Source organism: Chanodichthys erythropterus, chromosome 10 (genome assembly GCF_024489055.1).
Source record: "Chanodichthys erythropterus isolate Z2021 chromosome 10, ASM2448905v1, whole genome shotgun sequence".
In the NCBI taxonomy this organism is placed as follows: Eukaryota; Metazoa; Chordata; class Actinopteri; order Cypriniformes; family Xenocyprididae; genus Chanodichthys; species Chanodichthys erythropterus.
Window position 1 is genome coordinate 18,246,057 of NC_090230.1, and position 60,948 is coordinate 18,307,004.

At 39.3% G+C, this 60,948-nt stretch overlaps 2 protein-coding genes across 2 annotated transcripts; both read right to left on the reverse strand.

Annotated features, from left to right (window-relative positions):
* Window positions 1–4,955: 4,955 nt before the first annotated feature.
* c3b.2 (complement component c3b, tandem duplicate 2) lies at window positions 4,956–30,770 on the reverse strand. Its single transcript, XM_067396355.1, has 42 exons — window positions 30,683–30,770; window positions 30,543–30,581; window positions 30,366–30,392; window positions 29,819–30,011; window positions 29,518–29,680; window positions 29,359–29,429; window positions 25,402–25,493; window positions 24,465–24,547; window positions 24,288–24,375; window positions 23,934–24,036; window positions 23,715–23,829; window positions 23,527–23,642; window positions 22,810–22,965; window positions 19,861–20,070; window positions 19,586–19,786; window positions 19,205–19,363; window positions 18,995–19,124; window positions 18,207–18,269; window positions 17,548–18,061; window positions 17,384–17,469; window positions 16,075–16,214; window positions 15,780–15,989; window positions 15,557–15,623; window positions 15,305–15,391; window positions 14,021–14,224; window positions 13,857–13,932; window positions 13,612–13,771; window positions 13,403–13,513; window positions 12,969–13,113; window positions 12,723–12,886; window positions 12,476–12,631; window positions 11,749–11,808; window positions 11,554–11,644; window positions 9,007–9,058; window positions 8,832–8,919; window positions 8,179–8,268; window positions 7,977–8,082; window positions 6,549–6,638; window positions 6,379–6,462; window positions 6,220–6,300; window positions 5,934–6,081; window positions 4,956–5,857 (listed from the first exon to the last, which is right to left on the reverse strand). The coding sequence occupies exons 1-42, from the start codon at window positions 30,754–30,756 to the stop codon at window positions 5,713–5,715; spliced, it is 5,238 nt and encodes a 1,745-aa protein (XP_067252456.1). The 5' UTR covers window positions 30,757–30,770; the 3' UTR covers window positions 4,956–5,712.
* A 786-nt stretch (window positions 30,771–31,556) lies between these two features.
* On the reverse strand, window positions 31,557–57,508 carry LOC137028151 (venom factor-like). Its single transcript, XM_067396911.1, has 42 exons — window positions 57,435–57,508; window positions 57,298–57,333; window positions 57,119–57,145; window positions 56,417–56,609; window positions 56,131–56,293; window positions 55,967–56,037; window positions 55,781–55,872; window positions 55,374–55,456; window positions 55,204–55,291; window positions 54,819–54,921; window positions 54,591–54,705; window positions 54,238–54,353; window positions 53,454–53,609; window positions 50,994–51,203; window positions 50,719–50,919; window positions 50,357–50,515; window positions 50,163–50,292; window positions 49,227–49,289; window positions 48,565–49,069; window positions 48,401–48,486; window positions 47,026–47,165; window positions 46,731–46,940; window positions 46,502–46,568; window positions 44,008–44,094; window positions 43,651–43,854; window positions 43,491–43,566; window positions 43,246–43,405; window positions 43,037–43,147; window positions 42,603–42,747; window positions 42,357–42,520; window positions 42,110–42,265; window positions 41,159–41,218; window positions 40,964–41,054; window positions 34,777–34,828; window positions 34,599–34,686; window positions 33,950–34,039; window positions 33,738–33,843; window positions 32,465–32,554; window positions 32,295–32,378; window positions 32,136–32,216; window positions 31,850–31,997; window positions 31,557–31,773 (listed from the first exon to the last, which is right to left on the reverse strand). The coding sequence occupies exons 1-42, from the start codon at window positions 57,506–57,508 to the stop codon at window positions 31,629–31,631; spliced, it is 5,226 nt and encodes a 1,741-aa protein (XP_067253012.1). The 3' UTR covers window positions 31,557–31,628.
* Window positions 57,509–60,948: the final 3,440 nt, after the last annotated feature.

A 60,948-nucleotide genomic window follows, 5' to 3' on the forward strand; every position in this document is an offset into this window, starting at 1 on the left:
CTTATCTCCTGCACTCTTTGTCGTCTTCATATACTAAAACAAAGGCTCTTTCTTTCATTGCTTTCCCCTGCTTTCTGTGTGCTGTTGTAATTTTTTTCCCGTGTCCTTGATCTTGTGTGTAAGATTAGTGGTCACCGTGGCATTGTTGTGTTTATCACTGAGCAGATGTGCGGAGCACTGCTGAGTGGCCCACATCTTCCTCTCTCCTTCCTCTTTTCTCTTCCTCTGAGTGACAGTGATGAAGGTATTTGGGTAAACAGGACTCTGTGTTGATGGATGGGTCAGTAAGCATCTGGTGGGTGAGATCAGCGGCAGCAGTATAACAAACACCTGCAAAAGACTCAGAGGAAACACTTGTCCATTCTTCTAATCTATATTTAGGGGTTTGAAGAGTTCAGTTCAAGAAATTCTGTGATCATTTACTCTTTTCAAATCCTACTTTCTTCTGTGGAACACATGAATGAAGGGAAATTTTCAACAATGTCCATGTTGCTCTTTTCCATATAATTAAAGCTTACAGTCACCAGGGACTATATTTACTTAGTTCAAAAGTTTGGGGTCGTTAAATTTTTTAAAAATTTGTTCACCAAGGTGGCATTGATTTGTATCTGCATTGTATTTTAATACAGTAGAAATCCCAATATTGTTACATAATTTTACAATTTCAAAGAACTGTTTTCTCTTTTATTATATTTTAAGACGTTATTTATTCCTGTCATGGTAAAGCTGAAATTTCAGCGCCATTACGCCAGTCTGCAGTGTCACATGACCCTTCAGAAATCATTCTAATATGCTGATTTGCTGCTCAAGAAACATTTCTTATTATCAATGAAAACAGTTGTGCTGCATAATATTTTTGTGGAAACCGTGATACTTTTTTTTTTCCAGGATTCTTTGATGAATATAAAGTTCAAAAGAACAATTTATTTGAAATAAACAAAAAGCTTTGTAGCATATAAAAGTCTGAATATCTAATGTAATACAGAAAAATCAATAATCATTTTATAAACAAAAATAAATAATATTTATTAATAATAATTTAAATAACAACCTAATTTCATTCATATTCATACAAGTTATCCATGATGCATAAATCATTTCCTCAAATATTTGACAGACAAAACTAAACTAAGAAAAAAAGTCAGAATTGCGAGATAAACTCGCAATTGCGAGAAAAAGTTAGGACTGAGAGTTTCAAAGTCAGAAATAAGATATGAACTAGCAATTGCGAGAAGAAAGTCAGAATTGCGAGATATATAAACAATTGTGAGGAAAAAGTCAGAATTGCGAGATATAAACTCACAATTTCGAGAAAAAAGTCATAATTCCGAGATATAAATGCGCAATTGAGAGAATAAAAGTCAGAATTGCGAGTTATAAACTCACAATTGTTGAGAAAAAAGTCAGAATTGTGAGATATAAACTCACAATTGTGAGAAAAAAGTCAGAATTGCAAAATATAAAATCGCAATTGTGAGAAAAAAAGTTAGAACAGAGTTTCAAAGTCAGAAATGAGATATGAACTAGCAATTGCGAGAAAAAAGTCAGAATTGCAAGATAAACTCACAATTGCAAAAAAAACTCACAATTGCGAGATATAAACTCACAATTGCGAGAAAAAAAGTCAGAATTGCGAGATATAAACTCACAATTGTGAGAAAAAAGTCAGAATTGTGAGATATAAACTTGCAATTCTGACTTTTTTTCTCACAATTGCGAGTTTGTATTTGTAATTCTGACTTTATAACTTGCAATTGCAAGTTTATATCTTGCAATACTGATAATCAGAATTGTTAGATTAAAAGGTTTTTAATGGTTTATCCCGTGGCAGAAACAAGCTTCTATACAAAAGTGACAAGACTGTGTTTGATCTTTTACATCTGTTTTTAAGCCACTCCTGTTTCAAGCTGTCATTAGAATGAATGACATTATTCAAAGAAAGAATAAACCATACCGTACACACCAGTGAAATGCATTGACGATATTCATGATCTGTCTGGGTTGTTATTGTACTTTTTTACACACAAGATTAGTGCAATTAGCAAAGCGGTCACGTGCGCAGGGGGTTTGTGAACAGTATTGTCTGAGTTGTACCTCTTATCCGCAGTGTCTTACAGAGAGGAAAGAGAACGGCGTGAAAGCGCAGTGTTACTCACTGGAATAATGAGGTCATTTCTGTCTGAACACACAATGCTTGCAGTCTTCCCTCGGCTTTAATATGCAGCTCAATTGGCGGGAAACGACAGTATTGTTCTCACTTTAGTGTTAACGGTGTGTGTGTGTGGGAGAGAAAGAGAGAGAATTACAGCTATAGGTGACATCATCAGTGCAGAGAAAACCCCTCATTAGGGAGTGATTCATCTTATTAGTAGCGTTTCAAAAATGCAGCACGTGGAGCCCAAAGGAAAATGTACTCGCGGTCAGATGATGACGATGAGCTTTTCAGCACTTGAATACAGACAAACACATGCACATGCCCACACACACCTGTGCAGGTGGGCTTTTTGAGTTGCTTCATTTGAAGCCTGGCCAGATCTACCCGTTCTCACCACAATAATAGATCAAAAAGGTCTCACTGCCTATCCCAAGCTTTTATGATACTTTTAAAAATATAGTACGTGTGAAAAAGAAGTCTTTATGATGGCAGTGCAAACATTGCACTCTAAAGGCAGGTGCACTGATGAGCATATACATGAAAATGACCTTTCTCACAGTAGGGGTTTATTTGATTTATTGAAAAGTAACTGAATATTCTTTTTTATTATGTTGATGATACCTTAATACACATTTTTACATGATGTTTTCCATTATACAGTTTTATCCATGACTCGTAAGAACAGTAAGTGAGAGTTTAGACAATTTTTTCTTTATGCCAAATATATTCATAGCATCTCTGATTTAAACCTCAGATTAAAATGTCAATTTTCAAAATTCTGATGCAGGAGAATAATTGAATCATTCATAAATGTGCATAGACGTTCATATATACAGTATCTCACAGAAGTGAGTACACCCCTCACATTTTTGTAAATATTTTATTATATCTTTTCATGTGACAACACTAAAGAAATGACACTTTGCTACAATGTAAAGTAATATATATATATATAAATATATAAAAATTCATATATGCTTCCTTTCTTGTAATGTAAAAGCGTATCTGGTGAGATTTTGGTGTATGAGAAGCTGTGGACCAAAAGCATGTATGTTCCTCTCAGATCTACAAGATCAGAGAATCCGCAACAGCTTAAGTGAAGTAATGATGGTATGAGCGTTTATGTGGAGTGTGAGCGCTGACAGTGCATGCCTGTGCTTGTGAGTGTCAGATGGAATGACTAACAGTAACAGCCCGTTACAATAGTAAAAAATACTATTAAGTCTTTCTCCATCACTCTGAAGAAAAAGGGAGGTATTCTAATGGTAAATGTTGAGCATTTTAGGTACACGTGTGGGTGACAGACAGTAAATCAGGTTTGGTTTTTAATACCAGACAGGAACCAGCCCTATATGTGAAACACACTCCCTGAAATCACTAATATTTTTGCACATATGTTTTTTTTTTTTTTTATCAGTATAATCATGCATAACTCAGTCATGGTCTATCTTAGATAAACCGGGTTTGGCTTAACCGCACAGGTTATCTTTGAACTGCACACCTGTTGGTACTTTAAAAAGCTGGCAGGTGAGTGGAGATGGAGGGCTGCATGAGACAAGCCAGGGGAGGAAGGGGAATGTGTGTGTGATGTTGGCAGTAATTGTCCCTTTGGCCTCGTGCCTGGTTTCTAATGGCTGGTGCATTTTAATGGCACAGCAGCAGGTTGAGCCGGTGAATGAGGACATACTGTTACTGTAAATATAATAAAAGAGAGCAGACGATCTAAACAGGAGGCCTCTCTCGCAGTGCCCTTCAGTCTAAGCTGATGGGGAGGGCATTGTTTCCTACTTCCTCTATGTTATGACTACACATCAACCTCTCAGGGTCTTTCACACACATTTGACGCAGACACAATCTCTCATGGCTGCGTGTGTGAATATGTAAGGAACTTGTCTTTGAAAATGTGATTTAAAATTAATTACACCTAAAACTCTATTTAAGATTGTTTCTATTAATATATTAATAATGTTTATAATAATAGTATACTGGAAAGGATTTCACTTGAATGTATCCGCTTACTTGGTAGATTGCACCCTCTGGTGGTGATGGACTAGACAGCATGATTTAAAGGGTTTGTTCACCCAAAAATGAAAATTCTGTCATTTATTCCTTACCCTTATGCCGTTCTACACCTGTAAGACCTTCATTAATCTTCGGAACGCAAATTAAGATATTTTTGTTGAAATCTGATGGCTCAGTGACGCCTGCATAGCCAGCAATGACATTTCCTTTCTCAAGATCCATTAAAGGTACTAAAAACATATTTAAATCAGTTAATGTGAGTACAGTGGTTCAATAATAAAATTATAAAGCGACGAGAATATTTTTGGTGTGCCAAAATACAAAACAAAATAACGACTCATTTGGTGATGACCGATTTCAAAACACTGCTTCAGGAAGCATCGGAGCATAAATGAATCAGTGTGTCGAATCATGATTCAGATCTCGTGTCAAACCGTCAAACTTCTGAAATCATGTGACTTGATTGAGCAGATTCAACACGCTGATTCATAACGCTCCAAAGCTTCATGAAGCATTGTTTTGAAATCGCCCATCACTATATAAGTCGTTATTTTGTTTTTTTGGCCCACCAAAAATATTCTTGTCGCTTTATAATATTAGTATTGATCCAGTGTACTCACATGAACTGATTTAAATATGTTTTTAGTACATTTATTGATCTTGAGAGAGGAAACGTCATTACTGGCTATGGAGGCCTCACTGAGCCAACGGATTTCAACAAAAATATCTTAATTTGCGTTCCAAAGATTAACAAAGGTCTTAAGGGTGTGGAACGGCATTAGGGTGAGTAATGACAGAATTTTCATTTTTGGGTGAACTAACCCTTTAAACTTTTTCCGTAAGTTGAATAGCGAAGGTGAAGGATGTAACATAAGCTGTTTGAACTGTGAGAGTTTTACCAAAGTCCCTTTAATTATTCTATAGTCTTTGGTTTTACACATTCTTCATAAGTTGAATACGGAAGGTGGTCTGGTGGAAGCTAGAAATTTTACTTCATAACTTGTTAAATATGGATTTTTTTTTTTTTTTTTACACAAATGCAACGCTTCGTTTCAAAAAGGCCTTTGTGAAGTACGTTTATGATGGATGGATGTGGATGGAAGCACTTTCTTCAGCTCATACTCGTTGGTATCGCTCACTGCCATTATAAAGCTTGGATGTGTCAGGATATTTATTAAGAAAGTCATATACACCTAGGATGGCTTGGGGGTGAGCAAAGCTTGGGGTAATTTTCATTTGAAAGTGAACTAATCCTTTACGCAATAAATGACTGTCAATTAGATTTAATGATTTTTTGGTAGTTGTTCTTCTTACACACACATGCATTTTTTAATTTGTCAATAAAGATTATTGAAACATGTTTTACAAGAAAACACTGTTTCAGTCTCTCTATTTCTACTTGTAAATTTCACAATCAATTACAATGAAACTGCAAGGAATAACTGAGTGAAAACTGTTTCTACGCCAAATTTAATTCTGTCCACTGAAACCAATAACCATGACAAAATTCATCCGTTCAAAGAATAGCATTCGTCTCAAGACTGACAGCCGCTTTCTGTAAGTGTTGTTGCGAAGCTCTTCAGCTCGTCACATTTCACCTGCAGAACAGATCCAGCACCGCATTCAGACTCAGCCGGCCAGCGCTCGACCCACGTGTCTTTACCCAGCGTATACACATACCTGAGAGGGAAAACGTGAGTGAATAGTGAAATACAGACCCTAACATGTACATATTCAGTGCTATTATGCTGCTCACCTGTTGGACGTGCTCCCTGCTTGCCAAACATCAGCGATCGGACCAATGATCAGATAGTCCTGACCCTCTCTCAAACCAAGCCCTGTCCTACAACTTGCATGAGAGAGGAACATTCTTCTTTCCTTCTCGTTCAGACCTTCTTCTGTCCCTACACAAACAGATATGTATAGAGATACAGTGTTTTTTGAACATTCAAGCATGAAAACCTATTCTAGTCAAGACTTAAAAGGGGTCAAGACTTGTAAAAGGGCAAAATAGGTCCCCTTTAAGAGTGTAGTAGACGTACCCTCTTTGATAACCTGCACAATCTCCATATCATACTGATCATAGTGACTCTGGCTGGCGCTGATCAGTTTGACCCTGTAGGCTGAAGAAAAGACACATTTGTTGAGAAGATGATGACATTATGATCAGTTCCCCCAAAATAGACAGAAGAAACATTCACCATGATGTAATCCATTGCACACAGAAGCCTTCCTCTGTTCTTTCCCAAATGACGAGGAGTCTTCCTTCATTACGCAACAGTCACCTATGAAAGAAAGTTGTATAATTTGTTTGAACTGATTAAAGTTTAGAAGATGATTGAAAACACAAACACAGTCCTGCTGAACTGACCCTGTGAGCAGCGGCACACGTCGTCTTTGCAGATCTGATCGAGCTGCTGCTGGTCTTCAGGAGGAGAGTAGAATCTGCTACAGCGCTTATCTGACAGAACAGAGACCGCAATCGTGATCACACCGTTAGTTAGCATTGTATGAAGCCCCGTCGATGACATGCAAGGGAAAAAAAAGATATTGTGGCCACGATTTAACTAATTTAAAATGAGGGAATGAATTAGTACAATGTGGCCATGATTTACTAAAACAAGGGAACTAAATAATAAAAGTTGCTTAAGTCGTCACAATGTGGCCACAATATCTATTTTTCTTTTTTCGAACGTCTTGTGAGGAACTCCAAAGCATTCCTCATGTTAAACAGGTTTTCAAATCTGGGTCCATGAGCCACAAGGGGGTGCTAGATAACATGACTACTTTTTTGTCAAAATTAAGATGTTGTTAACGCTTTCCCCACCATTGACTGAATTTTCATTTATGACATAATGCTTTCCCACCATTGACGGAATTTTCCGTCATTTATGACACAACACTTCTCCGCCGTTGATGGAATTGTCCTGTGCAAGCTTCGGACGTGTTGATGGAAGCAATCCGAACAAAGTCTTCGATAAAAACGTAGAAAAACGCAGGCGGGGAAAGAGTTAAATGTTCAAAGCAATCATTTTTAACAAGTTACTTCAGAATGACATTTACAAATAAACCAGAATTGTATTGAATGAATCAAAAATGTCTTGATGCCAAGTAAAAAAGTAACTTCAGACAAAGAAAATATTTCCAGATAATATTTGCATAATTTGCTTTGTCTTCAATAAAATAACAATGTAAAAGGTAATTATCACTTTTTATTAACAATTATTAAATTTTGGGGTCCCTTGCAAGGGGATCATCATATATGGAACCAAAAAGTTTCCAATCTGGCAACACTGCTTCTCACCGGAACGCATACAGCAAAAGAGGTGCGCGCCGTTCACAATAGGAGATTTACTAAGGCGAGCAACTTCTATGTTGGGCTTGTTCACACAGTGACAAGTCAAGAATTAGCAGACGAACTATTCAGTGTAACTGGCGTTCAGTGCCGCTTTATATAGGCAGAGCGCCAACCGTTATTCATGCACTTGAACGCCACTGCAAAACTGGGGGGCGCACCACACACTTTGAGAACTTAAAGCATGTTTTAAATGTCTGACCTCATAGATACTAATTTAAAAAGCTAATCGTTTTGTTCTAAAAATGTGGCGCTCAAGTTAAAAGAAGCTCAACTTTTAAGAAAAACATGGTGTTCCTAATGCTTGCTAGCACATTGCTATGACATTGATAGCACAGTTGGAGTTATTCATGCTTGTAACAGAAACAATGTGAGGAAGATAACAGTGTAGATTAGCAGTATAACTTCACAAACATTGCTTCGCAAACCTTTGTGTGTACGAACCTTTGTTGTAGTACTGGTAAACTGTGACAATGGAAGGCTGAAGGAGCCCCACTTTAAATTTCTGATGCAGTCTGAATGAGATCATGTCTGTCTCAGTACTGGACACCTGTCCGGGTCATTCATACAAAGACAAATATCAAATGTTGCCTTCATTTACATCATGTTAAACAAGTATGAACTTTAAGGGTGATTGTTAGGTTACCTTAAACAAGTGAATTATCAGGGATCCTCTGTCACTCAGGTTGTCCACCACTTGGAAGTTGTTAATGTAGCGGTCCACTGAATTTGTAAGCTGAAAAATCAGCCCAGACATTATCACTTCTATAACCTAATGATTTGCCTTTCTGTATACTGTCTACATAGGTAGCTGCCTACATAGTTAGCATCCTAACTGTCAAGGTGACAGATCTGAAACATTCTTTATAACCAGAAACACAAATAGACTCAGCTTATTAGAGATTGTTGTTAACATGTTGCTAAGCTAAAAGCATAATACTCTTGGCATATAAATACAAAGCACACAAAATTGTTGAGTAGAAATGTTCACTGGTGTATTAAATTAAATAAATATTAAAAATACAGATACTAAAATCATGATATTTTTAAATCAACATCAACTTTTTTTCATTATTTTTTTATCCATCTTGGATGTAGCTTGTCGCAATGCATTATGGGATTGCATTGTCCATGATTGATACATGCAATGCAGCTAAATTTAGCCAAAATTAGACCTTTCATGTCTGAAGCACACATGTGATGCCTTAAAATGTTGTCTATAGGCTAAAACATGGCTAGCTACAGAATTAGCTGCTATCGCTAATGTAATGCCACATCATGTCATGACTTTGGTCTTACCAACTCTAAATCTGAGTTTTCAGGCTCAAAGCCGGTGGGCAGACTGATGTCCAGAATCACCATCCTCACTTGGCGTCTCTCCAGAGCCCTTTGGGGGTTCAAAGCAGAGAATTGTGGGTACCACAATAATATCCTGGCAAAAAAATAAGATATCTACCTATATACAAGCGCTCACCTCACGTGGATATTGAGTCTGTAGGACTTTTCTACATCCGGTGGGGTTTTTTCTAAAATGGACCAAAGAGTGATCTTAATGTACGCTATGTGTACAGTGTAAAAACAAACAAACAAAAAAACTATGGTTACCAGAACAACAGAATTTTTAGTTTTACAGATTAAATGTTAATTTCAGTATAAAATTTCATTAGCTGATATAATGTCAGGTAACATTTTTTTAGTGTTATTACACATTACATGTACTTACTATAGTAATAACAGTAAATTATGAATAATTAATTACATGCTAACCCTAATCGTATAGTAGGTACATGTTGCTAATTATTATTCAAAGTACTAAACTTCAAAAACTACTAGTGATGAGCTTTGATTCATCGTGTGGCTTTCCTCATTACCACTTTTGTTTTTAAGGTGGTTGTCAGTTATTATAAAGATACTAAACAGAGTTAAGTTAACTACTAATATGTAGAAGACAATAAAATAATGCAATAAACATTCATTTAACAACATAAGATGTAACACAAACTTCTTTTCTACTTCCAAAACTTGTAAAATTATGAGATGTTCCAGTAGACCCATTACATTTTTTTTTTTTTATATATATACCATAAATTGAATAAGGGAACTTACCATCATCTAATTAACTAACTATGGGTTTCATGTGACGTCACTGTATTCTATCGCCGCCATATTTGGGACCGGTCACAGCTGCGCGCCCTGTTAAAGCCTATGGTGACAGCAGCTACAACTACCAGAGGAAGGCCAAAGAAACGCTCTCAGAAGGTTCACAACAAGTTTATAATATATCTGGGATATGTGGTGCTGTTAGCCGTTTCAACAGTCGTCAGAACTACAAATTTATTTGATCCCAAAGTAGTTAGATCGGCAGAATTATTGGCTTCAGTCAGAAGGGACCACACCACTGGCAGCCAAACAGCAATGCACAACATTAATAACTGCTGGGACTGTCATTTACATAACATTATAACGAGAAAACTATTGTAATAAAATGTTGTGAATTCTCTGTGTTGTTGTTTCAGCGTGTTGTTGTGGTAAGAGCGCGTCGACTGAGTTGATTACATTACTTGTTCGAACTTCACTTGCATGCATTCGCGTCATTTTGTACAGATAAAACTTATTTTATTAAGTATAAATTTCTGATTATTCTCATAAAGTATGTTTCGTTGAGGTAAATAACCCACAGAGCTGATGATCAATCTATAGCTTCAGCGCGAGCGCTCAAAAAGTAAGACAAAACATTAAAATGATTGGGACATAACGTTGTGAATTATTTGGGCTTATTTGCTGTGTTTCGGAGTTTCAATGACGTTACTTCAAGCTCATCTGTGCGTGATTTTGTGCAAATACTAGTTGTAATATTATTTTTATTTTGTATTAATATCTGGATTATTTTATATAGGATGTGTTCCGTTGAGTTAATTAACTTTCAGTTTATGGGTTTTTTATTCTCTTCAGCTTCAGCGTGCGCAGCTCAAACAGCAATGATTAAGTCATTAAAATGTTTAACGTTACTACAGAGTAGCTAATAGTAGCTATTTTAGAAAATGAATGCATTATTTTTAATAACTAGCTCTTATATTGTTCTAGTATTATTTTCATCAACACATAGTTTGATTAATAAAAAAATCTGTTCTTGTTCATGATCTTTATTCTCAAATCATCTCATTTTGATATTTGAGCTGCGTGCGCTGAATGAACACCGGTAAACTGAAGCACTTTGCTAGAAGGTTAATTAACTCAACGAGACACATCCTATATAGGGTAATTCATACTATATATTTATACAAGATATACATAAAATTACAACTTATATTTGCACAAAATCATGCACACATGTACTTGAACTAAGTAATGTAGTCAGCTGGTGTCGTGAATTTTGTTGATCCTGTAACACGCCGAAACACAGCAACTAGAATTCACAATATTTTCAAATAAATCAAATACATTTGTAGTTCTGACGACTCTTGAAACGGCTAACAGCACCACATATCCCAGATATATTGTAAACTTGTTGTGAACCTTCTGAGAGCGTTTTGTTGGCCTTCCTCTGGTAGTTGTAGCTGCTGTCACCATAGACTTAATCAGGGCGCGCAGCTGTTACTGGTCCCAAATATGGCGGCGGGCATAGCGGAAGTGACGTCTTTGAAACCCATGTATAGCAGTTTTACAGACTTTGACTGTTCATTTCGTCTGCGATCATTATATACACACAGCAAGGACTCATAAAACTATGGAAGCTTGTTTCCACCAGGAATAAAAAAATAAAAAAATGTAATTTTGACTTTTTATCTCACAATTCTGCCTTTCTCAAGGATAACTCACAATTCTGAGAACATTTTTATAACTCGAAATTGCCAGATTATATCTCTTACTTCTGAGGGGAAAAAAGTCAGAACTGCATGATATAAACTCACAACTGCAAGAAAAATAGTCAGAATTTTAAGATAAAATGTTGCAATTACATTTTTATTTTTTATTATTTGGTGGAAACAAGCTTCGATATAAAACGGAGTAGAGAACGCACCATTGGTCTCAGCGATGGAGACGTCCAGCTGAAAGCCGTTACACGTGCTGTTCTCATACACAGCAGGAAGCTGGTGGTACACAGTCACTACCTGGGACACATAAAACACAACAGAGAAAAGATTGTAACTAAATTACGTCTTGGTTTTATATATTAATAATTCAATAGTTTGGTGTAGATGTGGGCATTTAGCACCTCCAAAATTCCCTTGCCCTTCCCAGAAGCCACTACTGTGAATTCCTGGTCAAGCGGTACCTGGAAGAGATAATGAAGGTGAGTAACAGTCAGAGATATTGTATTTCATCCTAACATACTTTTCCTTAATCCGTGGAGTTATTATACTGCCAAACGTCGAAAGAGCATTTCTGTAACGCGAGAATACAATCATGTAAAACACAAGTGCAAATCTTTCCGAATTAAAGGGTTAGTTCACCCAAAAATGAAAATTCTGTCATTAATTACTCACCCTCATGTCGTTTCCACACCCGTAAAACCTTCGTTCATCTACTGAACACAAATTAAGATATTTTTGATAAAATCCGATGGCTCAGTGAAGCCTGCATTGCCTGCAAGATAATTAACACTTTCAGATGCCCAGAAAGATACTAAAGACGTATTTAAAACAGTTCATGTGACTACAGTGGTTCAACCTTAATATTATGAACGACGAGAATACTTTTATACTTTTTAATACAAAAAGTATTAAAAGTACCCTGTCCCAGGGTGACTGGGACAGGGAGAGCACTGTATATTTGAGAGTTTAGTGTGAGAACGAAGGGAATCTGTGTTCGAGCTGAGAGATTTTAGCTTGCACAGTACATGATTGTATTTTCGTGCTACAGTAATGTGCTTTCAACATTTGGCAGTATAATGACACCATAAATATCTACAAAAACATAAAGAGAAGTTTGAAAGATCGCACCCGTGAAGATCGGGCCACATAAGCAACTTTGGGATTGAAGGTCCAGCGTACGTCACTGCGACCAGGAACACTGAGCTGCACCAACAAATTGAGGTCAGAAGGAGGAGGGCTCTTCACTAGGTACTCAGACAGGGCCTGTAGCACGACCATAGTAGACTGATGGGAGAAAAACAGTCATTATATGAATAACCATGTACCTTCAATACAAATATAAGACAATTAGTGAAGGTTTACTTGTGGTTTTTACCTGAGTAGAGCCGTACCCTCCCCCAATGCCACGCTTCTCGCTCAGCCACCGAAAGGGGGCGACTGCTTCTTCCATGTGGCCGCTTTTGACAAGTGCTAACAATGCGTAGCCTGTAGCTTCCAGTGTGAAGAAATGATTAGAAGAGTCAGGCCAGTGGGTACGGTCTGTAGACAGAAAATAAAGATGAGAAAGACAAGACAACACAAAGCAACAGATTTCATATTTTTGTTTTCAAAAGATAAGTACCAGGTGAGGCTAAATTTAACAACATGCTCTTCATGCAGCCGTGGTTGGAAACTGCTAAGGCGTAGCATGCTATAGCTGCTGTGTACGGCCTTGTCAGCCGGGAGAAATGCTCTCTCAGATACATTGCTGCTTTTCTGGTCTTGTCCTGCAATGATCGAATGTAGAAGATACAATTAGCACCATTGAACATGTAAAAACATATGTTATTAAATGACAGTTTTCTGGTTTGCCCAGAAGTACAAGATGAATCAGTGTTGTACCTTTGTCTATTTACTTATATTTGTAAAAAAAAAAAAAAAAAAAAAACAGGTGGTGTGTGTTGGTCTAAGAAATATACATCAGGAATATCACAAATATAACAAATATTGTTTAATAATTTAGTTTAACTACTGTTTAATTCAGATGTTTATGGCCGTTTTACAGAGTGAAGTTACCTGTATGTCGAGCTCTGGCTCTTGGCAGGTAACAGCATTTTGTGCCTCTGCCAAAGCAATGAGCACGAATGCGGTCAGAGACACTCTGGATTCAGAGCCTTGCAGGCCTCCCTGCATCACAGAACATGTGTTAGTACTGTGAGAAAGCATTCAGATAACCTTTTATAGATTATTATGAAACTAGTGCAATCACAGGTATTAATTCTCACCGTCATACTAGTGTCATAGACAGGATTGTTCTCCTGAAAGGATCCATCTGGATGCTGTTTATTCTTGAGTAGGTACAGCAGAGGGCCACACAGACGCTTCTCACTGACACTGATAAACGAGTGTGCCATGGAGAACACCTTCACCACATACGCAGTGATCCTGAGACAGACAGAACATCAAGACACATGAACTCTGCTGGGAAATGTTCAATACAGTGCTGCAGTTTAGGTGCTGGCATGAATACCATGTGCTGGTGCCTTCTTTGGCGTAGGGAGGGTACGAGTCATCAGTTTTCCGATAATTAAGTTGATTTTCATAACCTATAAATACAAAAATAATAATAATAAATAATTTATAATAATCCTATCTGAAAGAATGCAGTTCATCCCTGCTTGTGTTTCACCGCACCTTTTTGAATGTATTTGATGGCCTCTTCTCTGCGATCTATTCCCACAACATCCCACTTTGCACTGCGGTCCAAGTAATGGGCTGCAATTAGTGGCAGTGTGATCCTGGCCAGGTTCTGCTCCACACACCCGCCGGGCATGCGGATCAATGACGCCAATGAGTCCTCCTTAATGGAGTTATCAATGCTGTCTGCCAGCAAATCACCTGAAGAACGGATTAAAAAAAAAAAAACATACAGATCAGTACTTGATGTGAATGAACAAAACTGGGAAATTCTTGACAGTTGATGTCAAGAATTAAATGTCCATAATGTAATTAAAATAGTAATATACTATTTTATAATATTATGAGTATGGGGTCATAAGGGGTGGCACAATGCCATTTTTACAAGATGTAAAATAAGTCTCTGATGTCCCCAGAGTGTGTATGTGAAGCTTTAACTCAAAATACCCCAGAGATTTTTTATAGCATGTTAAATTTGTCACTTTTTGAGGGTGAGCAAAAACGCTATGTTTTTGTGTGTTTCCCTTTAAATCCAAATGAGCTGCTGCTCCTAAGCAGAGGGCGGGGTTTCAAGACCTCCTGTTAGCACATAATGTTAGCAGCTCTGATTACCTCACGCTGACTCACTGAAAATGTCAGAAACTGTTCAGTCTTTTATGTTCAAACCAGAGTCAGGCGATGATGGAGAGACTCAAGAAGAATTTACAACATGTAGAATGCAACAGGACGTCTCTGAATGGTTAGTGAATTAACTTAATTAATTAATGTAGCTTAATTAATGTAGCTGATGTGGGATATCTTAAAGTAATTGATTAGCATATTCTGTCATGATAATCTATAAATCACTCATGTGGGAAGTGTTGTAAGATCCTACAGAGCCAGAGAATATATGCTGCACGAAGATAGAACAGGTATAGTTTAGTTTAATTAAGTTTATAACTTATATTGTCATCTTGCTTTTATAACATGCTATTGCATTTGTGTTATGTACTGAATTACAATATCATGGCCTCACCCCATTTTTGGGGGACAGGGTTTATGTAAATTTTAGGGTTAGTTATATCACCAACATGGGAAGAAGCTTGTTGTAGTCCTTAAACCGAGAATTCTTTGAAAGAAAATATCTCCCTTTGCTTTGAACTTTGAGCGTCGTAACTTTGCAGATGTTGTTTGTGTTCTAACAGCAACATTACACACTAACTAAAGTTAAAAAAGTGAAATCATAATAAACCACCCCTTTAATACATTTTAGTATGTATTAGTATTAATCAAATGTCAAACCTCTGACATTGACAAATGTCTCTGGCAAAGATTTTGGTATAACAGCGTCCAACTGCATCTTCTCCACTTTTATCATCTGTCTCGCAGCTGAGATGAAGAAAATATTTAATCATTTATTATAACAAAAATATATAAATGAAAGCATAAGATTTAATATATATTTTAATTTAATACATTTTAATAATTTAACAAACACTTTTCATGCATAAAGTCCCATTCATACTGTAAAAAAGTGTTTCCAACCAGTCTTACCACTGTCTCCTTTCTCAGTGGGGTTCAGCACAAAGCTCCTCACTTTAACTGTCTGGATGCCTTCTACCTAAAACACAAGATATAGGATAATATATCATATATACAGTTATTGCTTTAACGTTTCAATAAGTTACATGTTGGTACATGTTGTTATGTGTTTATCTAATATAAAATATTTTCAATATTATACCCAAGACAGAGAAGGTGTTAGTAGCCCACTTACTACCACATGTAGATTCTTCCTCACTGCATCTTGCCCCATGAAGGAGGCTGCAATGGCTGTGACCTGTAGGGGGAGCTCTCCTGTTTTAAGGGGGATGATGGTGTATGTAATGAGCTTGGAGGAGCTGGCCTGTACTGAAACCTGCTGTCTGTGAGGTCCACTGAATGCCACACTACACATGTCCACTGTCTTATCCAGGATCACCATTACCTGCAAACACACAGTTGTTCGGGACAGGTCACAAAGACGTTAGTGTCGGAGTTTGTTTATTGTTTGGTGACTGTGTGAATCTAACCTCCAGTTTTGAGTTCCTGTAGTTGTGGACCACAGCTTTGATTTCCACATGTTCATTTCTGGACACTGAGTGAGGCAGCCGCAGGTCTATGAAGAACGGCTTCCACGCCCGCACGTTATAAGGTTCAGCTACACAGAAACCTGCGAGAGGTTCACAAACCAGGAATAAACTCATTCTCAGGGACTTTTTCCATATTCATTCTCAGAAATGTCTGACACTAGATATAACATTATATATCATATATACAGTTATTGCTCTAACGTTACAAAAAACACATAACGTACCAACATGTAACATAACTAATATAAAATATTTTCAATATTACGTGTGAGACATGTCTGACATACAGGATTAAAAGCTAAATAATACTTATTATAATATACAATAAAATAGTCATTATTCATGTGCAGAAATGTTTGGCATGTTGCACTAAAAGCTAAGCTAAATAATAATTATTAAATATTCATAATTTATATGCACAAATGTTTACATGTAGGTTTAAAAGTTAAATAAGTATTAAAATATTCATAAATCATATGCAGAAATGATTTACATAAATGTAGAATTAAAGCCTAAATTATAATTAATAAAATATTCATAATTAATTTGACATAGCATTAAAAGCTAAATAATTATTAAAATATTCATAATCAATATTAAGAAATTATTGACATGTAGGGTTAAAAACTAAATTATTAATAAAATATTCATAATACATTTGACGTGTATCATTAAAAGCTAAATAATGTTCGTAATTAAATATTCATTTTAATATATATATATATATAATATATATATATATATATATATATATGCAGAAATGCTTTGCATGTATCATTAAAAGTTAAGCAATTATTAAAATATCTAATTCATATTCAACACTTGATATGTAGCATTAAATGTTAAAAAATAATAATTATTAAAATATCTCATTCATATGCAGACACACTTGACATGGAGCATTAAAAGACAAATATTCATATGCAGAAATGTTAGACGTAGCATTAAAAGCTAAATAATTATGATTAAAAAAATGATCATAATCATTTAGTTATCACTGTGGCAGATCTAAAACCATATAAAATCAATTCTGTGTGTCCATTTTTATACATTTAAACATAAAACAAATAATCAAATATCAGCTGATTTCTATTCTAGCTTATAGAATTGTGCTGTATTGTGTGGCTACACTAAAACTGAAGAACCTCCTACTACAACAGCTTTTTATTCTGCTGTCAGTGGCTTTAAACACTTTATTGAAGCTCTGCCCTGATGGTCAGATGGTTCGGATAAGAACAGAGCTGTTTACCTCTCTCAGGGGAGGAACTGACGGCTAGAAACCCCCACTGAGTGATACTGTCAGGAAGAACAGTGTCCACTGGAAATACAGCCAGCCTGGAATAAAAGCAGGAGAGATGCTTTCATCAATGAACCTGATAAAAGTGGGACTTCTTCACTGAGTCAAACTCTTACCCATCAGACTTGGGTACGCTGGGCAGTCTGATGTCAGTCCACAACCACGACTCGAAGAACTTGGAGCGCACATAAATGTCTTCTATATCAGCTAAATCATCTTCATCAAACTCTTGCTCCTCTTCCTCCTCCTCTTCCATCTTTGCATCATGACTATCCTTGTGTACTGGCGGCAGAGGTTTGACAGGGGCAGATGCGAATACGCGAGCCTCTCCACGTTCTGCAGGTCTGAAAAAAGTTATATAATCCCTTTCAAGTCCAAAATGAAGCATAGGTAAAATAAGGTCGGTGGTGGTGGGTGGAAGGGTTGTGGGTGGAAGGGTGGTCGTCGGAGGCCTGGTAATGACACCGAGCTCCTCCCCTCTGTACTCTGCACAACAGCGGAGGAAAGCTAACACACAGCTCCAGTCCTCGGTGATGTAGAGGGAGCGACGGTAACACGAATAGGGCATGGGAATCTCCTTCATGCCGTCCACACAACATCTCTTCAGGAACTGGTCAGAATATACCTTCTCTGAGAGAAAAGAACACGTTTAGGATGACTTAGCAATTAGCACGACTTGTTAACTTTTGCTAACGCTTTTGCCAAAGCTTGCAAATCTTAAACTGTAACATACCAAACTTTTTAAAGATTTCTGTTGCTTTGATGACAGACTCACCCAGCTGCTCTCTGAGCTGCAGTTTGGCAGCAGAACGTCTTCTTCTAGATCTGCTGGAGCAATCTATTCCAAACAAACCAAAGAAAATACACTCTTAAAATTAAAGGTTCTTTATTGGCATCTATGGTTCCATTAAGAACCTTTAGCATCCATAGAACCTTTCCATTCCACAAAAGGTTCTTTTATATTGTAAATTGTTCTTCACACTAAGAAAGCAAAGGTTTTAAGAACTATTTATTATAAATGGTTTTTCTATGGCATCACTGTGAAACCAAGATGGTAAATGGGATGTGGATGCGGAAGGTCAAGTTCACCCTATAGAGCATTTTTACATATCCTAACGTTATTTTAATGTTAACCGGCAATACATTATTGTGTTAACTATTGGCAAGATTATTTGTCCTGCAATTTTTAAATACACATTTCGTTTAGAAATTATAAAACGAAATGTGTGCCATTTTTGTGCAATTTTGTGTTGTTGCTATCGTCATTATCTTTACCTAATTGTTTTATAAATAGAACCTTTCAAAAGTTTCGGGTCAGTAATATTTGAAAGAAATTAATACTTTAATTCATCAAGGAAGCATTACATTTATCAAGTGACAGTAAAAACATTGAAAATTTTACAAGAGATTATTTCAAATAAATGCTGTTGTCTTTTCAAATTTCTATTAATCAAAGAATCTTTAAAAAAAAAAAAAAAAGTATATCCTGTTACTAATTCTGAAAGAAGCATAAGAGGATTCTAGAAGAATTAATGATATGTTAATGCTGTGTGTGTGAAGGACCTTTTTTGTAGTCAGTGGAACCTCCTGTGCTGGAATAAAACATCAGTCCTGCATCACTGAAAACACCCATATTATTCTTGCCTCCTCCTGAGGTGCAGCCCATATCACCCTGTCCCACCACCTCCCACACCTGAATGAAAGAGTCATGAGTATCAGTGAGACCCTGGAGAAGGTTCTGGAGAGTACAGTGAAAATGACGTCAACACTCACCTTCTTCTGTGTCAGGCGGTTTTTACTCAACAGAAAGATTGCATTATCCACAGCAACCAGGCTGACCTTTGCTCCCGGGTCACCTTTGACTTGAAATTTAAAGCTGCTGCCTGGTGAGTAGGAATTGACTTTTTCACCCTCCATTGGTCCTACACTGAGCTAAAACAACCACAAAACTCTCAAATTAAATGTTGCATTCATATGAAAATACAAATAATCAAATGCAAGCAGCAATTATGGTACTTATATGGACTTTTTTTGGACAAAGTAACCCTTTGTTTAAAAGCCAGAAGCAGAATTACTTACACTGCATGATTCTAGCGCATTTTGCCTATTAATCAATAATGTTAATAATTTCTTATGGACGTCACATGAACTCACCGAACCTACACACCGGTCCTCCACATCAACAAACACAGAGTCTGCCACCACTTCCGCCCTATATTTCCATGGCAAAATGTAATACGCCACAATCCGAAATGCGGGTAGCATTTCTGTGGTAACCAGCAGAGGAATGTTTATGACATTCAGGTCTTTGACATTCACTCTACCAGCTTGGATTATGTTTCCCTTATTCAAGACCTACAGAAACAATTGTAAATGTAATCAATTATGAGATTACAGTTATTTTCATCCCAAAATGGTGTCACACTTACGGCATATGTCAGCTGCTCCACAAAGTTTTTTGATTTTGCTGAGGATTTGATGTGCGCTTGGACGTTGAGACTGTCGCCCACCACCACTCGACTGGAACGCACTGAGATATGCAGGTAGTTCCTGGAGTCCATAAAAGAGGAATACGGCTCCACACGCACCTCTTCAACAGCCTGCTGTTCTGGTTTCAGTAAAGGATTTGCTGTCTCCACCTACACATGAATACGTCAACTCTCAGAATAGTTAATGTATTTGGTCTTGGCCGACTAGATCTGCTATGGCTGCTGCTGCATAAATAGACATACATAAATCATGTAGCAGATCTAGGCAGGTGGAGCTGGGGAGGTGGACGGTTACAGAGGAACTCCGATAGCACGCTGCAGGACTAGCTCACCGCAAACACTGGATTAGACTCTTTAAATGTTGAGGAATCAATCTCACTGGCTGCAGGATCAGCAGAGACCAATTAGCTTGTGTCATGTCGTAATGATGTAACTGCTTGCAGATTGCATGAAAAGGATTTATCAGTCTGCGCCAGCTAAAGTTTCATGACTGAACTATATATATTTATTTTCTGGTCTTGAATCTGATTGGCTGAAAGGTCTTTCCAGCCATGCAATGTTCTACCAGTATCACCACCAGAACCGTTTCACCATTTGAATCGCTTTCAACGTTCTCACAGCGAGTGTCATGGCGGACAAGCAAACCCACCATATTTTTTACAGATACAGTTGTGCCACAGAATGTAGTTTAAGAGTTTTTTTGGGCGAGAATGTAGTTATTTAGACCTCAAATGTACAACTTAATATTTCAACTAGGCACTATGTTTACATATGTTTAGACATTTACAGAGATTTGAGCTCCAGGCGGCCATTCAGTGCTCATTTACCTGCAGAGAACAGCTTCATCTCAACCAGTCCTTTTGGAATTTGCCACTGGCTCTTATTTAGATGGTGATAAAACATGAGATATAATTCGTTTTGGGTATATCAAACAGGCAATCTTTGGTCTAATCAGATTCAATGAACTATGCTAAGCTATGCTAAAAGTGGTACCGCCAGACCCGGAGATCGGCTGAATGGATTTGAAAACGGTAAAACTCAACTGTTCCAACTCTAGGGGAGTTGGAAAATGAGCCTATTTTCAAAAAAATGGTGTTCCTTTAAGGGATATATTAAGTTTCATAACTTTATATTTACATTGAACTTAAATTCTGTACTAAATAAAGCGCTGCTTTTTTATGTTTGACTGAACTGCTTGTTGATTTCCTTTTTGCAAACTTATACTGTTATAATGGTTCATTGAAATATAATTTGTTCAATAAATAATAATTTATATAAATAACATGCTGTATTTGGTATAAAGAAAGGGGTCCGTTAATGATTTTGATTTTAACTTCAGTGAAAGTTACATTACTACACCATTAGAAGGCAGCAAAGACTTTAAAACCTTGCAACTGACTCAATCATAAACAAGGACGTTGTTTTTACTTTAAACAACATCTTACAAGATGCAACTGACCGTGGCGTAGCAGACGGGCCCCGCGATAAACCCCCTTGTGCGTCAATAGACAATGATCATGTATCGATGATAACCAGATATTGTCAAAAGTATCAAATATTGGCAAAATTAGGAGGATTTGGCATTTCCAGTTAATGCAGGCCTGTTACATTCTTCTAGTCAATTATTATTACAATTAGGTTACTTTATTATTAAATTAATATTATAATAAATTTGACCCACAATAATTTCATAGAGCATAACTGACATGCTGTGAGGATAATAAAAGATTAGGCTATTAGCTCCTCTTTGAAAATGTTTTAAAAATTTTTTTTAGGTCTATTATACAAAGAATTATAGGCCTATAATTAAAATTATTAACAATCTATAATATTTCCTAACAATGCAGTCATCAATGAAAATTAATAGCAGCTTTACTTCAAGAACCGACTTTAAACACGAAATACTATTCTTCTCATTTGTTTCACTATATGTACGGCACGGGCCACAAGAGAAATAATTGAATAAATTAAGACAGTTATATACCATTATTAGCATATATTGAAATTCGTCACTCATAGTCTCTGAGAGAATATGCTCCGTTAATGCAGAGACAGATGCCTACAGCTCCATTACTTTTTATTTTCACTTTCTGTAGTGAATACTTTTTTCACTGGCATAACTCTTGCACGAAGTTTGCATGTTGCTTGTGGATTTGCGTTACGCCACTGGTAACTGACATGCATTGACAAGCACTGTCATGGGAAATACCCTTAAATGCTAAAAGGACAAAGACACATTTCACATTCACATTTATGCATTTGGCGACTTACATTGCATTATACTATATATTTGTATCTGAGTATGTGCAATCCCTGCGATCGAACCCATGACCTTTGGCATTGCTAGTGCCACGCTCTAACCACTGAGCTACAGGAAAGCTTTCACAAAGACAAAGATATCACTTTCCTCAGCAGACATTCAAACTGATTTTGCCATTATGAATGTAAGATTGACCTGAAGAATATCAGCTAGATGCAGGTAATGCACTCGCAGGTAATGCATCTCTCTCGTAACACCCTACTCATCATAATACAATGAATTTCAATGTAGCGACTTAACTTTCGTTCATTACTAGTTTAAAGTGATGTTTTAGAATTAGTAATGGAGGCTTGAGCTAGTCAATTTGAGATTTGCATCTGTGGCAGAAGGAAATAGTTCTGCAAAAAAGAGGGTTTTTAAAGACACTCTGTTGTTGTTGTTCTTATTTACAAACCTGTGCCATCGAACTGTTGTATTACTGTTGTATTACCTACGGGTGAATCACAGCCGTTCTGATACAGAGCGATATTGCAAGGCTACGAGTGTGATATTGCTTATTCAGCTCAGTTAAATACATGTTTGAAATGTTTCTATTGTACATGCATGTTTTATTTCTGTGAGTGACTTACTTTCAGTATCTGTGAATTACCATCTGAACTGGACAACTCAGGCATGTTGATGTAGACTTTGATGGTGCCGCTGTGGACACTGATTGGACTTTCAAGAAAGCTGATTTTAACAGGAATATTAGGGGCTGGAGAGCCGTCATGGTTACTCACTGTAACCTAAACAACAAAATAAAAATTAAATTGTAATAATGCTAGTGTCATAGGCTAAAATCAACAATCCTTTCAGAAAATTAGATTAAAGTGATAGTTCACCCCAAAATGACAATTTTGTCATCATTTACTCGCATAACAAAATTACTTAAACTAAAATAAAAAAATTAATAAAACAATAAAATAGACAAATCTTAAATTTGGAAATGCCTTGGTAACTAACTGAAATTTAAATTTTATTTCAGTTTTATTTTAGTACTTCAACTAAAAAAAATAAAGCATAATAGAAATATTTTTTAAAAATCTAATAAAAATGACAAAATTACTAAAATTAAAATATAAAAATAAAACTCAAAATATTAATAAATACTATAAATAATACTAAAATTATACTGCTTCTGAGTTCTTTTTAGAGCCTGACAGTCGTGGTCATTATCCACTCTCACTGTATAGAAAAGAGCAGCTTGGGCATTCTGCTCCATTTCAGTTCAGGAAATCAAACAGTATGAAATGACATGATGGGTGAACTATCCCTTGAAGCAGTAAACATCACAGAAATTAAATTACCGTCATGCCTAATGGCAGGCCAGGTTTGAAATACTTCGGTGTGTCCCTGATGGAGAGCATGTATGGAGATATTACTATTTTAATGCCGGATTTCTCTGCTTCCACAAGATCGCTACCTGAGAAGAAAGTCTTAATGTGTAAAAGTGCTTTCAGAAAAAAAATACTCCAAATAATGATGCTTTCCCCACCTGAGCTGGTCAGTACTGATGCTTTGACATACACAGAAGACCCCAGCAGGCTGTTTGTTTCAGGATAGACCTTCTTGATCTCCTCCATAGTCAAACTAACAATTCCTCCATTCAGCTGCATTATAAATTATAAGACAGAGATAACAATAATCTCTTTCTACAAATCTGATTTTATGTTTAACGTACCAAAAGTGAAGTTTTTCTTCTTTAAGCACTTACATCATTCAGTTGTTTCATAGATGTGAGTCTCTTCTTCTCACCGTTTATTTCAATACCAAACAGAACATATGCAACACCTTGCACTGGTTCACCATAAAGATACCTGGAAGAAATATATACACTGAGCTCAAGGTTTCTGGCAACTTAAGGAATATCAATGAATGAATTCAGTACACTACTGCTCAAAATAATTGGGGGTTGGTAAGATTTGAAATGCTTATGCTCTCCAAGGCTGCATTTACTCAATAAAAATACCGTAAAATATTGTGAAATATTATAACAATTTAAAATTAAAAAGTGTTACTTCAGTGTTAAAATACATTCAGATCATTCAGAGCAGTTTGATTCACACACCTGGCTGTTATTTCTACTTCCAGTTTATCTGCATCTAGGCCGAGGTGGGACGTCTTTGGAGTCAAAGTGACATTGAACGCTGGGAGCACTTGGAAGCAAGAAGAAATGACATTAACCCACAAACAGAATTGTCTTGATGGAGAAGAATCTGAAGGTAATACAGTATGAATTTCTTACCATATTTCTTTACTTCAAACTCTCTGCTGAAAATGTTCTCTTTTCCCTGATCAAACTTTGTGACAACTTTCCACTTGCCCTCTCTAGAGAATCAAAAAGATCAGCAGCTACACATAATTACACACAAAATTAATTCTAACTATATCTTTATATTAATATACTATGTGAAATATATAGCGCCTGTAGGGGATTCTGTAAACATGAGTTGTGCAACACTCCTCTTTAAAGATCAGGGCATTTAAGGAGCTCATGTTACAAATCTGCCTAGAAGAAAACGTGTGTCTAAATCGTCCTAATGTACGGTGAGGAGGAAAGTTTGAGCTGAAACTAGAAAAAGAGCTTTTTGGCAGCAAACCCACCAGATGGGTTTGGTGCACACATGGATAAAAAGTACCCCATGCCCAAGGTTAAATATACTGCTGGATCTTTAATGCAGTGGGCCTATTTTTCTGCTGGAGGTCCTTAAAATCATTCAGATACATGGTATCATGGATTCTATCAAATACCAATGGATAAAAAAAATCAAAACCTAACCGCTAGAAATCCAATAATGGGCCATGGTTGGATCTTCCATCAGGACAATGATCCAAAACAAAAATAAAAACCTACACAAAAAAATGTGTCTCTGAGCACAAAATGAAGCTTCTGCCATGACCATCCCAGTTCCCTGACCTGAACACTAAAGAAAATGAGTGGAGTGAACTGAAGAGAAGAAGCACCAACATGGAGCTGGGAATCTGAAGGATCTGTAGAGATTCTGTATGAAGGAATGGTCTCTGATATCTTGTCAGGTGTGTATATATAGATGGCCATGGCAGAAGCATGATGAGTGAACTATATATACACATACAGCAATTTAAAATATTGAATATTTATTTAAACAAACTAATTGTGTAATTATACTATAAACCACAAATGAACAGCTCTGTATGCATACTTGGCTACAGTGGAGAGGAGGTAGGTATCCGATAGTATCCCATCAATTGCTTTGACTCTGGAAATACCATGTACTGCAATACCATCTGGATTCTGAAACAAATTGAGCCATAAAACATTTTTGCAGAAAATAAGCGATTGCTTTGCCAATGTACTCCGTTACATATGTAACCTCGGTTCCCTGAGATACGGGAACGAGTACTGTGTATGGGGAAAAGCTCCTTTTTTCCTCCTTGCTGAAGCCTTTTTCAATAGCGCAGTGTAACTGCATGTCTATTGATTCAAAGGAATGCAACTCTTTGAACCAATGACGGCGCGGCATAGTCGCGCGAGCCTATGGCGAAACAGCGCGCCAACGAGCCCGCCAAAACGGGCGTGGCTTATGGCTATATAAGCCGGCGTTTCGCCATGGGATTCAGTTAATCTCGACTGAAGCGATGACACTGAGCCGCAGTGTCATGGCACGGCATAAAATGCAGTACTCGTTCCCGTATCTCAGGGAACCGAGGTTACGTACGTAACCGAGTACGTTCCCTTTCGATACTTTCACTCATACTGCGTATGGGGAACGAATACAATCACGCCATGTCATGACAGGGAACGACACAAACATATCTTGGGCGCGTAGGGGCCCAGTGGATACGTTAGGGGACGAGGCAGTCGAACCCTTATGTTACACAGGAACAGGGAATACCCTGACAGAGGTATGATGAGAGGGAAATGATCTGTGCTCTGAACGGAGTCGAGAGCACTTTAGGGACGTAGTCATGCCTGGGTTTTAGAACGACTTTAGAGTTGCTGGGCCCGAACTCAAGGCATGCAGGGCTCACGGAGAGGGCCTGCAGGTTGCTACTAGCACTAGCATTGGTCAAGCAGAGCGGTTTTGAGCGTCAAGGGCCGGAGGTCGGCTGACCGCAGCAGTTCAAAGGGAGGACCCTTGAGGGCTGCAAGGACCGTGGAAAGGTCCCAAGTGGGAACGGTAAGTGGTCTAGGGGGATTCATCCACCTAGCACCTCTCAAGAAACACACAAGGCTGTTTCTGCCCACTGTCTGGCCAGTGAAGGGAGTGTGGAACGCTCCAATGGCTGCTACGTAAACTTTGAGCGTGGATGCGATGAGACCTCCGTCCAGTCGCTCTTGGAGGAAAGACAGTATCTGAGATATGTCACTCTCCACAGGGTCAACGTTGTGTGCTGAGCACCAGTCAACGAAGACAGACCAGATTTGGGTTCTCCAGAGTGGGGCGACCAGGAGGACTCGGTGTTTGTCTTCCCTGATTTGTCTGATGACATAAGGAATCATCGCGATTGGGGGAAAGGCATAAAGGAGGAGCCTGGGCCAGTCGTGGGCCAGCGCATCCATCTCTTTTGAAAAGAAGGTTGGGCAGTGATAGTTGTCTTCTGAGGCAAAGAGGTCGACCTCTGCCTTCCCGAAGATCTCCCATATTCTCTGTACCATCTGGGGATGGAGCATCCACTCATCTGAGGGGAGGTTGCTCCGAGACAGCATATCTGCCCCCAGGTTCGATTTTCCAGGTATGTACGTCGCTCAGCGACCGCAGCCTGGGTGCTGCCCATTCGCGGAGGTGCTTAGTCAAGGAGGCCTCTTGTCCAGCTGCCTTTGTTCCTTGACAATTTATATAAGACACAAACGTCATGCTGTCCGACTGGACCAAGACATGCTGTCCTTCCAGGAACTCCTGGAACGAGACGAGGGCTCATTCCACTGCCAGCATCTCGAGGCAGTTTATGTGCAGATGGCTCTGCTCGTGATACAGGCCTGCAATACAGGACTGATTGACCTTGACTAAGAAGCGGCCATGCCGCCAAGCGTGGGGTGGAACCCTGAGTTTCCGGGGAACCCTGAGTTTCCGGGGAGGCGGAAACCATCAGTCCGAACATCCTCTGGAAGAACCTCAGAGGGTAACGGACATTGTTCCTGGCAGATGCCGTGAGCTTCTGAATTGTCAGATCACACTCTGGTGAGACTACAGCCCTCAGTCGAAGACTGCGCCCAGGAACTTGATACGTTGGCTGGGGAGCAGCGAGCTCTTGGCAAAATTGACCCTGAGTCCCAGGCACTGAAGGTGGCCGAGGAGCACGGATCTGTGGTGTTCAAGCTCGGTACGAGACTGAGCCAGTATGAGCCAGTCGTCAAAGTAATTCAGAACTCTGATTCCCATCTGTCTCAGAGGGAGAAGCGGCGAGTCCATGCACTTTGTAAAAGTGCGGGGAGCTAGAGACAGCCCGAAGGGAAGGACCGTGTATTGATATGCCACACCCTCGAAAGAGAACCTCAAGAATCGCCTGTGGCGGGGGGCTATCTGGATGTGAAAGTAGGCATCTTTCAGATCCAGTGAGAAGAACCAGTCCTTGGGGCGGATCTGCGTGAGGATCAACGTTTCAAGGTTCAAGGTTTCAACGTTAACATTCTGAACTTTCGTTTCATGAGGGAGCGGTTCAGAAGTCTGAGATATAAGATGGGTCTGAGACCGCCATCTTTCTTGGGGACAATAAAGTAGCGGCTGTAGAAGCCCGACTCGCTCTCTGCAGGGGGAATGATTTATATGGCTCCCTTCCTTAACAGAGACATCACTTCTGCACGGAGGACATGCGCGTCGTCCGGTTTGACTGAAGTGGGCACCACGCCGCTGAAGTGTGGGGGTCTTCGGGAGAATTGCAGGGAGTAGCCATGATTAATGGTCCCCATGACCCACTCTGACACACCGGGGATGGCTTGCCAGGCCTCGGCCCGTGTGGCAAGGGGCTGGATAGCGTCTGGTGACAGACCGCTGTGCAGGGGTCTTTGCACTGACGTTAAAGGAAGAGGAAATTTGCTCTCTTTTTGGCAATTTAAAAATGGTGGGTTCGCTGTAAGAACAGCGTTTTGCGTGGGCGCAACCACTGTGGGCCCAGGGCGCATAATCCATTGGTCTCCAACACCCGGCACTAAGCAAGGTGGCGGAGGAACTGTGCGAGAGAGCTTTTGGGGTGGTCTGGCCGTGGCGAGACATTGCCCCATCCTCTTTCTTCCTTTTGATCAGGAAGGCGCCGGAGCCGTTGGGTCCAGCACTAACTTGGGCTGGGGACCCTGGCGTCTCGGGAGCGAGGAGCGTTTAGCAGGGCAGACCCGCTGTCGCTGCTCCTTAGGTGGCGCTGCTTGCGGTGCTTTTCACGTGACCCGTCAACTGAGGTGAGAGCCGCAGGAGAAGAAGTTCGCAGGCAGCAGAATAAGGGGCGCGCCATGACTTTGTGAGCTCCACGTGGACCTCGGGGGAAAAGGTGCAGATCGCTGGCGTGGGGTCTGGCAGGGTCCCTCTTCAGGGCTCTTCAGGTGTGGCCCATTTTAAGTCGAGCTCCTCAACGGCCTTAGAGAGGATGCGGATTAACTCGGCATCCATCCCGGGCCTGGAGTCAATGGGCTCTAGTGACGGCAGGGGGATGGGCTCCTCTTCGCCGACCCACTCCTCCGCTTCAGATGCTGCGAGCGACATGGAGTCGTCGAGCTGCTCGTCCTCTGAGCCGCCGAAGGAGACGAGGTCGCTCGCTTCCGCCGAGGGACGCTCCTCCGGGCGAGAGAAGAGGACGGGGGGCGGCATAGGAGAGGGAGGGGCAGGCGGGCGCTGGGCTGGCATGAGTTCTCCCGAATCCGGGTGCTGAGCCCCTCTACCTTGGTGTCTTTCCCTTGCCGGCTTGCAGGAGGAAGAATATAGCCATGAGCCACGCCATTTTGGCGGGCTCGTTGGCGCGCTGTTTCGCCATAGGCTCGCGTGACTATCCCATGCCATCATTGGTTCAAAGAGTTGCATTTCTTTGAACCAATAGACGTGCAGTTACACTGCGCTATTGAAAAAGGCTTCAGCAAGGAAGAAAGAAGGAGCTTTTCCCCATAAGCAATATGAGTGAAAGTATCGAAAGGGAACTGTAATGATGCTTATGTCAATGTCAGCGACACTCACCTGAATCTCAAAAGATATGATTCTCTCAGAAGCTCGGAATTCTGTATCAGATACAAAAGCCCTGCAGCGCACTGGAAAATTCAGGAGTGATCAAGGAAAATTAGACTGAACATGAATAATATGTCTTATCAAAGTGCTCAACAGCATGTGAGAGCTGACCTGAGTCTCCAGGGTTGTAAACAGGTTTATCAGTCTGAATGAAGATGTATCCAGAGCGGAACGACACCGGTATTACTTGTTCTGCCTGATGGAATCTGCTAAACTGAGCAACAAGCTTCACATATTTCTTCTTTCCATCTGGAAGTAGCATATTTGGATCAATCTGACAAAAGACCATATTTTATTACGTTTAGGTTCAGCAAGCATCATGAGCAATGTCTCAAACAAGTGAGAACTTTAACCAACCAAGTTTTCTCAGAGTTTTGAGAAGATAGTTAAATACATTCATACATAAATTCACCTTAATGGTCTTGAGGGCACTGTAGTTGTTGTCTGAATTGAGGAGAACTGAGTCCCGCAACAAGACAGATTGGGAGACTGGATAGTCATAGACCTCGATGGAGACTCTTATTTCTTGGGATGGATTCAGACCCTCTAGCAGGATTTTCTGTTTTGTTCCAGGCCTTATCTTTGCTGGAGCTAAAATAGAAAACCTAAACCAAAACACACACATCCAAGCACACAGGTGAATGTCCTTGAGTGGCCAGAGCTCTGACTTAAATCCAATAGAAAAACTGTGGATAAATATTCCCCAATCTAGGTGTGCAAAGCTAGTACAGACATATCCAAAAAGATTAATGGCTGTAAAGCAAAAGGTGACTCTGCGGAATATTAAAATCAGGGGACTGATGACTCTTCTATTATTTCTTGGAACGGTTGCTTTTTCTATTTTCATTTTGATTTCAGTCTGTACAACAAATAAAGTAACTATTTCAATGTAATGATTTTTTATTGACAATGTATGTGTGTTAGCCAACTCTTAGGGCAGAGGACAGTTGTGTACTTACATAGGAGACGGGTCAAAATCCTCTTCACTGTCAACACAGAACACACACAGTTACAGATGGACACTATTTGATTTTACATACAACAAAAATCTATACTGAGAACTTTGTGTCCAATTATATCCATGAACATTTTTCACAAAACTCACAAAATACACAACACAAAACAGATATACATACGTTATTCTCACAATAGGTCCCCAAATTCTACCCCTCTTGCTGTTCAATTGATAAGATAAAACACAATATAAATCAACTTCATCAAGAAAAGGAGAACATTTACACATTATTAAGTCTAATTAATATATTATTAAACACACTTTTTTTGAGAGAAAGCCTGGCCATCGGAGTTGTGACAGAGCAAAGTCGTCCATATCAGCAGTGGAAGAAGCATTTCGTCCTGCAGGACTGTCGACTCACAAAATGTCAGAAACAACAATAAGAGAGCTGAAATACCCCCAAATCCCTCCCACTAACTCAGACACCAGCTACCTTAAAACATTCTTGTGCAATGTTTGCTTTATTGCACCAGCCAGATATCTGACTACACATACATTCAGGCTTTCAGAAACATCTCTTTCTTAAAGCATTGCCAACAAAATGTTATTAAAAGTAGATTTTAGATTATTTCAAGAAAATTTTTGTGGAGTTTGTATGTGGAAATGTTCGCTATCATTATGCTAGGGTGTTGCTGTTTTCCTTTTCAGGTCAACTATTGTCAGTTTGAAGAGAATCTTCTTCATCATGTTAAAGACCTTTAACAGCAACTTACCTGAATAAGCTTTTTTTCATAAAGTGCAAACCCCGTCTGGCAACCGATTCTAAAGATTTTTTTGGTCATTTTCAATCAGGGTGATGATTGCATACACAAAGCCAAAACAAATTCTAACCCCGTGACTGTACCTTAAACCCAACCATATAACATGACCTCAAGGTATCAGTTTGTTTTTGTAAACATTTTGATAGAGATTAAGCAATAAATGACTGTCAGTTAGATGTAAATGATTTTTTAGAAGTTGTTTTTCTTACACACACACATGCATTTTTGAAGTTGTATATAAAACCGATTATTGGGATTATTGAAACATGTTTTATTAAAGACAATACTATTTCAGTCTCTCTATTTCTACTTTCAGTTTCATTGTAATTGATTGTGAAATTTACAAGAAATAACTGAGTGAAAACTGTTTCTACGCCAAATTTAATTCTGTCCACTGAAACCAATAACCATGACAAAATTCATCCGTTCAAAGAATAGCATTCGTCTCAAGACTGACAGCCGCTTTCTGTAAGTGTTGTTGCGAAGCTCTTCAGCTCGTCACATTTCACCTGCAGAACAGATCCAGCACCGCATTCAGACTCAGCCGGCCAGCGCTCGACCCACGTGTCTTTACCCAGCGTATACACATACCTGAGAGGGAAAACGTGTGTGAATAGTGAAATACAGACCCTAACATGTACATATTCAGTGCTATTATGCTGCTCACCTGTTGGACGTGCTCCCTGCTTGCCAAACATCAGCGATCGGACCAATGATCAGATAGTCCTGACCCTCTCTCAAACCAAGCCCTGTCCTACAACTTGCATGAGAGAGGAACATTCTTCTTTCCTTCTCGTTCAGACCTTCTTCTGTCCCTACACAAACAGATATGTATAGAGATACAGTGTTTTTTGAACATTCAAGCATGAAAACCTATTCTAGTCAAGACTTAAAAGGGGTCAAGACTTGTAAAAGGGCAAAATAGGTCCCCTTTAAGAGTGTAGTAGACGTACCCTCTTTGATAACCTGCACAATCTCCATATCATACTGATCATAGTGACTCTGGCTGGCGCTGATCAGTTTGACCCTGTAGGCTGAAGAAAAGACACATTTGTTGAGAAGATGATGACATTATGATCAGTTCCCCCAAAATAGACAGAAGAAACATTCACCATGATGTAATCCATTGCACACAGCAGCCTTCCTCTGTTCTTTCCCAAATGACGAGGAGTCTTCCTTCATTACGCAACAGTCACCTATGAAAGAAAGTTGTATAATTTGTTTGAACTGATTCAAGTTTAGAAGTTGATTGAAAACACAAACACAGTCCTGCTGAACTGACCCTGTGAGCAGCGGCACACGTCGTCTTTGCAGATCTGATCGAGCTGCTGCTGGTCTTCAGGAGGAGAGTAGAATCTGCTACAGCGCTTATCTGACAGAACAGAGACCGCAATCGTGATCACACCGTTAGTTAGCATTGTATGAAGCCCCGTCGATGACATGCAAGGGAAAAAAAAGATATTGTGGCCACGATTTAACTCATTTGAAATGAGGGAATGAATTAGTACAATGTGGCCATGATTTACTAAAACAAGGGAACTAAATAATAAAAGTTGCTTAAGTTGTCACAATGCGGCCACAATATCCATTTTTCTTTCTTCGAACGTCTTGTGCGGAACTCCAAAGCATTCCTCATGTTAAATGGGTTTTCAAATCTGGGTCCATGAGCCACAAGGGGGTGCTAGATAACATGACTACTTTTTTTTTAAATGAATGTGTTATTAACTCTTTTCTCACCATTGACATAATTTTCATTTAAGACATAATGCTTTCCTGCCATTGACAGAATTTTCCGTTATTTATGACACAATGCTTCCCCACCACTGATTGAATTTTCTGTCATTTATGACAACACTTCCCCACCATTTACAGAATTTTCCATCATTTATGACATAATGCTTTCCCGCCATTTACAGAATCTTTCGTCATTTATAATACGGTAGGGGGTGTTACTATGCATCTTCTGAAAGAGTACAGAATATACAGATCAAAACACGGGAGAAAAAAGCAGCAGAAACAAGCCAAAAAAGAATTGCTTATGCAAAAATAAAGCGATCATCAAACATTAAACAGCATATGAATCAAAACTGCCTAATGTTCCAGAATAAAACTCAGGAAGAAGTATAGGACTGTGCAAGTTTCATGCAAGTGAAACTGTGCAAGTGTGTGTTGATGGAAGCAATCCGAACAAAGTCTTAGACAAAAACGTAATTTCTCAGCTTTTTGTTAGAATAAGCTAGAAAAAAATGTTTTGTTGATGTTGTTTAAAAGCATGTTTTAAATGTCTGATAATTTTGCTAATAATTTTGTTCAAAAATGTGGCGCTCAAGTTAAAAGAAGCTCAACTTTTAAGAAAAACATGGTGTTCCTAATGTTTGCTAGCACATTGCTATGAAACTGATAGCATATTCAGCTGCTCAGAGAAGAAACGGCATGCCTCTCTGCACAGTTTGAGTTATTCAGGCTTGTAGCAGAAACAATGTGAGGAAGATAACAGTGTAGATTAGCAGTATAACTTCACAAACATTGTTTTGCAAACCTTTGTGTGTACGAACCTTTGTTGTAGTACTGGTAAACTGTGACAATGGAAGGCTGAAGGAGCCCCACTTTAAATTTCTGATGCAGTCTGAATGAGATCATGTCTGTCTCAGTACTGGACACCTGTCCGGGTCATTCATACAGACAAATATCAAATGTTGCCTTCATTTACATCATGTTAAACAAGTACTTTAACATAGTACAACTTTAAGGGTGATTGTTAGGTTACCTTAAACAAGTGAATTATCAGGGATCCTCTGTCACTCAGGTTGTCCACCACTTGGAAGTTGTTAATGTAGCGGTCCACTGAATTTGTAAGCTGAAAAATCAGCCCAGACATTATCACTTCTATAACCTAATGATTTGCCTTTCTGTATACTGTCTACATAGGTAGCTGCCTACATAGTTAGCATCCTAACTGTCAAGGTGACAGATCTGAAACATTCTTTATAACCAGAAACACAAATAGACTCAGCTTATTAGAGATTGGTGTTAACATGTTGCTAAGCTAAAAGCATAATACTCTTGGCATATAAATACAAAGCACACAAAATTGTTGAGTAGAAATGTTCACTGGTGTGTTCAATTAAATAAATATTAAAAATACAGATACTAAAATCATGATATTTTTAATCAACATCAACTTTTTTTCATGATTTTTTTCATCCATCTTGGATGTAGGTTGTCGCGATGCATTATGGGATTGCATTCTCCGTGATTGACACATGTAATGCTGCTAAATTTAGCCAAAAGACCTTTCATGTCTGGAGCACACATGTGATGCCTTAAAATGTTGTCTATAGGCTAAAACATGGCTAGCTACAGAATTAGCTGCTATCGGTAATGTAATGCCACATCATTTTATGAGTTTGTCTTACCAACTCTAAATCTGAGTTTTCAGGCTCAAAGCCGGTGGGCAGACTGATGTCCAGAATCACCATCCTCACTTGGCGTCTCTCCAGAGCCCTTTGGGGGTACAAAGCAGAGAATTGTGGGTACCATAATAATCTATCCTGGCAAAAAAAATAAGATATCTAACTATATACAAGCGCTCACCTCACGTGGATATTGAGTCTGTAGGACTTTTCTACATCCGGTGGGGTTTTTTCTAAAATGGACCAAAGAGTGATCTTAATGTACGCTATGTGTACAGTGTAAAAAACAAAAAAAAACAAAAAACAAAACTATGGTTACCAGAACAACAGATTTTTTAGTTTTACAGATTAAATTCAGTATAAAATTTCATTAGCTGATATAATGTCAGGTAACTTTTTGTTAGTGTTGTTATTATACATTACATGTACTTACTATAGTAATAACAGTAAATTATGCATAATTAATTACATGCTAACCCTAATCGTATAGTAGGTACATGTTGCTAATTATTATTCAAAGTACTAAACTCTGTTTAGTATCTTTATAATAACTGACAAACACCTTAAAAACAAAAGTGGTAATGAGGAAAGCCACACGATGAATCAAAGCTCATCACTAGTAGTTTTTGAAGTTAAGTTAACTACTAATAAGTAGAAGACAATAAAATAAATAAACAGTTTTACAGATTTTGACTGTCAAGTTCCCTTTCGATACTCTCACTCATACTGCGTATGGGGGAAAAGCTCCTTTTTCCTCCTCGCTGAAGCCTTTTTCAATAGCGCAGTGTAACTGCACGTCTATTGGCTCAAAGGAATGAAACTCTTTGAACCAATGATGGCGCGGCGTAGTCGCGCGAGCATATGGCGAAACAGCGCGCCAACAAGCCCGCCAAAACGGGCGTGGCTTATGGCTATATAAGCCGCGTTTCGCCATGGGATTCAGTTAATCTCGACTGAAGCGATGACACTGAGCTGCAGTGTCGTGGCACGGCATAAAATGCAGTACTCGTTCCCGTATCTCAGGGAACCGACTTGACGTACGTAACCGAGTATGTTCCCTTTCGATACTTTCACTCATACTGCGTATGGGGAACGAATACAATCACGCCATGTCATGACAGGGAACGACACAAACATATCTTGGGCGCGTAGGGGCCCAGTGGATACGTTAGGGGCCGAGGCAGTCGAACCCTTATGTTACACAGGAACAGGGAATACCCTGACAGAGGTATGATGAGAGGGAAATGATCTGTGCTCTGAACGGAGTCGAGAGCACTTTAGGGACGTAGTCATGCCTGGGTTTTAGAACGACTTTAGAGTTGCTGGGCCCGAACTCAAGGCATGCAGGGCTCACGGAGAGGGCCTGGAGGTTGCTACTAGCACTAGCATTGGTCAAGCAGAGCGGTTTTGAGCGTCAAGGGCCGGAGGTCGGCTGACCGCAGCGGTTCAAAGGGAGGACCCTTGAGGGCTGCAAGGACCGTGGAAAGGTCCCAAGTGGGAACGGTAAGTGGTCTAGGGGGATTCATCCACCTAGCACCTCTCAAGAAACACACAAGGCTGTTTCTGCCCACTGTCTGGCCAGTGAAGGGAGTGTGGAACGCTCCAATGGCTGCTACGTAAACTTTGAGCGTGGATGCGATGAGACCTCCGTCCAGTCGCTCTTGGAGGAAAGACAGTATCTGAGATATGTCACTCTGCATCAGCGCTACACACGATGGCCATCCTTCAGGTCTTCCAGGCCAAACTCCTCCGTACCCTGGACGAGTCTGGAATCGACGCGCCGGCCTTCCGTGACCTACGCAGCACCACTGACCTGGCCCTGCGCGCCACGAAGACCACAGCCCAGGCCATAGGGAGGTCCATGGCCAACTTGGTTGTGTTGGAGCGCCATCTCTGGCTCAACCTCACAGAGATTAAAGGGCATATTGCAGGTTAGAGCTTTAGTGATTCAATGTATGAAAAATAATGTATGAAATACATTTTCTTGAAAAAACACGCATAAATACGCTACATAGGCTTCTGGAGTTGTTTTTTGGTGAGAGAATTTTACTTCCGCATCTGAAAAATGCCAAATCGGACGTGACGTCACTGAAGGGAACGTGATCAATATAAACTATAGGAAAACAATGGATCGCAATGACAGTTCGGATGCTGAGGAAATTGTAAATGCTTATATACTCGTATAACTAATCACAGCCATAATTAGCCTGCTATGTGGTCAAGAGAGCAGGGACAGGCCAGAATTAGACAGAATAACGGTCAAAAGAGACAAATTGAGCTGTTGTGTGAGGAGAAGCAGTGGAGAACAGGACAGAGACCGGTGTTAGCTTATAGATATAACGTTAACGACATGTGCTCAGATCACAATATTATACAGATTATTATCATGAATCAGGCAATAGCAAAGCTATTGGTCATCTAGGAGTAGGCCTAACTGATTACTAATAACAGAAACGAATAAACCTTGATCAGGCCTATGTCACACGCGTTAATATCCGTCCACACTAACGTTACGTGATATAGCCGTTTCTCATCACGACTAATTTAGTAGTTAGCAAATGTAATAATCAAACACAAAACTTAAAATGTGCACCGTAAGTTTTCATCGAGCTGCATCTCTGACGGATCCGTGATCATGTCTCCCGCCGGCGGCCAAACATATAGTGTTAACTTACTGTATTTCATGTTATCCTTTATTCATTAATTATGTGTTCTGCTATCCTTTATTCATTAATTCCACAGATGTTGCGCCCACACAAACCGCCGTTTTAATGGCGAACCCAATATTCTTAAATTCCCAAAAAGAGAGCGAATTTCCTCATCCTGTAACGACGGTGCAAAGACCCCTGCACAGCGGTCTGTCACCGGACGCTATTCAGCCACTGGTCACACGGGTCGAGGCCTGGCAAGCCATCCCAGGACTGTCACAGTGGGTCATAGGGACCATATCCCGCGGCAACTCTCTGCAGTTCGCCCGAAGGCCCCCGCGCTTCAGCGGTGTGGTCACCACTTCAGTCAAAACGGACGACACGCATGTCCTCCACGCAGAAGTGAAGTCTCTGCTACAGAAGGGAGCCATAGAAATTGTTCCCCCCAGCAGAAAGCGAGTCGGGCTTCTACAGCTACTACTTTGTTGTCCCAAAGAAAGATGGCGGTCTCAGACCCATCTTAGATCTCAGACTTCTAAACCTCTCCCTCATGAGACGGAAGTTCAGAATGCTAACGTTGAAGCAGATCCTCGCACAGATCCGCCCTGAGGACTGGTTCTTCCCACTGGACCTGAAAGACGCATACTTTCACATCCAGATAGCACCCCACCACAGGCGATTCTTCAGATTCGCCTTCGAGGGTGTTGCCTATCAATACAAGGTCCTGCCCTTCGGGCTGTCTCTAGCTCCCCGCACATTTACTAAGTGCATGGACTCTGCGCTTCTCCCTCTGAGAGAGAGATGGGGATCCGAGTTTTGAATTATCTTGACGACTGGCTCATACTGGCCCAGTCTCATACCGAGCTAGAACACCACAGATCCATGCTCCTCATCCACCCTCAGTGCCTGGGACTCAGGGTCAATTTTGCCAAGAGCTCGCTGCTCCCCAGCCAACGCATCACGTTCCTGGGCGCAGTCTTCGACTCAGTCCATATGAGGGCTGTAATCTCTCCAGAGCGCACTCTGACGATTCAGAAGCTCTCGGCATCGATCAGGACCAATGTCCGTTACCCTCTGAAGTCCTTCCAGAGGATGCTGGGACTGATGGCTTCCGCCTCCCCGGTACTGCAGCTCGGCCTCCTCCGAATGTGGCCTCTGCAATACTGGCTGAAACTCAGGGTTCCACTGCATGCTTGGCGGCATGGCCGCTTCTTAGTCAGGGTCAATCAGGCCTGTGTCACAGCTCTGAGACCTTGGACAGACCCCAGCTGGTTCAAGCATGGAGTTCCCCTTCAGGCGGTGTCAAGAAGGAAGGTGCTCTCGACGGACGCCTCCAACACGGGTTGGGGAGCTGTTTTCGAGGGCAGACCGGCCTTCGGCTCGTGGACACATGCTGTCACGGAGCAATATCCCCTCGGACGGGTGGATGCTCCATCCCCAGATGGTTCAGAAAATATGGGAAATCTTCGGGAAGGCAGAGGTAGACCTCTTCGCCTCAGAAGACACTTTTCACTGCCCAATCTTCTTTTCAAAAGGAAAAGGATGCTCTGGCCCACGACTGGCCCAGGCTCCTCCTATATGCCTTTCCCCCAATCGCGATGATTCCTTGCGTCATCAGACGGATCAGGGAAGACAAACACAGAGTCCTCCTGGTGGCCCCACTCTGGAGGACCCAAATCTGGTCCTTGGAGCTGTTCAGGCTCTCCACGAGAGCCCCATGGCCAATTCCCCTGAGACGAGACCTCCTCTTTCAGGCAAAGAGGACGATCTGGCACCCCCAGCCCGAGCTATGGGCTCTGCACCGGTGGTCCCTCGATGGGAGCCGTTAGATCTCCCTGGGAACATTCTGCACACCATTTCTCAAGCTAGAGCTCCGTCTACCAGGCGTCTCTATGCTCAAAAATGGTCAGTCTTCATTGACTGGTGCTCAACGCGCAGCGTCAACCCTGTGGAGTGTGACATATCTCAGATATTGTCTTTCCTCCAAGAACTGCTGGACAGAGGTCCCACCCCTTCCACACTCAAGGTCTATGTTGCAGCCATTGGAGCATTTCACGCCCCCATCGCTGGCCAGACGGTGGGAAGAAACGGCCTCATTGTCCGTTTCCTAAGAGGTGCTAGGCGTTTTAACCCCCCTAGACCACTTACCATTCCCTCTTGGGACCTCTCCACTGTCCTTGCAGCCCTCAAGGGTCCACCTTTTGAGCCGCTACGGTCAGCTGATCTCCGGCCCTTAACGCTCAAAACCGCTCTGCTACTCACACAGGCATCGGTTAAGTGTGTTGGCGACCTGCTGGCCCTCTCGGTGAGCCCTGCATGCCTTGAATTCGGGCCCAACGACTCTAAGGTCGTTCTGAAACCCAGACATGGCTATATCCCCAAGGTGCTCTCGACCCAGTTCAGAGCACAGATCATTTCCCTCTCGGTGCTACCTCCTTCTTTGGATGAGCAAGAGGTGCAATTGCTCTGCCCCGTTAGGGCATTGAGGGTCTATATTGAGCGTTCCGAACCGTTCAGGCAATCGGACCAGCTCTTCGTCTGCTTTGGAGGCCGCACCAAGGGGTCTCCGGTCTCAAAGCAACGCATCTCGCATTGGATAGTCGACACGATTTACTCTTATGGGGCAGTCCAGTAGCATAGAGCAGAGCTCATTCCACTAGAGGCATGGCCTCGTCCTGGGCGTGGTCTAGTGGTGTTTCTCTCAAAGACATCTGTGAAGCGGCCGGCTGGTCCTCGCCGTCCACTTGTCAGGTTTTACAACTTGGACATCCCGACCTTACATGCTCGGGTCCTCTCGGTGTGATACGACGGCCTCTTCAAACCCCGTCGTCATGCCTCCTCAGGGGTCCCCCTGCTCCTGTGTACCTAGGGTTCGACGGCCTTGGCCCCTAACGTATCCTCTGGGCCCTCTCGCGCCCATGATATGTTTTGTCGTTCCCTGTCGTGGCACGGCGTGATTGTATTCGTTCCCCATACGCAGTATGAGTGAGAGTATCGAAAGGGAATGTACTCGGTTACGTACGTAACCTCGGTTCCCTGAGATACGGGAACGAGTACTGCGTTTTATGCCGTGCCTCGACACTGCGGCTCAGTGTCGTCGCTTCAGTCGAGTTTTAACTGAATCCCATGGTGAAACGCCGGCTTATATAGCCATAAGCCACGCCCGTTTTGGCGGGCTTGTTGGCGCGCTGTTTCGCCATAGGCTCGTGCAATGACGCCGCGCCGTCATTGGTTCAAAGAGTTGCATTCCTTTGAGCCAATAGATATGCAGTTACACTGCGCTATTGAAAAAGACTTTAGCGAGGAGGAAAAAGGAGCTTATCCCCCATACGCAGTACTCGTTCCCCTATCTCAGGAAACCGCGGTTACGTACATAACAGAGTACGTTTGCGATCATTATATACACACACAACAAGGACTCATAAAACTATGGAAGCTTGTTTCTACCAGGAAATAAAAAATAAAAAAGGTCATTTTGACTTTTTATCTCTAAATTCTGCCTTTTTTTCTCAGAGATAACTCACAATTCTGAGAAAAACGTTATAGCTCGAAATAGCCAGTTTATATCCTTTGCTTCTGAGGGAAAAAAGTCAGAACTGTATTATATAAATTTGCAATTGCAAGAAAAATAGAATTTTAAGATAAAATGTTGCAATTACCTTTTTATTTTTATTATTTGGTGGAAACAAGCTTCGATATAAAACTGAGTAGAGAACGCACCATTGGTCTCAGCGATGGAGACGTCCAGCTGAAAGCCGTTACACGTGCTGTTCTCATACACAGCAGGAAGCTGGTGGTACACAGTCACTACCTGGGACACATAAAACACAACAGAGAAAAGATTCTAACTAAATTACGTCTTGGTTTTATATTTTAATAATTCAATAGTTTGGTGTAGATGTGGGCATTTAGCACCTCCAAAATTCCCTTGCCCTTCCCAGAAGCCACTACTGTGAATTTCTGGTCAAGCGGTACCTGGAAGAGATAATGAAGGTGAGTAACAGTCAGAGATATTGTATTTCATCCTAACATACTTTTCCTTAATCCGTGGAGTTATTATACTGCCAAATGTCGAAAGAGCATTTCTGTAACGCGAGAATACAATCATGTAAAACACAAGTGCAAATCTTTCCGAATTAAAGGGTTAGTTCCCCAAAAATGAAAATTCTGTCAATAATTACTCACCCTCATGTCGTTCCACACCTGTAAAACCTTCATTCATCTACTGAACACAAATTAAGATGTTTTTGATAAAATCCGATGGCTCAGTGAAGCCTGCATTGCCTTCAAGATAATTAACACTTTCAGATGCCCAGAAAGATACTAAAGACGTATTTAAAACAGTTCATGGGACTACAGTGGTTCAACCTTAATATTACGAACAACGAGAATACTTTTTGTGCGGCAAAAAAAAAAGACTTTATCCAATAATATCTATTGCTGGGTGATTTCAAAACACTGCTTCATGAAGCTTCGTTCAGAGCGTGTATCAAACTGCCAAAGTAACGCCCCCAAGTGGTGAACCATTGACATTTTGAAGAACTTATGTTGTAACAAAGCCTCATTTACTGAAATCACGTGACTTTAGCAGTTTGATACACACTCCAAACCACTGATTCAAAACAAAAGATTCGTAAACGAGAGATAGTCAAAAACGATGTCCCAGGGTGACTGGGACAGGGAGAGCACTGTATATTTGAGAGTTTAGTGTGAGAACGAAGGGAATCTGTGTTCGAGCTGAGAGATTTTAGCTTGCACAGTACATGATTGTATTTTTGTGCTACAGTAATGTGCTTTCAACATTTGGCAGTATAATAACACCATAAATATCTACAAAAACATAAAGAGAAGTTTGAAAGATCGCACCCGTGAAGATCGGGCCACATAAGCAACTTTGGGATTAAAGGTCCAGCGTACGTCACTGCGACCAGGAACACTGAGCTGCACCAACAAATTGAGGTCAGAAGGAGGAGGGCTCTTCACTAGGTACTCAGACAGGGCCTGTAGCACGACCATAGTAGACTGATGGGAGAAAAACAGTCATTATATGAATAACCATGTACCTTCAATACAAATATAAGACAATTAGTGAAGGTTTACTTCTGGTTTTTACCTGAGTAGAGCCGTACCCTCCCCCAATGCCACGCTTCTCGCTCAGCCATCGAAAGGGGGCGACTGCTTCTTCCATGTGGCCGCTTTTGACAAGTGCTAACAATGCGTAGCCTGTAGCTTCCAGTGTGAAGAAATGATTAGAAGAGTCAGGCCAGTGGGTACGGTCTGTAGACAGAAAATAAAGATGAGAAAGACAAGACAACACAAAGCAACAGATTTCATATTTTTGTTTTCAAAAGATAAGTACCAGGTGAGGCTAAATTTAACAACATGCTCTTCATGCAGCCGTGGTTGGAAACTGCTAAGGCGTAGCATGCTATAGCTGCTGTGTACGGCCTTGTCAGCCGGGAGAAATGCTCTCTCAGATACATCGCTGCTTTTCTGGTCTTGTCCTGCAATGATCGAATGTAGAAGATTCAATTAGCACCATTGAACATGTAAAAACATATGTTATTAAATGACAGTTTTCTGGTTTGCCCAGAAGTACAACATGAATCAGTGTTGTACCTTTGTCTATTTACTTATATTTGTAAAAAAAAACAAAAAAAAAAAACAGGTGGTGTGTGTTGGTCTAAGAAATATACATCAGGAATATCGCAAATATAACAAATATTGTTTAATAATTTAGTTTAACTACTGTTTAATTCAGATGTTTATGGCCGTTTTACAGAGTGAAGTTACCTGTATGTCGAGGTCTGGCTCTTGGCAGGTAACAGCATATTGTGCCTCTGCCAAAGCAATGAGCACGAATGCGGTCAGAGACACTCTGGATTCAGAGCCTTGCAGGCCTCCCTGCATCACAGAACATGTGTTAGTACTGTGAGAAAGCATTCAGATAACCTTTTATAGATTATTATGAAACTAGTGCAATCACAGGTATTAATTCTCACCGTCATACTAGTGTCGTAGACAGGATTGTTCTCCTGAAAGGATCCATCTGGATGCTGTTTATTCTTGAGTAGGTACAGCAGAGGGCCACACAGACGCTTCTCACTGACACTGATAAACGAGTGTGCCATGGAGAACACCTTCACCACATACGCAGTGATCCTGAGACAGACAGAACATCAAGACACATGAACTCTGCTGGGAAATGTTCAATACAGTGCTGCAGTTTAGGTGCTGGCATGAATACCATGTGCTGGTGCCTTCTTTGGCGTAGGGAGGGTACGAGTCATCGGTTTTCTGATAATTAAGTTGATTTTCATAACCTATAAAAACAAAAAAATAATATAGAATTTATCTTAATCCTATCTGAAAGAATGCAGTTCATCCCTGCTTGTGTTTCACCGCACCTTTTTGAATGTATTTGATGGCCTCTTCTCTGCGATCTATTCCCACAACATCCCACTTTGCACTGCGGTCCAAGTAATGGGCTGCAATTAGTGGCAGTGTGATCCTGGCCAGGTTCTGCTCAACACACCCGCCGGGCATGCGGATCAATGACGCCAATGAGTCCTCCTTAATGGAGTTATCAATGCTGTCTGCCAGCAAATCACCTGAAGAACGGATTAAAAAAAAAAAAAAAAAACACATACAGATCAGTACTTGATGTGAATGAACAAAACTGGGAAATTCTTGATAGTTGATGTCAAGAATTAAATTTCCATAATTTTATAAGATTATGAGTATTGCTTGATAAAATGTCAAACCTCTGATATTGACAAATGTCTCCGGCAGAGATTTTGGTACAACGGCGTCCAACTGCATCTTCTCCACTTCTATCATCTGTCTCCCAGCTGAGATGAAGAAAATATTTAATCATTTATTATAACAAAAATATATAAATGAAAGCATATAATTAAAGGTGGGGTAAGTAGAAAAAACTCTGTTGGACATTGTTGATATTTGAAATCAACACAAACAAACCCACCCCTCTCTTCACGGCTCCACCTACAAAACTCACTCTCCAATCCTAACCACCCTGCTCCGAGTCGGTCTCGAACCCAGGCCCGATCGCTGCTGGCAGGTGAGGTGAGTGCACGAACAATGATGCTAAACACTTTTGAGCTCTTTTGTATTGTCTCATCTCTCTTTCTGCAGTTTATTTTCAATATGTTTTTATGTTTCAAATCTCCCTCTTAAGCCGGGCACACATTTAACGACTAGCTAAAACATTCTAAGACTGAGCACAACACACAGCGATTGTTTCCTGTGACTGAAGCAAATTTAAATACTTACAGATGGAATTTGAACACCGACTGTTGGCTCTGACTGGAAGCGTTTGAGCGTGATCAGTCATAAGTATCAATTTACATTCCTAATCGGCCTTACAATGCGTCCCCGACTTTACTCATTCTGTCCTCAACCGTTATAGCTATGCCCCCTAATGCTGATTGGTTACACGTTTGTTGTTGGTGTCAGCCTGACTAACTTCCAAACAGTGCTTTTCAAAATCTACTTACCCCACCTTTAATAAATTATTAAAATTAACACACACACTATATATTATATAATATATATATATATATATATATATATATATATATAGATATATATATATATATATATATATATATTTTAATACAACAGTTCTGTCTGGTTCTCGAATCTGATTGGTTGATAGCCATGCGATATTTCAGAGATAACAGCACTCCTGCCGCCTTTTCACTGTTTGTATTACTCCGCTTGAAGTGACCGTCATGGCCGATCAAATCAACCGTAATTTTTTACAAATACTACTTCTTGTACCACGAATTGTAGTTTTAATAATTTTTAGGCGAGAATGTAGTTGTTTAGACCTGAAATATGTGACACATATTTAATAACAGAGCCTATTTTACAATTTATTTTTTATTTTTTAGTTTTCGGAGATGCGAGCTCGAGTATGTCAGCGGCCGTTCAGTGCTTCTGTAACCGCCGAGAACAGCTTCATCTCGGCCAGTGCCTCAGGGATTTGCCGCTGGCTCTTATAGTGGTTAAACACGAGACATAATTCAATATGAGTACATAGAACGGGCAGTCTTTGGTCTTATTAATCTATTATTTGTTACAGAGCAAGTCGAATTGTGCTATATTAAATTTGATAATAATAAATGTTACGTTACATCCTTATATAGCACATTGGCTACAACTAGACGGGAAATATCAGACTCTTCTCCGCTTCAAATACGTAAAACATTAAACTTTATAAACATATGGTTTTTTGAGTAAAGAAAACGCTTTACAATTTTTTTTTTCAAACATCAGATCTTTATTTACCTTTGCATTGCACAGAGGAGATGTCCAAACTGCGTGCGCACTTTATTCAGGAGGTGAGGCGGATTAATGAGGCTTGATTGACAATTTGAGGATCCAATGGAGTTAGGAGGTTTTGTCACAAGCTCTTTAAAATCATTTTCATTCGTTAAATATTTGTAAAACCCACATACAAGCGTAAATGGTGACCTTTTTTTTAATAACTACTGCTTTATGTTTGACTGAACTGTACAATTGTGCTTATTTGTTGTTCTAAATATTATTGTTAATAAATATGATTTTATATAAATATGTCCATTAAGTAATATGGATTGAGTGAACATTACATTAATACGCCATTAGATGGCGGCAACACTTTACATGAGAATGAGTCAGTGAAGCACAAGAGACTTAAATTGAAAGGAACTTTTGCAAAAAGTTGTTTTAGCGCTGTGGTGTAATGGATTTTATGGAAAATTCCCAAACTGTAAAAAAGGACAAATACAAAGATTGCTTTCCTCAGCGGGCATTCAAACGGACTTGTATAAAGGATATAATATTATGGACCTCGACTTGAAGAATTAATGTAATGCAATATACCAGACAGGTAATAGCCTACTCTCTCTCTCTCTCTCTCTCTCTCTCTCTCTCTCTCTCCCTCTCTAATACTGTACAAAATTCAATGTGTTTCAATGAAGCGACTCAACGTTCCTTCGTTACTAGCTCTAAAGGGACGTTTTAGAGTTAGTAACGGAGGCTTGGTCCAACTGTCAAATTGAGATATTATATATATATATATATATATATAATAATATAACACACTTTTCATGCATAAAGACCAATTTATACTATGAAGAACTGAAAAAAGTGTTATATTACAAAGGCAAGAATTTTTGTAAAGTTAAATAAATGTTTTTTGTTATCATTGCATTAATCATGAATAAACTCATGATTTCCAATCAGTCTTACCACTGTCTCCTTTCTCAGTGGGGTTCAGCACAAAGCTCCTCACTTTAATTGTCTGGATGCCTTCTACCTAAAACACAAGATATTGCATTATATATATATCATATATTCAGTTATTGCTCTAATGTTACAAAAAACACATAACATGTACCAAGTAACATATCTAATATAAAATATTTTAATTTTACGTGCGAGACCCAACACACAGAGAAGGTGTTAGTAGCCCACTTACTACCACATGTAGATTCTTCCTCACTGCATCTTGCCCCATGAAGGAGGCTGCAATGGCTGTGACCTGTAGGGGGAGCTCTCCTGTTTTAAGGGGGATGATGGTGTATGTAATGAGCTTGGAGGAGCTGGCCTGTACTGAAACCTGCTGTCTGTGAGGTCCACTGAATGCCACACTACACATGTCCACTGTCTTATCCAGGATCACCATTACCTGCAAACACACAGTTGTTCGGGACAGGTCACAAAGACGTTAGTGTCGGAGTTTGTTTATTGTTTGGTGACTGTGTGAATCTAACCTCCAGTTTTGAGTTCCTGTAGTTGTGGACCACAGCTTTGATTTCCACATGTTCATTTCTGGACACTGAGTGAGGCAGCCGCAGGTCTATGAAGAACGGCTTCCACGCCCGCACGTTATAAGGTTCAGCTACACAGAAACCTGCGAGAGGTTCACAAACCAGGAATAAACTCATTCTCAGGGACTTTTTCCATATTCATTCTCAGAAATGTCTGACATGTAAGATTGAAGGCTAAATAATAATTTGTAAAAAATATTTGTAATTCATATGCAGAAATGCTTGGCTTGTTGCAGTAAAGCATGTAGAATTAAACAAAATAATTATTAATAAAATATGAATAATACATTTGAAATGTAGCATTAAAAGCTAAATAATTAATATTAAAATATTCAGAATTTACATGAAGAAATACTTGACATGTAGCATTAAAAGAGATAATTTAAATATTCATTTTTACACAGAAATGCTTTGCATATAGCATTAAAAGCTAACTAACTTAATACAAAATATTTGTAAATGAAATGCAGAAATGTTTGACATGTAGGATTAAAAAAATGAATTAATAAAATATTCATAATACATTTGACATGTAGCAATAAAAGTGAAATAATAATTATTTAATTACTGTCATCCGTATGCAGAAATGCTTTGCGTGTACCGTTAAAAGTTACTAAATTACATATATAAATTTTTTTTATATATATTTTAATATATATTGTAATCATTTAGTTATCACTGTGGCAGATCTAAAACCATATAAAATCAATTCTATATGTCAGATTTTACACATTTAAACAAATCAAATAATCAAATATAGCTGCAAGCAGTGATGATGGGCAGTGGCACCGCCAACCTGGTGGCTTCAGGGCAACTGCACGGCGGGCAATAGGCATTTGAATACACCACATTTAGGTGCAGCAGTTGGTGCTCAAATGATCACAAACCACAACAGCCACATCCATGAGATCATTTAAATTTAGATGAATTTCATGTCATTTTATATCATAGGTCAATTTCAAATGAGTGAAGAACATCATCCTAATCTGCCATGTCTGTGTTTTTCTCAGACAACTTCAGAAAACCTGCCAATTTTCAGTTTTTGAGCATGTTAAGGCCCCCAAAAATCCCCAGATGGTGGAAAAAAAAATAATTCTCCTTAGAAAAACAATAGGGCCCAGCGCCTTAGAAATACGCTGATATTTAGGGCCCAAGCCACTATTCTAGCTTATAGAATTGTGCTGTATTGTGTGGCTACACTAAAACTGAAGAACCTTCTACTACAACAGCTTTTTATTCTGCTGTCAGTGGCTTTAAACACTTTAAAGAAGGTCTGCCCCGACGGTCAGATGGTTCGGACAAGAACAGAGCTGTTTACCTCTTTCAGGTGATGAACTGACGGCTAGAAACCCCCACTGAGTGATACTGTCAGGAAGAACGGTGTCCACTGGAAATACAGCCAGCCTGGAATAAAAGCAGGAGAGACGCTTTCATCAATGAACCTGATAAAAGTGGGACTTCTTCACTGAGTCAAACTCTTACCCATCAGACTTGGGTACGCTGGGCAGTCTGATGTCAGTCCACAACCACGACTCGAAGAACTTGGAGCGCACATAAATGTCTTCTATATCAGCTAAATCATCTTCATCAAACTCTTGCTCCTCTTCCTCCTCCTCTTCCATCTTTGCATCATGACTATCCTTGTGTACTGGCGGCAGAGGTTTGACAGGGGCAGATGCGAGGGTGACACGTTTTGAATAACTGACAAAATCAGAATAACTATAGCCATGTCTATTATAAAGCATAGGTAAATTAAGGTCGGTGTTGGTGGGTGGAAGGGTTGTGGGTGGAAGGGTGGTCGTCGGAGGCCTGGTAATGACACCGAGCTCCTCCCCTCTGAACTCTGCACAACAGCGGAGGAAAGCTAACACACAGCTCCAGTCCTCGGTGATGTAGAGGGAGCGACGGTAACACGAATAGGGCATGGGAATCTCCTTCATGCCGTCCACACAACATCTCCTCAGGAACTGGTCAGAATATACCTTCTCTGAGAGAAAAGAACACGTTTAGGATGACTTAGCAATTAGCACGACTTGTTAACTTTTGCTAACGCTTTTGCCAAAACTTGCAAATCTCCGCTTCTCTAACAAACTGTAACATACCAAACTTTTTAAAGATTTCTGTTGCTTTGATGACAGACTCACCCAGCTGCTCTCTGAGCTGCAGTTTGGCAGCAGAACGTCGTCTTCTAGATCTGCTGGAGCAATCTATTCCAAACAAACCAAAGAAAATACACCCTTAAAATTAAAGGTTCTTTATGGTTCCATGACAAACCTTTAACATCCATAGAACCTTTCCATTCCACAAAAGGTTCTTTATAGTGGAAAAAAGGTTCTTTAGATTTTTAAAATGTTCTTCACACTAAGAAAACAAAGGTTTTAAGAACTAGAAACTCTTTGGGTGGTTCTCATAAATGGTTTTTCTATGGCATCACTGTGAAACCAAGATGGTAAATGGGATGTGGATGCGGAAGGTCAAGTTCACCCTATAGAGCATCTTTACATAACCAAATGTTATTTTAATGTTAACCGGCAATACATTACTGTGTTAACTTTTGGCAAGATTTTTGAAAGGCTGCATAACAATTGCAGCTTGTAGATGACTGTCAAATGGATATATTTGTCCTGCATTTTTTAAATACACATTTTGTTTGCACATGAATGGCACACTTTTCATTTATAATTTTGTGTTGTTGCTATCCTCTTTAACTTTACCTAATTCTGAAGCTTTGAACTTGTTTTATAAATAGAACCATTCAAAAGTTTGGGGTTAGTAATATTTAAAAAAAAAAAAAAAAAAACATTCTTTAAGGAAGCATTAAAGCAGTAAAGACATTTAAAATGCTACAAAAGATTATTATTTCAAAGAAATACTGTTCTTTCACATTTCCATTCATCAAAGAATCCTAAAAAAAATGTATCACTTTTTTTTCCTGTATTTTTGATCAAATAAAAGCAGCCGTGACGGGCATAAGAAGATTCTTCAAAAAACATTAAATATGCTCAAATATTTTAATGGTAGTGTAAATACATTTATTCTAGAAGAATTAATGATATGTTAATGCTGTGTGTGTGAAGGACCTTTTTTGTAGTCAGTGGAACCTCCTGTGCTGGAATAAAACATCAGTCCTGCATCACTGAAAACACCCATATTATTCTTGCCTCCTCCTGAGGTGCAGCCCATATCACCCTGTCCCACCACCTCCCACACCTGAATGAAAGAATCATGAGTATCAGGTTCTGGAGATTAAAGTGAAAATGACGTCAACACTCACCTTCTTCTGCGTCAGGCGGTTTTTACTCAACAGAAAGATGGCATTATCCACAGCAACCAGGCTGACCTTTGCTCCCGGGTCACCTTTGACTTGAAAATTAAAGCTGCTGCCTGGTGAGTAGGAATTGACTTTTTCACCCTCCATTGGTCCTACACTGAGCTAAAACAACCACAAAAACACTCAATACAAATAAACAAATAAACAAATGCAAGCAACAATTATGGCACTTATATTGACTTTTTTTTGGACGAAGTAACCCTTTGTTTAAAAGCCAGAAGCAGAATTATACTATTGAACAATAGGCAAAATGCACTAGAATCATGCAATGTTAATAATTTCTTATGGACGTCACATGAACTCACCGAACCTACACACCGGTCCTCCACATCAACAAACACAGAGTCTGCCACCACTTCCGCCCTATATTTCCATGGCAAAATGTAATACGCCACAATCCGAAATGCGGGTAGCATTTCTGTGGTAACCAGCAGAGGAATGTTTATGACATTCAGGTCTTTGACATTCACTCTACCAGCTTGGATTATGTTTCCCTTATTCAAGACCTACAGAAACAATTGTAAATGTAATCAATTATGAGATTACAGTTATTTTCATCCCAAAATGGTGTCACACTTACGGCATATGTCAGCTGCTCCACAAAGTTTTTTGATTTTGCTGAGGATTTGATGTGCGCTTGGACGTTGAGGCTGTCGCCCACCACCACTTGACTGGAACGCACTGAGATATGCAGGTAGTGCCTGAAGCCCATAAAAGAGGCATATGGCTCCACACGCACCTCTTCAACAGCCTGCTGTTCTGGTTTCAGTAAAGGATTTGCCGTCTCCACCTACACATGAATACGTCAATCACAGCAACTCTCAAAATAGTTTTGGCAGGTTAATGAATATGGCGATGTTAATGTATTTGGTCTTGGCCGACTAGATCTGCTATGGCTGCTGCTGCAAAAATAGACATAAATCCTGTAGCAGATCTAGGCAGGTGGAGCTGGGGAGGTGGACCGTTTCAGAGGAACTCTGATAGCACGCTGCGACTAGCTTACAGCAAACACTGAACCAATAAATGTTAAGGAAGCAATCTCATTGGCTGCAGGATCAACAGACGCCTATCAGCTTATGTCATGTGGGTAATGATGTGATTGCTTGCAGACCGCATGTAAAAGACTTATCAACATGCATCCTCTAGAGTTTCATGACTGAACTATATATTTATACAACAGTTCTCAAATCTGATTGGCTGAGAGGTCTTTTTTCCCGACCACTGCAATTTAGTTGTCTCTATCCTATCTAACAGATATTATTCATCATATGAAACCTGCATCTTGTTCTTTGGATCCTATTCCCCCATTTTTTTATAGTTAAAGTACTAGACACTATTGGCCCGTGTATCCAGTCTATAGTTAATAGTTGTCTTACTAATGGCTATGTTCCATCATGTTTTAAACATGCAGTGAAACAGCCTGTGCTTAAAAATGCTTCTCTAGATCCACTGGTTTTAACTAATTATCGTCCTATTTCTAAGCTTCCTTTTCTTTCAAAAAGGTACTGAATAATGAATAATGACATATTAAATAGGTTTCAGTCCGGGTTCAGAGCCAAGCACAGCACAGAATCTGCTTTTTGAAAGTGTTAAACGACCCGTTATTGGCTGTTGATTCTGGAAATTAGTTGTTTTGGTTCTCTTGGATCTAAGTGCAGCCTTCGACAATATCGATCACTCTATTTTACTGAAACATCTTGAGCAGTATGTTGGCCTTTTTGGGAACAGCTTTCAACTGGTTTATGTCCTATCTCAGGGGGAGAACTTTTTCTGTAGAAATGTAAAACTTCACTTCCTCCTCTGCTGCATTTATATGCAGTGTTCCACAGGGCTCTGTCTTAGGCCCCATTTTGTTTTCCCTCTATCCCCTTCCATTAGCCAATATTTTTCATAAGCATCAGACTTCATATTGTTACGCAGATGATGTACAGCTTTCTCTTCCAGCTAAGCCTGATGAAAATACATCTCCCCAGTCATTATTTGAGTGTTTGAGTGAAGTTAAAAGTTGGATGGCAGAAAACTTCTTCAAGTTAAATGATTCTAAGACTGTGAAAAGTGTTAGTTTTCTGCCAATATCCTCTCAAAAACTTTGGGTCCTATAACTAGCACTGTAAAAAACGAAAAATTTATATAAAAAAGTTATTTAGTTATTTAGACTTCAAAAATGCAACTTATATGTAAACATAGTGCTTAGTAGAAAATTTGTTATATATCAGAGTGTATCAAAAAGTAAAAAAATATCAGAGAACGGCCATTTAGCGCTCATTTACCCGCAGAGAACAGCTTCATCTCAGCCATTCCTTCGGGAATTTGCTGCTGGCTCTTATGTAGATGGTGGTAAAACATGAGATGTAATTCATTTGGGGCCAATCTTTGATTTTATTAATCTATTACTTGTTCCAGAGCTAATCGATTTGGCTTAAGGGCTATATTAAGTTTCATAACTTTATATTTACATTAAAATTAAATCCTGTACTAACTAGAGCGCTGCTTTTGTTCGTTTGACTAAACTGTTTGCTTGTGTTTATTTCCTATTGTACTACTTATACTGTTATAACGGCTATTGTTGTTCATTTAAATATTATTGTTCCATAAATAATAATTTATATAAATAACATGCCATATTTGGTATTAAGAAAGGGGTCCATTAGTGATTTCGACTTCAATTGAAGTTACATTAATACACCATTATATAGCAGCAAAGACTGCTATATGAGTGTCAAATTGAGATTTGAATCAATGGCAGAAGGAAGTAGTGCTGCACAAAAGAGGGTTTTAAAGACACTCCTTTGTTGTTCTTATTTATTTACACACTCATGCCATCAAACAGTTGTATAAACACAATATCACACTTGTAGCCATGCGATATGGATGTATATCAGCACGCTCTGATTACCTTAGGCCGAATTACAGCTGTGCAGTTATAGAGCGATATGGCATGGCTACTTGGGTGATATTGCTTAAATATTCAGCTCACAGTTAAATGCATTTTTGGATTGTTTCTTTTGTATGTGCATGTTTTTTTCTGTGAGTGACTTACTTTCAGGATCTGTGAATTACCATATGAACTGGCCAACTCAGGCATGTTGATGTAGACTTTGATGGTGCCGCTGTGGACACTGATTGGACTTTCAAGAAAGCTGATTTTAACAGGAATATTAGGGGCTGGAGAGCCGTCATGGTTACTCACTGTAACCTAAACAATAAAATAAAATAAAAAACTAAATTGTAATAATGCTACTGTCATGAGCTAAAATCAACAATCCTATCAAAAAAATCTATTTAAAGGGATAGTTCACCCAAAAATGACATTACTCAGCCTAATACCTTTTTAGAAGGAAGCTAAAAAAAAAAGCTAATAAAAATTACAAAAGCACAAAAAATTACTTAAATGTTTGTGTGTATAATATACATATATATTTTTAAAAAAATCTTAAATTTGGAAATAGGAACTAACTGAAATGTATTTTAATATGAGTTTTAGTGAAAACTGAAATAAAAATAAATTAAAACCAAAGAGAAATATTTAAAAAAATAATAATAAAAATGTCAAATGCATAAAGCAAAATTACTCAAAATAAAAAATATGAAAATAAAAGCTGACTCAAAATATTTAATATACACTATAAATAATAATAAACTTATATTGCTTCTGAGTTCTTTTTAGAGCCTGACAGTCGTGGTCATTATCCACTCTCACTGTATAGAAAAGAGCAGCTTGGGCATTCTGCTCCATTTCAGTTCAGGAAATCAAACAGTATGAAATTACATGATTGGTGATCTATCCCTTGAAGCAGTAAATATCGCAACAGAAATTAAATTACCGTCATGCCTAATGGCAGGCCAGGTTTGAAATACTTCTGCGTGTCCCTGATGGAGAGCACGTATGGAGATATTACTATTTTAACGCCGGATTTCTCTGCCTCCACAAGATCGCTACCTGAGAATGAAGTCTTAAAGGATTAGTTCACTTTCAATTTACTCATCAAATTATCAAAAACCTTCTTTTTGACTGAAGAAAGAAGGACATGGACATCTTGGATGACATGTGGGTGAGTAAATTATCAGGAAAATTTTATTTGAAAGTGAACTAATCCTTTAAGGATTAAGAGTGTTTTCAGAAAAAACAAACCTCTGAATAATGATGCTAGGAAAACACAGATATTCATTTCCCCACCTGAGCTGGTCAGTACTGATGCTTTGACGTACACAGAAGACCCCAGCAGGCTGTTTGTGTCAGGATAGACCTTCTTGATCTCCTCCATAGTCAAACTAACAATTCCTCCATTCAGCTGCATTTTATAAGACATAGAAATCAATAATCTCATAAACATAAACAAAGCTGATTTAATGTTCAAGGTACTTAAGTGAAGTTTTTCTTTCTTCTTCTTCTTTAAGCACTTACATCATTCAGTTGCTTCATAGATGTGAGTCTCTTCTTCTCACCGTTTATTTCAACACCAAACAGAACATATGCAACACCTTGCACTGGTTGACCATAAAGATACCTGGAAGAAATACATACAGTGAGCCCAAGGTTTCTTATAACTTATAAAACATCAATGTATGAATTTAATACACTACTGCTCAAAATGTTGGGGTTGGTAAGATTTGAATTGCCTTTGGAAAAAAAAAAAAAAAAAAAAAAATCTTATTCTAACCAAGGCTGCATTTATTCAAAAAAAAAATACAGTAAAATATTGTGAATTGTTAGAACAATTTAAAATTAAAAAGTGTTACTTCAGTGTTCAAATACATTCAGATCATTCAGAGCAGTTCGATTCACACACCTGGCTGTTATTTCTACTTCCAGCTTATCTGCATCTAGGCCAAGGTGGGATGTCTTTGGAATCAAAGTGACATTGAACGCTGGGAGCACTTGGGAGCAAGAAGAAATGGCGTTAACCCACCAAGAGATGGGAAAAAAAAGAAGAATCTGAAGGTAATATGAATTTCTTACCATATTTCTTTACTTCAAACTCTCTGCTGAAAATGTTCTCTTTTCCCTGATCAAACTTTGCAACAACTTTCCACTTGCCCTCTCTAGAGAATCAAAAAGATCAGCAGCTACACAATTAGAATTAATTTTATTAATATATTATGTTAAATATAAATGATATTATTTTATTATCTTTCTTAAAATATTTAATATATAATCAACTATAAAATAATTATATAATTAATTATATATAATTATTTTTATATTATTATAAATATTTTTTTTAAATTATATTATATATATATATATATATAAAATTTACAATATTGAATATCAGAGATAAATCAGAGATAATTACATTTAAACACAAACTATTCTAATTGTGTAATTATACTATAAACCACAAATGAACAGCTCTGTATGCATACTTGGCTACAGTGGAGAGGACGTAGGTATCCGATAGTATCCCATCAAATGCTTTGACTCTGGAAATACCATGTACTGCAATACCATCTGGATTCTGAAACAAATTGAGCCATAAAACATTTTTGTAGAAAATAAGTGATTGCTTCGCAAACTGTAATGATGCTTATGTCAATGTCAGCAACACTCACCTGAATCTCAAAAGATAGGATTCTCTCAGAAGCTCGGAATTCTGTATCAGATACAAAAGCCCTGCAGCGCACTGGAAAAATCGGGAGTGATCAAGTAAAGTTAGATTGAACATTGCATGAATAATATGTCTTATCAAAGTGCTCAACAGCATGTGAGAGCTGACCTGAGTCTCCAGGGTTGTAAACAGGTTTATCAGTCTGAATGAAGATGTATCCAGAGCGGAAAGACACCGGTATTACTTGTTCTCCGCGATGGAATCTGCTAAACTGAGCAACAAGCTTCACATATTTCTTCTTTCCATCTGGAAGTAGCATATTTGGATCAATCTGACAAAAGACCATATTTTATTATGTTTAGGAGCAATGTCTCAAAACATGTGAGAACTTTAACCAAACAAGATTTCTCAGAGTTTTGAGAGGATAGTTAAATACATTCATACATAAATTCACCTCAATGGTCTTGAGGGCGCTGTAGTTGTTGTCTGAATTGAGGAGAACTGAGTCCCGCAACAAGACAGATTGGGAGACTGGATAGTCATAGACCCCGATGGAGACTCTTATTGCCCGGGACAGATTCAGACCCTCTAGCAGGATTTTCTGTTTTGTTCCAGGCCTTATCCTTGCTGGAGCTAAAATAGAAAACCTAAACCAAAACACACACATCCAAGCACACAGGTGAATGTCCTTGAGTGGCCAGAGCCCTGACTTAAATCCAATAGAAAAACTGTGGATAGAGAAGTCCATTGCCGCTCACCACAGGTTTTGACTAAACTTAAAAAATTCTGTAAGGAAGAATGGGAAAATATTCCCCAATCTAGGTGTGCAAAGCTAGTACGGACATATCCAAAAAGATTAATGGCTGTAATTAAAGCAAAACGTGGCTCTGCGGCGTATTAAATCAGGGGACTGATGACTCTTCCAACCCTGTTATTCTAGTTTTTTATTAATTCTCTTTCATTCAAGTTTCTTTCATTAATTTGATGCTGTAAGACAATTTTTTTAAATAAAATTTTTTTTTTTTTTTTAAATGGGTTTTGATTTCTTTATTTGTAAGACAAATAAAGTAACTATTTCAAAAGGGTGTAATGATTTTCTATTGACAATGTATGCGTGTTAGCCAACTCTTAGGGCAGAGGACAGTTGTGTACTTACATGGGAGACGGGTCAAAAACCGGTTCACTGTCAACACAGAACACATTCAGTCAGATGGACCCCATTTAATTTTACATACAACAAAAATATATACTGAGAACTTTGTATCCAATTATATCCATGAACATTTTTCACAGAAGCACAAAATACACAACACAAAACAAAACAGATATACATACGTTATTTGTGTATTATGTCCCCACACTGTCCTCTTGCTGTTCAATTATCAAGATAAACACTATAATAAGTCAACTTCATCAAGAAAAGGAGAACATTTACACATTATTAAGTCTTATTAATATATTATTAAACGCACTGTCTTTGCTCTGTCACACCTCCGATGGCCAGGCTTTCTCTCAAAGTCGTCCATATCAGCAGTGGAAGAAGCATTTCGTCCTGCAGGACTGTCGACTCACAAAATGTCAGAAACAACAATAAGAGAGCTGAAATACCCCCAAATCCCTCCCACTATCTCAGACCCAGCTACCTTAAAACATCCTTGTGCAATGTTTGCTTATTGCACCAGCCAGATATCCGACTACGCTTTCAGAAACATCTCTTTCTTAAAGCACTGCCAACAAAATGTTATTAAAAGTAGATTTTTAGATTATTTCAAGAAAATTTTAGTGGAGTTTGTATGTGGAAATGTTCGCTATCATTATGCTAGGGTGTTGCTGTTTTCCTTTTTAGGTCAACTATTGTCAGTTTGAAGAGAATATTCCCCTCATGTTAATGACTTTGTGACGAGCAGGGCGGGCGAGAGCCGTGAGGGAACGGGAGAGGGAGTAAAATCTTTGCGTGGCAGGGGCAGCTGCCACTGAGACCTGTCACTCGACCTGTCACCGCTAGTGGCAGCTGCCACTCGACCTGTCACCGCTATGTGCGCCTGTCACTCGACCTGCCACTGATAAACGCGCCTGTCACTCGACCTGCCACTGATAAACGCGCCTGTCACTCGACCTGCCACGGCTTTACGCGCCTCTCACTCGACCTGTCACAGATAAACGCGCCTGTCACTCGACCTGCCACGGCTATACGCGCCTGTCACTCGACCTGCCACTGATAAACGCGCCTGTCACTCGCCCTGCCACGGCTTCACGGGACTGTCACTCGACCTGCCACTGATAAACGCGCCTGTCACTCGACCTGCCACTGATAAACGCGCCTGTCACTCGACCTGCCACTGATAAACGCGCCTGTCACTCGACCTGCCACGGCTTTACGGGACTGTCACTCGACCTGCCACTGATAAACGCGCCTGTCACTCGACCTGCCACGGCTTTACGGGACTGTCACTCGACCTGCCACTGATAAACGCGCCTGTCACTCGACCTGCCACTGATAAACGCGCCTGTCACTCGACCTGCCACGGCTTTACGGGACTGTCACTCGACCTGCCACTGATAAACGCGCCTGTCACTCGACCTGCCACGGCTTTACGGGACTGTCACTCGACCTGCCACTGATAAACGTGCCTGTCACTCGACCTGCCACGGCTTTAAGGGACTGTCACTCGACCTGCCACTGATAAACGCGCCTGTCACTCGACCTGCCACGGCTATACGCGCCTGTCACTCGACCTGCCACTGATAAACGCGCCTGTCACTCGCCCTGCCACGGCTATACCCGGCTGCCCCGCGACCTGCCACTGATAAACGCGCCTGTCACTCGAACCGTCACAGCTGTATGCATCTGCCTTGCGCCTCTCACTCGTATAGCCTACCACCGTATACCTGTCACGTGACCCGTTACTGTTTATATATATATATATATTCTTAAGTAACTACTTCGTAATAAAAGATGACTAGGAAAACAAATTCTTATTTTCTTATTTCCTGTTTTGTTATTAAAGTCTAACAATGTTTAGGAAAGATTTGACAATACATTCAATGTAAATTATAACACTGTTACCTATTTTTGCGTTAATGAGGCCAGGTTCATTAATCTGAAATTACACACTGATGTAGCTTTGCAACCAAGTTATACAACAGTAACCTAAAATAATAATAATAATAATAATAGCAATAAAATTAATTACACAAAAATGCAATACATGTATATAAAAAGAATGTTTATTAGTGTTTCAGTATTTCACCAACAATTTGTTGTGATAAAACTTCCAAAAAGTGCCCTATTGCAATTTGCATGCATTTCTAAGATTAGAAATAAGTGTTATTTACATACATTTTATAAATATATTGCTATATGTATAAATATTTACAGTACTGGTCAAAAGTTTAGACACATTGCTATTTGTAATGTTTTTGAAATAAGTATTTTATGCCCATTAAGCCTGCATTTATTTAATCAAAAATTCAGAGAGAAAAAAAAAAAAAAGTAATATTGTCAAATATTATGACAACTTAAAATAAGGGTTGGAGTAATAATGGGTTTATATATATATATATATATATATATATATATATATATATATATATATATATATATATATATATATATATATACTTTAAAGTGTAATTTATTCCAGTGATGAAAACTGAATTTTCAGCATCATTACTCCAGTCTTCAGTGTCACATGACCCTTCAGAAATCAATATGCTGATTTATTAGCAAAGTTGGAAAATGTTGTGCTGCTTAATATTTGTTTTATAACCTGTGATACATTTTTCAGGATTCTTTTAATGAATAAAAAGTTAAAAAATAACAGCATTTATTTAAAACAGAACTCTTTTGTAGCAATATACACTACCATTCATAAGTTGGGGTCAGTAATTTTTCCTTTATTTTTCTGAAAGAGAGTAATACTTTTATTCAGCAAAGATGTGTTAAATTGAGGAAAAGTGACAGTTAACGCTTACATTGTTAGAAAAGATTTATATTTTGAATAAATGCTGTTCTTTTTAACTTTTTATTGATCATTGAATCCTGAAAAAGTATCACACAAAACAAATAATAATATTAAGCAGCACAACTGTTTCCAATACTGATAATAGCAGCAAATCATCATATTAGAATGATTTCTGAAGGATCATGTGACACTGAAGACTGGAGTAACGATGCTGAAAATTCAGCTTTGCATCACAGGAATAAATTACTTTGTCAAATATATTTAAATAGTACACAGTTATTTTAAATTGTAATAATATTTCACAATATTACTGTTTTTTACTGTATTTTTAATTAAATAAATGTAGCCTTGGTGAGCAGACGAAACTTCTTTTAAAAACATTAAAAATCTTAGTGGTTCCAAACTTTTGGACTGTACTGTATATCGTATCACAGTAGATGTATCACGAAACTATATTAAACATGAGGTCTATCTATGTCTATACATTTTGTGCATTTAATTTTACAGTAATAATACCATTACAATATCCCCAGCCCCCCAACACACACACACCGCCACACACATTCCTGTCCAACCAACTTAAAAAAATAAAAAATACGCCACTGCCGATCGGTCTGTTCAGCGACATTGTAGAACAGACCTAATAGTACGGATATAGTCCTGATTCTGAAACATTTATTAGCCTATTTGATCCGTGAGTTTCACTAACACACTGAGCAGCCTACCGCAAATGCACACATTAACGCCAAAGCTGAGCAACTGCTTTCCATTTAATTGTACGAACTTAAGTTAAAATAGGATATATGCAGATATCAACAGCACCAATTTAATATTGTAGGACAGTGTAAAGGTAAATCATTTTAAACGTGCATTATAAGACCTAGCCTATGCTACTAATCAAAGCCTTTAACAAAAGGATGTGCGAACACACCGTTAAAGAATTAAAAAAAGCAAAACAAATAATAAAGCGTATGACTTTGCTTACCTTCCATAACTGAGTCGAATAAGTGTCAATACCTAC

Bases quoted from the DNA above. Each gene is read 5' to 3' on its own strand.
- c3b.2 (XM_067396355.1), bottom strand. From the start codon at position 30,756: ATGCTTCTTCCACTGCTGATATGGACGACTTTGCTCTGTCACAACTCC. The intron at 18,270-18,994 runs GTCCTTCACACA...TGTTTGGAATAG, and splicing joins TTCCACTGACTACAAAAAAG to ATTGCTCCAGCAGATCTAGA. The intron at 9,059-11,553 runs GTGCGTTCTCTA...GGTCCATTTTAG, and splicing joins CTCCATCGCTGAGACCAATG to AAAAAACCCCACCGGATGTA.
- LOC137028151 (XM_067396911.1), bottom strand. From the start codon at position 57,508: ATGCTTCTTCCACTGCTGATATGGACGACTTTGAGAGAAAGCCTGGCC. The intron at 43,567-43,650 runs GTGCGGTGAAAC...TTGTTTTTATAG, and splicing joins CATCAAATACATTCAAAAAG to GTTATGAAAATCAACTTAAT. The intron at 43,406-43,490 runs GTATTCATGCCA...TGTCTGTCTCAG, and splicing joins AAAGAAGGCACCAGCACATG to GATCACTGCGTATGTGGTGA.